This window comes from Camellia sinensis, chromosome 2, assembly GCF_055761805.1.
Source record: "Camellia sinensis isolate YWXY chromosome 2, ASM5576180v1, whole genome shotgun sequence".
NCBI lineage: Eukaryota > Viridiplantae > Streptophyta > Magnoliopsida > Ericales > Theaceae > Camellia > Camellia sinensis.
This window is the reverse complement of record NC_138962.1, coordinates 22842819-22914907: the sequence shown is the minus strand read 5'-3', so window position 1 is coordinate 22914907 and position 72089 is coordinate 22842819. Positions and strand designations below refer to the sequence as shown.

General features: G+C 33.9%; 3 protein-coding genes and 1 pseudogene across 8 annotated transcripts in view; 1 reads left to right on the top strand and 3 right to left on the bottom strand.

Annotated features, from left to right (window-relative positions):
* The window catches only part of LOC145819914 (ATP-dependent DNA helicase Q-like 2), a 4725-nt gene extending 104 nt beyond the window's left edge, over positions 1–4621 (bottom strand). Inside the window, exons 1-9 of one of the 4 annotated variants that reach the window (XR_014360688.1) lie at positions 4015–4493; positions 3850–3908; positions 3331–3438; positions 2921–2985; positions 2201–2279; positions 1654–1874; positions 1233–1333; positions 360–425; positions 1–132 (exon numbers count right to left, since the gene is read on the bottom strand). The exon at positions 1–132 is cut by the window's left edge and continues 104 nt beyond it. Coding sequence is in view for 1 of the 4 variants with exons in the window: in XM_082913916.1 (XP_082770042.1) it covers positions 1–132; positions 360–425; positions 1654–1874; positions 2201–2279; positions 2921–2985; positions 3331–3438; positions 3850–3901 (723 nt within the window). In the remaining 3 variants the exon portion in view is untranslated. Of the gene's footprint in view, positions 133–359; positions 426–1232; positions 1334–1653; positions 1875–2200; positions 2280–2920; positions 2986–3330; positions 3439–3849 lie in introns of all 4 variants that reach the window. The other 3 variants (XR_014360686.1, XR_014360687.1, XM_082913916.1) reach the window with 3 other exon arrangements.
* On the bottom strand, positions 3910–6138 carry LOC145811977 (prohibitin-3, mitochondrial pseudogene; annotated as a pseudogene).
* A 20005-nt stretch (positions 6139–26143) lies between these two features.
* Positions 26144–28938, top strand: LOC114263025 (B-box zinc finger protein 20). The gene is made up of 3 exons (XM_028203519.2): positions 26144–26529; positions 27208–27642; positions 28374–28938. The coding sequence occupies exons 1-3, from the start codon at positions 26344–26346 to the stop codon at positions 28644–28646; spliced, it is 894 nt and encodes a 297-aa protein (XP_028059320.2). The 5' UTR covers positions 26144–26343; the 3' UTR covers positions 28647–28938.
* A 1688-nt stretch (positions 28939–30626) lies between these two features.
* Positions 30627–43786, bottom strand: LOC114262999 (kinesin-like protein KIN-7D, mitochondrial). 3 transcript variants are annotated; one of them, XM_028203463.2, is made up of 25 exons: positions 43103–43786; positions 42868–42965; positions 42597–42686; positions 42175–42227; positions 41617–41682; positions 40489–40542; positions 40337–40396; positions 39414–39492; positions 39240–39307; positions 38929–38985; positions 38729–38833; positions 38133–38237; positions 37740–37847; positions 37506–37637; positions 37130–37312; positions 36018–36209; positions 35392–35532; positions 34651–34770; positions 34465–34515; positions 34268–34315; positions 33927–34070; positions 32556–33299; positions 31838–31967; positions 31645–31747; positions 30627–30993 (listed from the first exon to the last, which is right to left on the bottom strand). In XM_028203463.2, exons 1-24 carry the CDS (start codon positions 43444–43446, stop codon positions 31662–31664), a joined length of 3258 nt encoding a protein of 1085 aa, XP_028059264.2. In that variant the 5' UTR covers positions 43447–43786; the 3' UTR covers positions 30627–30993; positions 31645–31661. The 3 variants fall into 3 exon arrangements, with proteins under 3 accessions (XP_028059264.2, XP_028059265.2, XP_028059266.2); XM_028203464.2 differs by having other exon boundaries at positions 36030–36209; XM_028203465.2 differs by lacking the exon at positions 36018–36209.
* Positions 43787–72089: the final 28303 nt, after the last annotated feature.

Below are 72089 nucleotides of genomic sequence, written 5' to 3'. Positions count from 1 at the left end.
GCAACAGGCAGATCTACCCATCTTCTTTTGTGCATATGTAAACACCAGAGAATCCTTCATAAACTCCTCATCCAAATGACCATCAAATTCAGCCTTTTCTGGTACATACTCAACTTCAACTTGCTCGATAACCTATTAGTACCAAAACAAACAAAGACACAAGTTAAGATCAATGAATCAATATGATCATTTAAAATAAAAAAGAACAAAAAAGCAATGCCTAATTATCATATTTAACACCAACATAAATCTCAAAATCAAAAACCCAATTCACTAAACGACACTTCCATGAAGATTGAAATCAAACAGAAACAAATCTATTCGAACTTAACTGTTATTAAATGAAAAAAATGATTTACCTGCAGAATGGTCTTTGCTGTCCATGGCACTGTCCAAGGTTCTGCAATAAAAACTACATCTGCAGCCTGAAACATAAGCAGAAAATTACTCACTAATCTCAAACATCATGATAGGAGTTGATTTTACACTTTTACAGTTGAACCTAGCATAGATTTTCTTAATTTCCCTTATAGTTGAACCTAGCAAAAATTTAAAAAAGACACAAGGGGCATTCAAAAAAATAAAATAAAATGACAAACAATGCACACACTTTAGAACTTGATTACAAAATCCGCTCATCAGCTTATTCTTTTAGGAAAAGGAAATTAGGACACTCTTCTCAGAAACTAATTACTCCATGGGCAGTATGTCTCTGAGCACGATATTTCCCATGTTCTACTCACTAATTGTCATTAATGGATTGTAGAATAGTCATTCATAATCTTTACATTATTCACATGGGGGTATTATTACATATATTACATGGACAACTAAGAAATCAATGAAGTATCTCAGTCAAACATGACCAGAACTCTTGTTAGAAATTTGATTCTTCTCTAAGAAAAATGTGTGCAAGCACAATATTTCCCATTCCTACTTTCTGATAATTATTATGAATTGTAACACAGTCATTCATATTATTTTTCACGATGGGGTCGTCTAAGAAAGAAATGAAGTATCCCAATCAATAGCCAAAGAAGAAATAACTAAGGCAGGTTCAACAAAGGAAAATAAATGAGAAACCATACTACAAATGGAAAAAGATAAAGTTATTAAATTAGTCAATTATGATATTTTTGGTCTTAACTCATAATAAGTTGGAACCTATTCATTGTTTACTTATTAAAACAATAAAGAAAAATAATTAAGTTGGAAACTAATTAATTGCTTACTTTCACTCACAAGTTAAGTTACATATGTAACAGTCTTCAGAGTACACCTTCATATTCAATTATCGCCTTGCTTGCATGTGTTCAGATTTGAGCTGTTTATGCTGCCATTCAGATATTAAAACAATATAAACTTGAGCTGTTTCGCAAGTGAAAACAACTCACTTTTAAACTATTTACAAAATTTTCAATATAAAACAATTTTTTGTTTACAGTATTCAAATTTTTTATAAATATAATCAGAAACTTGTCAACAAACTCTAGTTGTAGTGAATATAAACCATAGATACTCTTTGTTTGTGGAATTCCTCCTTAAGATTGCTACACTAATTGCAGTAGCAGTTTATAAACTAGAGTATCATAAGGAAGCTAGTCAAATACTAAAGAAATCTTTAACCGGAAGATCAAAGTGTGGGGGATGCACCTCTTCTATTGTCTTCGGTCTCTGAGTACTTAGCATGGTGATCTGTTGAGTTGACAAGACGGAATGAGGAAATATTCCCCCATGAATAGAAGAAAGTTCCTTTTGCAGCTCATCAAGCTTATACTGTAATCCTGATGACGTCAAGCTACATTTGGAAGTCTTCGTTATGCCACCTTTACTCTTCTGGTCTCGAGAAACCTCAAGCTTAACAATCTTCTTTCCTGTATATAATGGAATTGAACTTAAAACACAACAAGTTGCAAAAGAATTGCATTATCCCAATGTATACACTGGTGTAAACCAGTAAAATACCACTTTTTCATGAAAATTGGCCTTAATGATGCAAGAGAGGAGAGATGAATATGTCAGTACCAGTGTAACTTGTCCACAAGAGTACAAATTCTAGGAATTGTGCTTGGCAAGACAATTTAAGATAGTGTCCCTACTTCAAAAAACGTGTATGAATACCAGACAAGCAAAGAAATACATTCTCACCAAGTTTCAGCTATTATGTATTATGGATCAACATGAAAAATCAAATTCATACCTTGCAACACTTGCTTTGCAAGAGGTCCTATTGTTACATAAGAATTTGTGGAATCAGCTGTATGCTGAAATTCTTCTTTCTGCAGAAAAAAACAGAAGGTAATAAACCAAAATATATTAATAAAAAATAAAAATATTACCATATTTCATTTAATGCATCAACCAAGAGACAAGAGGATCTTCAAAACCTAAACACATTAGAAGGAAATGAAAGGAAAGTACTCCTTTTCATTTATAAATTTATTTTCATAGATTGAAATGGTTGGAAAGGAATCTAGAATCTTCGAAGAGAAGATTGATGATCTCACTAGTCTATGGGATAAGATAGTTTAATTGGCTTCATTTTGGGTTTCAGTCTCCTTTCGAGGGAATAACACTCTACTTTCTATTTCTAGAGATTCGAGAGTCGTATGTTGCACGTGATATTTTGTAGTAATTTTGTTGTGGTTTAGTGTTTTTGGTGGATGTCTTGTCCTCTGTTAGTTTTTTTTTTTTTTTTTTGGTGGATGTCGTGATATTTTAACAAAATTTTCTTTCTTGTTGATAAAAAAAAGTTCCAAATTGATTTAAAATACCCACATCATTTATCAAGTAAGAGTTCACAAATTTGAATTCCATGTCTTATCTGATTTATAATCATCATCAACACATGAGCTCATTTTTACAACAATAATGAAATAAGCATCCACAGATATAACGTCTGAAGAGTCGAGCTCCTTACCAAAACACGATCCACTATAAGCTGAATCACAAGTTGCTCTAATTCATCTCTCTGTATCTCTGGACCTGAGGAGTCAAAACAACAAAGGTCAATGCTGCTGTATTATGGATGTTCATGTATGAGTCTCAATAATTACTTGAAGGAGAAGCAACATAAAGTGTGTAGTGGTTTTTAAATACAACAAATGTTTACGAGAAAATAAATTGAGGACAATAATACTAAATGAGTTGCCTCAATTTTACCCTCCACTTGAAGGCCAATTATATAGTCCAAAATAGTAAAAAAACACACTTTTTGTGCCGTGTGGACAAAGTAATTATGTTTTTGGCTCAGTTTTGGCAGAATTAGAATTGGAATTGCAAATATAGACTATTCCAATTAAACATATGCATCAAGGTAATAGAGCTCACCAGCATCCTTGTGCTTAACCTTCATCTTGTCCACCAATTGCAACATTGTTATTCTTTGATCATTCTCTTGCATATCTTGCAGCAAGGATAACATAACTTTTGCATGTCCTGCAAATTATGCCCACAATAAGCATACAAGCCATTTAGAATTGCTAATGCCCAATGCATGAAATTAGAAAGTATTTTGTGTATTTGGGCATTAAAAATGGAATTAAGAAGTTGGAATTACATAGAGCAGGAGTTGAATTTCAGGGACCTAATCAATTTGAGACCATTCTGTTTTGAGAGTTGATTCCTTTGTGTGTGTGTGTGTGTGTGTGTGTGTGTGTTTGATTTGTAATTCCTTCATGTTGTTTTACTCTAATTAATAATATTTCTCTTGTTACTGATCAAAAATCAAAAAATGGAAGGCACAGAGAAGCCTCATTTATTTTCTTCTTATTATAAATACAAAACTAATCATAGATTTTTATTTTTATTTTTTATGAATTGTGATCTATTAATGTCAAGTAAATATACCAGAGACATCCATTTCCTTGGCCTCACTTGAAAACGAATAGTTGTCACACATCCCTGAGCTAATATAAAAACAGAGTTCACTTTGTCATTCCTCAAGTTTATATTGTTTTAATATATGCAACGCGATATATTAAACAGCTCATAAAATCAATTTCGCAGCCTCACTCTCAACTTCTGCCCTAATAATCGCCGCTCGCCTCTCCTGCTCCGCTTTGGCCACCATGAATTTCAACCTCTCCGCCTCCTGCTGTGCCACCTACTTCTGCTCCACGGCCTTGGACAACTCAGCCCCATACGACAAGTGCATGATCGCAACATCATCGAGAACGATGTTGAAATCCTTAGCACGACGAACCAAGCTCTTGCGGACCAATGCGGAGACGTGGGATGCTCGATGAGGAGCTGATCGACGTTGAATTGAGCGACGACGGCCTTGAGGACTTCGTTGCCGATCGAATGAAGTACTTTCTCGTTGTATTCGAGGCCTAGGGTTTGGAAGATCGGGGGAGTTGAGAGACCTCGGGGCGAGAGAGGACACGGAGGGTTAGGTTAACCGTTTGGAGGTCCTTGGTGCCGGAGATGGAGGAGAAGGTGTGGGGGCGAGTTCGGATGTCGAAGATGAAGGGCTTTTGGAGCCATAGAATGAGGGTTTGAGAGAGAGAGAGAGATGTGAATAAGAACGAATTAACTAGGGCTTTGTTTCAAAAAGAAAACGCAGAGCAAACGTTTAGTAAATTCAATCTAGGTGGCTGTTTCAAAGACTCGTCTAAATTAAATTGAAAAATTATATATATACCATCACACCAGAAATTGTGATGAAAATATATAATCACATTTATTAAAAATTTGTGATTAAAAAAATATTATTTTACTTATTAAATTAAGTGTGAGATATTTTTAATTCTTCTTATGGGATCTTTAATCACATGTTAATTAGAAAATGTGATTAAAAAATATATATATATATAATCACACTTAATTAAAAAGTGATATAAAAAATAAATATTATCAAAACAGAGGGGAGATTAGGGTTTTTTTTTAAAAAAAATTCTTGTTTTCTTGGTACAAAACGACGTCGTTTTACAATTGGTGACCAAATTTTTTTGCAGCAAAAAAAAAATTTTAATTCCCGCCTTCACGTTTCAAATTTCCCTCCCAAACTTTTGGCGATCAAAAGACTAGATTAGTCACAGAAAAGGTACCTTCGCCGACAAATTTTTTTAGCCGCCAAATCTCAATTAATGGCGACTAAAATATTAGTCTCTAAAAGTATTAATTTGGCGACTACTTTTTTTGGTTACTGAAAATAAGTTTTTGACGACCAAATTTTTGGTCGCCAAAGAAAAAAATAATTTTTTATTTTCCATTCAGCGACTAAAATTGTTTTAGTAGTCAAAACTCAATATACGGCAACTAAAATATTTTTGGTCGGAAAAAATAAGTTTTTTAGCGACTAAAATTTTAGTCGCCAATTCCACAACCAACTTATTTTTGATCTTCCGCGACCAACTTATTTTTTAGTCACCCAAATATGACCTTCTGCAACCAAATTTTTAGTTGGTCGCCAAAAGCATATCACTTTCTGCGACCAACTCATTTTTTGGTTGCCAAAATATGACCTTCTACAACCAACTCATATTTGGTTGTCAAAAATAATGATCATTCACAATCAATTAATATTTGGTATCCAAAAGGTAACTTTTAGCTACCAACTTTTATATTGATCGCAAAAAGTGGTCGCTAAAAGTGCAAATTCTTGTAGTGAAACTATGTAATACATTTTTATTCCAACCTTTGGTAGTAGGGTTAATGGCTTCACTGACTGTAGAAACATTACATCCGTTGGGTTTACGAGATTTTACTCAGAAATTTTTTGAAGAAGCTACCACTTGTCTTCCCAGAACTTGATGGACTTTCCATTGCAAACCTGCCAACGGATGCCCTGATTAAGCACCTCACAACCTTCCAACAGACTTGCCCAAGCCCACGTCGCCCTAGCTCCTTTTTTAGCATTCCAAAATCTGTGTTTGGGTAATACAGATCTTTAAGATATTGACCACAAAAGGAATTAGGGTATTTGCACAACCGCTATCCTTGTCGAGCCAACAACGCTTTGTTGCAAGTTCTAAAATCCCGAAACCCCATCCCTCATTGTAGCTTTAACATGGACATCTTCTCCCATGAGGCCCAATGAATACCTCTACTCTCGGGATCTCCTTTCCACAAAAAATTGCTCAACAAAGAGTTCAAATCAGCGCAAAACTTATTATGAAATATGAAGTAAGCCATCGCATGGGCGGATAAAGCTTAGGCAACCAATTTAAGAAGAGTTTCTCGCCTCGCGTGGGACAATAATTTAAGCTTCCATCCCTAAAGTTTGTCCAACACCCTTTCCACAATAAAATTGTAAGTCTCAAGCTTGGACCTCCCCCAACAAGCTGACAGTCACAAGTGATAGTTGTGTCATAAGTTATTTAATGCAACGGGCAAAAAAAAAAAAAAAAAAAAAAGAAAAAATCACCAACAAATAAACATTATCAATCACTTTTAAGATTTGTTCATTGTTGCAATAGGTAATTGTGGTACATTAATTACTATTTTTACATTACAAAACAAAAATATTATGAATCTGAGGTGGTCACCTAGTATATACAAGTGTATTTAGCAACGTTGGATCTTGACCATAAATCAGATATGAGTAGAGATTTGAAATCTTTGTCAATGGCAAGCCGATGAAGGAGACAGGAGAACCAGTAGTAACTAACATAGTGATGAACAAGAGAAAGAAAATGAGAAATCGTAAAAGAAATGAAAGGGGAAGGTAGGTTAGAAGTACCACCCTCTCCCTCTTAAATAATAGATAAAGAGAGAGAGATCGACTAAGATTTCTTAGAGAAGGGGGCTTATGAAGATAGCTTTAGGTCTGTCGAATAAATGAATTATATTTTTATATGTTAGTTGATACTATCAATTTTGTCGAGTTGATGTTAGTAATACAAGAGATACATGCCATTTCTTCTTTTTTAATTAATTTTAAAAATCGATGAGGTATGTATATTTTTTTATTTATTAGATTATGTCAATAAAAAAATTAAGTTAAAATGATAGTGTAATCAATTGAATACTGAGATCTAAAACAAAATTTGAAAAACATGAAATTCCTCTTACAATTTTCATATTTGTTACATTTTTTTACATATTTAAAAAAATATTACATCAATTTCTGTATTGAACAATACCGTGATAACACTTGTTAGCCTTGATTATTTTCAAATAACAATAAATAGACCCTCTAAAAGAAACAAAAACAAAAGAACAATAAATAGAAAATACAAAATTGTTAATCAACTTGAATCTGAGAAGCATTGGAACCATACAAATACTAATTGCATGATTCCTTCTTATCTCCTTGCCATGTACAATAATATATGCCTAAATCTTGCATATCTCTATTGTTGTAAGATTCTCCAGAGGATTTATTTATTTATTTATTTAGTTTTGGTGTATTGGATTCTCCACAGATGAGCCCCACCACATCCCCATGTGAAAAAGTGCTTTTTGCCATTTAGACTTTAGTGTTTTGGGCTCCAAACGTGTTTTATGCTAAATCAATTGCTTTCACATTTGATTTGAACGTGCACTTAGTCAATGTATAATGTGGAAGTTGTAACCATCCCCAACTTTCTTTTAATTATAATAATATAGATCTTGTTTTGCATATGAGTGTTTTCAACCTTTTGGTTAAATAGTTAAAAGGGTAAAATAAATTAAAAAATTAATAAGATAAAATATTATATTTAAATTATAATCATTTTATTTTTACTCTTATAAAAGTTTAAAAGATTAAAAAAATCTATCCCAAACGAGACTTTTTAGTCTCAAGTTGTAACCAAAAAGTCAAAAAGGCAACCCATATTCCAAAATCAAAGAGTAAAAAATTAAGGTCAGGCTTGTCTCCAGTACTGAATGGTATTGTTGAGTTTGTGGGGCCATCACATGTCTTATTTTAATAATTCAAATCGGTTAATATGTAGAAATCATTGAGTACTTTATTCATGTAAAAAATCACGTTAATCGGATATTGATAACTACTTGATCGGATCAGATTTTTGTCAACAATTTATTTTGAAAATTATATTTACCGTTAACAGAAATCTTGTCCAATCAAGTAACTATCGATATCCAATCAACATGATTTTTTTCAGGGATAAAATACTCGACGAGCTCTACACATTGACGACTTAAATTATGAAACAGGACCCGTGATGGGCCTCTATGAACCCGTGATGGGCCTTTATGAACCCGTGATGAGCCTCCACGGCTCCAACAACACGTTCTAATTCAATTTCAAACTGGAGAGAAACCTGATTCAAAAATTAATGTCTTCTTAAAAATCTTTCTTTAGAAAGTAATAACATTAAAGGTTATCATATCATTTTGCTTCATCTTTTATCTATATTTTTTAAATCACCACACTTTTCAAAAGAAAAAGAGAAATATATAACTTTGAACCTTAATGTAATTTTTTAAAAGTTAAAAATTAATAATCATAAGTATAAATTAAAAGCATATCACTATTAATTTCTCAATAATTAATTTTTTTAAACATTTTATAATTATTTATACTTTATAAGTTATAAACAAAAATAATACAAAATATACTAACACAATTATATAAATTGTATCAAACAACTTTATTTTACACCGAGACATTAGAGATTATAATGTTGCTGAAGGCACAATTAATTGAGAATGGCAAGCGCATTGTTCTTGTTAGAGCATCTCTAATAGATGGCTAAATCAGTTGCCAAAGCCATAATATAGCAGCTTAGGCAATCTTGGCTTCTCCAATGGCATGCTATGCTGAGCAAGGATCCTCTAGAATGATTTTTCCCTAAAGTTTCCTAGAGTGCTACATTGTGTGGTTGAGATTTACTGGCAAGTCACATCAATTTTTCTGATGTGACTTGCCAATAAATCTCAACCACACAATATAGCACTTTAGGAAACTTTAGGGAAATTTCACTCTAGAGGATCCTTGGTGTGCTATAATAGCTGTCAAATTTGGCAACTGCCAAATCAAGTGCCAAATTTGGCAGTTACCAAATCTGTCAAGTCACCCAAAATTAAACTGTTTTCTTTCTTCCCTCCTTCCTTTTCAGTTGGGATTTTCCAGAATGCATGAAGTTTTATATAAAAATATTGAACAAGAATGAACAAGAATTCATCAATATTCCAAAATTCATCAATATTTATCAAATTCATCAAATTCATACCAAATTCAGCAAATTCATCAGGAATTCAGCAAATTCATCAATATTCATATCAAATTCATCTTCAAAAATTTCAGCAATATGAACAAGAATATCAACAAGTTTCGGAAATACCAATAACAATATCAAATTAATTTCAGCAATATTAGCAAATCAATAGATTTCAGAAATAACAGATTTAAAAATTTTCACAAATACCAACATAAATAATCTCAAATTAATTTCTCAAATAATCCATTATGAGTTTTAAAAGAAAAATACCTGGATTTGATGGGGGCTACGACTTCAATCTGAAAAAGGTTGAAGAGGGTTAGAGAAGATGGTTGAAGAGAGAGAGAGAGAGAGAGAGAGAGAGAGAGAGAGAGCTTCAGATGAGAGAAGATGGGGGATGATCATTGATTCGAAGATAAAGTGGATGATCATTGATCCGAAGATGAAGTGGAAGATGAGGAGATGCTGATCCGAAGCTGATCTGAAGAGGATGATCATTGATCATGAATTCGACTCTCATCTTCACTGATCTGAAAGCTGATCCGAAGTTCATCCGAAGCTCTCTCCTTCTGATCTTCACTGATCCAAGAAACATGGCTGATCTGAAGCAGAGATTCGAAGCTCTCTCCCTCTGATCTTCACTCATCCGAAGTTTATCCAAAGTGTGCTCTCTCTCTCTCTCTTTCTGAAGTTTCGAAGCTCTCAAATTGTTCAGAGTAGATCTAGAAACTTTCCTAACTTTATTGAACTTCGAAGACCAGATTTTTCCACATGATTGATCTCAGCCGTTGATTAATAACAATCCAACAGCTGAGATCCAAGTGTGCTACTTTATTCATTAAAAAAAATAAAAATAAAATAAAAACATAACTGAAACATATCTACAACGGCTCTTTTTTATGTTAAAACAGCTATAAAAAAATGGCTTTTTTTTCTATAAATACAAACCTTCTCTCCTCTCTTTCTACTCAATTTCATTTCACAGCAAACTTTCTAAATTACATTTTTATTTATATTTTCTTTACACAATCGGTATGGAAGGTTCATCAAAAATAAAGAAAGGAAAATCATTCAGCATTGCTGAAGATATGGCACTTTGTAAAGTTTGGTGTCACATTTTCTGAAGACCTAATTGTTGGCAATTCACAATCTTATACTCACTTTTGGGGGAGAATTTATGAAAATTATTGCTCCTTTCATAATGATCAGTCAAGAACACAAGTTTCTACCCAATCTCGATGGGGTACAATCATGAAATGTTCTAACAAATTTCGTAGATGTTTAGCGCAAGTCGAAAATCTACACCCATGTGAGATGTCTCAAGTTGATCTAGTAAGATTTCATCTTCATTTATTACATTAGTTTTTTATTTTATTTTATTTCGTCTCATATGAAAATTAAATAATTACTTAATTTAATATTTTATTGATACAGATGCTTCAAGCAAAACTTTTATACCATCAAGATGAAAAGAAACATTTTGCTTTTGAACATTGTTGGTCAATCTTGCAAAACAATATTAGGTGGCAAGATGTAAATCCTACGAATACGGTGAAGTCAATGATACATACACCATTTTTCCCTGATTCAGCCCCCGATTCTCCTATGGATAATTGCATTTCTCTTGAAGATGACACCAGTCCAAGTGTTGGTAACAATCTAACCGTTGGTGAGGGCAGTGTCTCTGCAAGAGGTAAAAGGCCGATGGGTAGGAAATCTACAAAAGAATTATTTCGGAGAAATCAAGTCATTGAAATTGAAGTCCAAAAAATGAGTACACAATTAGACACATTTAACCAACACCTTGCTGAGAAAGAGAAGAAAAAAGAGGAAAGAGAAGAAAAAAGGATTCAAGCACTACACAAGATGAAATAACTAGAGATGAAAAAACAAGAGTTTGAGATGAGAAAGGAAGAACACCAAATAATGACTACGGACATTTCTCATTTGGACCCTCAGATGAAAGCGTATTACACAATGCAAAAAAATGAGATTTTCACCAAGTGATCCTCAAATGTGACCAGCTCAAATTTTTATTTCCCCCTACCTCCTGATGAATAATTAAGGGATAATGTATTTTTTAAATTTGCAATATCATTAATTTTTTGATGTAATTGTTAGTCTTTATTTGTAATGTTATTTTTATGTTGTAATGAAATTTCATGTTTTTTTTTTTTGTTGAGTATTTTGTACTTCACAATGTAATATTATTTTTTCAATGTATAATGTTCACTAATTTGTATTATAATCTAACATTTTCAATAAAGTATAATGCAAAAAAATAAATATATTTTTTCAAATGAAGGCAATAAAAAGATAAAATACATTAGCTGATATTAAATTAATATAATTTTATTATAATAAAAATACATTATAATATAAATATATAATTTTTTTCAATTTTTCAAAATTTTCATTTTTTTTTATTTTTTATATTTGTCTAGCTGAGAATAATATAAATATATAATTTTTTTAACAAACAGGTAAAAAAATGTCACAAAAGACAAAAAAATAAACAAAAATAAAATTACAAAAAATCTATATCCAAACAATACCTACAAACTTGGAGGGAAAGTTTGTTGAGATTTGTCAAAAATAATAAATGGCCATTGGAGCATCATTGCTATAATTTAGCAAAATAACACTATTCATTTTCAAATTATAGCAATAGCAATAACAATATAACAACCACCATTGGAGATGCTTTTACTTGTTAATGGTTAGAGATGGCAGTTTAAATCCGGCCTGACGGGGGCCCGACCCCGATTAGAGTAGTTTTTTCCCAAAAAATATCCCCGACGGGCCAGGGATAGTATTTAAAAATAAATCTCCGATAATGTTCGGGCCGGGGACGGGGATACATTTCCCAGGCCCGACCCCGACCCCGACTCCGACCCCGACCCCCGGCCCATTTTTTTCCCGAAATAAAATTACAATTTTACCCCTGTCTATATATATTTGTGTGTCTGCTGTTATGCTCTCTCACCCTCACACAATCACACTCACACACACGGCTTCATTCTCTTGAGAGAGAGAGAGAGAGAGAGAGAAAGTCCATCATCGCCGAGAGAGGGAAGAAAGTCCATCATCGCCGAGAGAAGCGCTGCTCCACTGATCTCCGTCGTCGTCGTCCTCCGCTGATCTGACAACGCCATTCCTCCGCCGCCCTCCACCGCCAATCTCACAGTGCTGCTCCTCGACCGTCGATCTCACAGCGCCTCTCCTCCACCGCCCTCTTCTGTCGATCTCCTTCGCCGCCCTCCTCCGCCGCCCGGCTCTTTCCATCTCTCTTTCTCTGTGTTATATATTAGATTGCAGCTCAGATCTATCTCTCTCTACTTAGATCTATCTTTCTTTACTCAGATTTGTGTGTTGTTGATGTTGTTTGATGATATTGTTGTTGATGATGTTGATGTTGAGGACGTTGTTGTAGCTCAGATCTATCTCTCTTTACTGTGTTTTTTTTTTTTTTTGATTCAGGGAATTTTCGGGATCGAGAAACCCGATCCTCGTTGGGGGACGGGAATGGGGATGGTAATAGATTCCCCGTCGAGGATCGAGGCGGGGGACGGGGACATTCTTACCATCAGGGATCGAGGACGGGAAGGGTAATCCCCTGCCCCGCCCCGCCCCGTTGCCATTCCTATTAGTGGTCTTGTTTGACAAAGGTTATTTTTTATTTTTTGGGTTTAAAAATTAAAAAAAAAATAAAAAAAAAAGTTTAAAAAGTTAATAAGATAAAATATTAAATTAAATTCATAATTATTTTTTTTATAAATATCACATATAACTACAAAAAAAATCTAATCATCTTTCCAAATTCAAATATTTTAATCTATTAAAATAGTCAAAAACTAAAAAATAATACTATATTCACCAATTAGTGTACTAATTGATAATGTGACATAATTTAAAATATTTTTAGTATTTATAATTTATATAATAAATGAGATCAATAATAATAACATAATTAATATTAATTCACTAATTAATATATATAATATCATCAGAAATTAATATCATCAAAAATTAAAATAATTTATTAAAATAATCAATTTACCAAACGAGACCAATAATTAAGTGAAGCTTTTCCTAATGCTTTGGTCAACTACCTTAATTTTTTAGTGTTGGAGAGATGAGTGATTTGACTGAGCATTCATTAATTTCAAAAGCCCATTTGTAGGTATGGTTTGGCACAATAATTAATTTATTAAGCACAACAGTGATATGTTGTGTGATCTGTTGTATCTCAATTTGAAGTGTATTATAAATTTATTTTTATGATCTGAATTATTCATTTTATAAAATTTGTTAAGTACTTTATATTTATCAAAAATTATATTAATCAGATATCAATAACAATATAATTAAATTATATATTTTTTATGCTATTTCTCAAAAGAAAAATTTAAGCCTTATTTGGTTTGTTTTTTAGAAAAAAATTTAGAAAAAATTCCCTACAAACAAATTTTCAAGAGTAATCAAACAAGCAAATTTTTTCAAAAAAAATCTCAAAATTTTGTTTAGTTACCTACTTTTCAAAATCATTCTCTCTCTCATACATATCAAATCAATCACTTTTTTTAAAACTCTCTCTCAAAAATAATTTTTCAAAATCATTTCTGAAAAAAGGCAAATCAAATAAGTTTTCGTACTTTTTATCTCAAAAATTACTTTACAAACATAAACCAAACGCACTCTTATTATTTAGTTTTTTTGTTATTGATCATATAGTTATTGATATCCGATTAATATGATTTTTGGTAAGCATAAAATACTCAACAAATCGTACAAAATAACGATTCAGATTATAAAAATAAATTCATAATACACTTCAAATTAAGATACAACAATTATTACTGTGCCTTTAACACAACAGTAATCCATTACCTATAAACTAAGCTAGAGGTAAATCACACGCTAACAAGAGTTTCAAATTACTTATAGGAATGGGAAGAGATTTTTCAATAAATTAATCTCTAATGTTGAATACATAAAATTGAAATACATGGTGCTCTTTGGTAACATTTAGGTGTGGTTTGGTAACACTTACGTTTTCAATTTTCTATTTATATTTACAAAAATTTAAAAAACTCAAAAAAAAACTTGTTTGATAAAATTTTTGATTTATAAATCAGTGGTCTCAGTTTATAAATTTGGCTAAAAAATGAAAACACAAAAAATGTGTTTCCATTTTGAGTTTTGAGTTTTTTTTTTTTTTAACCACCCAACACTAGCCACCACCTGCCATCATTTTCCACCATCGTCTTCCGCCACCACCACCTACTACCCACTCCCCACCACCACCTGCCACCACCACCTGCCACCCACCTACCACCACCAGCCACCACCCGCCGTTGCCACCACCTGCCACCACCACCCACCTGCTACCCACTCGCCACCACCATCTACCCCTCGCCACCACAACTACCACCACCCATCACCCACCTGCCATCCACCCGCTACCACCCACCACCCGCCACTACCATCCACCGCCCGCCACTACCACCACCCGCCACCTACTTGCCACCACCACTCACCAGCCACCTGCCACCAGCCACCACCACCAGCCACCCACCCGCCACCACCACCTACCACCACCACCACCATCACCCATCACCCACCCGCCGCCACCACCACCCACTTGTTACCACGTACCACCCGCCACCGTCACCCACCCACCCACAACCACTACCACCACCACCACCACCACCACCACCACCCGCTACCTACCCGTCACCACCCGTCACCACCGCCATTCGCCACCCACCTGCCATCACCACCCACCACCTGCCACGACCGCCACGACCACCCACTCGCCACCACCCACCACCCGCCACCGTCACCCACCCATCCACATCACTACCCACCCACCCACCATCACCACCTACCACTCACTCACCACCACCCGCCATCCACTACCCACTTGCCACCACCACCTGCCATCCGCCACTACCACTCACTCGCTACCACCCACCACTCGCCACCGTCATCCACCCACCACCACCACCCGCTACCTACCCGCCACCACCACCCGCCATCCACCTGCCACCACTACCACCACCACCCACTCGCTACCACCCACCACTCGCCACTGTCACCCACCCACCCACCATCGTCACCCACCCACCCGCCACCACATACCACCACAAGCTACCCACCACCCACCGTCACCACTTTCCACCACCGTGTTCCGCCACCACTTGCCACCACTTGCCATTTCTCATTCTTTTTTATATTTTTAAATTTTTTTAAACATTTTGTCAATTATTAAACGCGTTTGTAGTTTATGTTTTTCTAAAAATAAATAAAAAATAAACAAAAACCAGTTTATAAAATTTTTGTAAATATAAACTGAAAACGTAAACGTTACCAAACACACATATTTTTAGTTTTCTATTTATATTTATAAAAATTTAAAAATTTTAAATAAAAATTTGTTTGGTAAAATTTTGGATTTATAAATTAGTGGTATCAGTTTATAAATTTGGCCAAAAAATGTGTTTCCGTTTTGAGTTTTCAAATTTTTTTTTTACCACCCAATACTAGCTACCACCGGTCACCATTTTCCACCATTGTCTTCTGCCACCACCCCCCACCACCACCTGATGCCACCACCACTCACCACCCACCACCTACCCACCACCCACCTGCCACCTACTCGCCACCACCACCCACCCCTCGCCGTCGCCGCCACCACCACCACTCACTCGCTACCACCTACCACCCGCCACCGTCACCCACCCACCCACCCACCACCACCACCACCACCACCCACCTACCACCACCACCCACCACTACCATCACCCACTCGCTACCAGCTACCACCCGCCACCGTCACCCATTCACCCACCATCACCACCCATCACCCATCCGCCACCACCCGCCATCCGCCACCACCCGCCATCCGCCAGCCGTGCACCCACCTGCCACCACCACCCGCCACCAAAACCACCACCACCCACTCGCTACTACCCGCCACCCGCCACCGTCACCGTCACCGTCACCCACCTACCCACCACCACCACCACCTAGCACCTACTCACCACCACTCGCCATCCGCCACCATCCATTACCACCCACTACCCGCCACCGTCACCCACCCACCCACCCACCACCACCACCCACCACCTACCCGTCACCACCACCCGCTATCTGCCACCCACCTGCCACCACCACCCGCCACCACCACCCATCACCCGCCACCGTCACCCACCACCACCAACACCCGCCACCACCCACCATCACCCGCCATCCACCACCCACCTGCCACCGCTACCCACCTGCCACCACCACCCACTCGCTGTCACCCACCACCCGCCACCTTCACCCACCCACTCACCGCCACCAGCTACCCACCACCCACCGTCACCACTTTCTACCACCGTCTTCCGCCGCCACTTGCCACCACTTGTCATTTCTAACTCATTTTTATATTTTTAATTTTTTTTAAATATTTTGTCAATTACCAAACGCGTTGTAGTTTATGTTTTTCTAAAAATAAACAAAAACCAGTTTATAAAATTTTTGTAAATATAAACTGAAAACGTAAACGTTACCAAACACATAAATCTTGCAAAATATAATAATCGGTCCAAATTAGATCTCTTTATAATTTTAGCATTCAATTACATTTTTTTTGTGACTTATTATACATTGTTAGCATCATTGGAAATTTTAAAAAATATTATACTTTTATGTTCTTAGAAAATGTTTAAAACAATTTTTAAAGATGTAAATATATACAAAGTGTATAAAAATATATAAAATTATTTTAAAATATGTAAAAAGAATATTAAAATTATAAATATTTTGACATTAATTATGTCTTTTAAATTTAAATAAAGAGAATTGATCCCACTTTACTCTATACTAGTGATAATCCGTGCTATGCACGGGATTTTATAAATTAAAAAAAAAAACATCATTATAAATATGTTGAAGTAATTTAATATTTTATCTTGTGGTATATATAAAATTTATAAGTTAATTTTTATGTTTATGATTTTTTAAATTATTAGTTTAAAAAAATTAAAATTATATATAAAAATCTATTTAGTGCAATTTTGATAATTTGTAATAAAAAAAAACTTAAACCTAATTAAATGAGATTACATGAGTTATGATATACTTGTCCTTGTTATGAAAATATACAAATTTGAAAGTTATATTTAAGACAAATATATAATTTTATTATTAAATGTAAAATGAAGTGATATTTAACAATAATTGATATGATATTTCTGTTATTAATCAAATAATTTAAGTTACATTTCTTTTGTTTTAATTTCATAACTAAAAATGCAATATGAATATAATACACACACGAATTTCTAGTCTTTAAGAATAAGATGGTTTTAGAATATTTCCAACTATTCATCATTTTCTTTTAATTTTTTTTAATCTAATTTGATTTTAAATTTGAATAAAAAATTTGATTTGATATGAATTACTTTAACTTTTTCATTAAATTTTTATCAATTTTTAAAAGAACTTTTATTCTTATCCCAATTTTTTTTGCTTTTCATCAATTTTGATGGAAAAAACAATAATTTCCAACGCTTCATCTTTTAGAAATTTTATCAAATTATAATTTGATAAAGAAAAATATTAAGGGTTGAAAATTCTCTTAATTGAAATTATAATGAAATAACATCTTGAAATAGTGAAAGTTTGAATATGTAGTTGGTTGAAATGTATAATTTGATTAATTTTTTCTCATATTTATATAAAAATTGACATTTATGACCACATCATTATGAGTCGGATTATGGAAAGTTTTTTGAGGTGTTAAACATTTTTCATTTGTAAATATCCCACTTATTAAAAAAATAAAAAATAAAAGAAAAAGAAAAAAATGTGTAACTTTTGGATATATGTTTATCAATTTTATTTTGTGAACATAAAATAAATAAAAAAATAGATTGGGTTTTTTAGTTTTTTTTTTTGAATAAAAGAAGCCATCTAACTCCTCTATATACTATTTTAAGATGGACTATTTTAATCACATAAATAAATAGAAATTATATTTAGAGATTATCCCTATATATTCTGCTATTATATATAAATATAGCGGTAACAAATTAATTAATATATATGAAAAGTTATACTAAACTTTCATTTTCAATTAATTGAATTATGATTAACAAACTAACAAATAACAGTAATGGTACATAAGATAGAAAGATGATAAAAATAAAAAATATAATGATATTTAAAAGTTTTAAATTTATCTAGTTACACAAAAATCTAATGTTTGTTATAGTACAATCTTGAATTCTCAATAAATTTTCATATTTTGTATAAAATGAAATGACAATAAAAATAAATAAATAACTCCATTCCTATTTTTTTAACTTCATTTTTATGGTTTTCATTAAAAAATAGTTGAATTCCCAATAAATTTTCATATTTTGTATAAAATGAAATGACAATAAAATAAAATAAAATAAAAATTATCCGATTCCTATTTTTTTAACTTCATTTTTATGGATTTTATTAAAAAAAATAAAATCCGATCAAAATCCTTAGCACAGAATGGGCATAGATAATTCGATTGCAACTATCATCAACAATAATTATTCTCCACCATGTAAACCTGTAAACAAATACATAAATGTCACTAAAACCAAAACCAAATCAACAACAGAGAAATAGAATCACACAGGGAAGAAAATAAAATTAAAAAATAAGTAAATTTATGGAGTGGTAGGATATTACCGCCAACAACTTAAACCTCACCCTGCCTAATTTATCAACTCTTCCGCCACTTCTCGCGAAGTTTAGGAGTTAAGATGACTAATCAGATTATTCTTTAAATAAGACTTGAAAATTGATTAATTTGTCTCATTAAGTAATTTAAAATTTGGTAAATTACAAATGCACCCCCTGAGATTTGATTAAAATATGAATTGCCCCCTTTGGTTTTGAAAATTACATTCCACCTCTTGAGGTTTCTAATTTCATAAAAAATCGCCCATTTTATTGATAAATCATCAAATCAATTAAAAGTTTTTAATGATGTTAAAAATATGTTTCAATTAATAATTTAAGTAATTTTGTTATTGTATAAGAGAGCAATTATGAATTTTATTTTTTTAGTTAATTTTGTTAAATAAAAAATTCTAATAAGGAGGTATTTGTAATTTTTCAAACCACAGGGACAATCTGTATTTTAAGTAAACCTCAGGGGGTGTATTTGTAATTTACCCTTTAAAATTTTGATAGATTTACATCAAAAAAATAGATAATTATATTCTTAAATCATAATTCAAATTTAGATATTGTCATATCTTTTTTAAATTTATATCTAAATTCTTATCTTCTTTATTTTTGTGTGATTTCTATTTTTTTTTTCAATTTATTTAAGATGGAGTTGTGGGTTTCAAATTTTTTTAACTTAATTTATCTATGGTATCTATTTGTTTTTAATTATTATTATTTAGATAAGTTAGATATGTGATAAACATGTGAGTTTTATTGATTTAAAGTATGATGGTGTGAGATATTTTCAAATTAGATTTGTTTAGATAGACTTTAAAGATTTTTAAAATTTAAAATTAGATATTGAGAGGCAAAAGAAAGATTTTAACTACACAAATAAAAATCATATTTATTAATTTTATCTGTTTGTATATTTGATTTTTTTTTTTTGTTAAGTTATAATATAATATATAAGATATAGATAGATACCTGCAATTTTCATGAAAAATATTATCTGATTTTTTGAGGGAGAGAGAATGAATGCAAGTTTTAATATTTTCTTCTTGGAAATCGATGAGAGAGATTAGGATGGAGAGATTATGAAATATTTTTGTTATCTTTCTATTTGTATAGCGATCCCGGTTTTCTCTTCCAATTTTTTTATTTATCGTATTCCGGACTCAGTTCCGTGGAGTTGTTGGTTGTTCGTGTCTTGTTGTCATCCTTGATTTCGTACACTTGAGTTTTAGAATGTGTTGGGCGTGTTGCGAATAGGTTGGATGAGTCTTAGTCCCATTCCTTGTTGCCCAGATTTTTGGTGGTACGCTCAAGCGGGTACTTTTGCGCTCGAGCGTAGTTTGATGTTTTGTTTTCCGCTCGAGCGGGTCTTCTTGCGCTCGAGCGGGGTTTTCACAGTTCCAGTATTTCGTGCCACTGCAAAACTTCTGCGGGTGTGTTTTTCACGCTCAAGCGGGTTTCCTTACGCTTGAGCAGGTCGCGCTCGAGCGGGTTTGTTAGCGCTCGAGCGGGGTGAGCATTGTCGGTGATGGTACTGAGAGAAGAGAATCCACGTTCGAGTGGACTGGTTTTCGCGCTCGAGTGGATGTGTTTTGTTTCTATATCTTGGCACTCGAGCGGGACTTCCTGCACTCGAGCGGGTTCAGTTTTTGTTCTTGACACTCGAGCGTCCTGTTCTCCGCTTGAGCGAGAGAGTCGTATATCAGTTGACAGCTAGGCTATTTTAAATCACTTTTTACATCCTCACTCTCTCTCTTACTTTTCTAAAACTCAATTGGAGAGCCTCTCTCACTAGAAACCTAACTTCTCTCTAGGGTTTGATCTAGTAAGAGTGTCCTCCTACTCTTAGGCCTTTACAAAAAGTGTGTTGTTGAGGGCTACATTTTGATATGAGAAAGTTAGAGTTTGGAGCACTTCCGAGTTTTGCTCTTCTCCATTTAAGTTCTACATTTGAGGTAGGGATTCTCCTTGTTCTTTTTCAATACTCCGTCTATAGATAGACATGTGATAGTTTTTGTATTGCATGAAAATGAAATCATGTTGGATTTGTTGAAAATCATGAGGTTGAGCCTTGGGTTGGTTGTTGAATTTGGGTTTATTATCATTAGTTGTGGGTTGGGCTAATTGGAGTGTTAATTAGCATGTTGTTGTTGAAAGGAGAGGGAACCCTAATTTTTATTAGATCTAATAAATTAATAAGAGGGGTTTTGATCTTTGGGCAAACACTTATGTATTTTGGGTCTTAAATGAGGTCATTGTTGTTTGTTGTAGTTGATTGAGCTTTTTTGGTCAATATTGAGAAGGAGGGAGGAAAACCCTAATTTAAGGATTATGACTTAATTTGCATAATTAATTTGGAATGGCTTTGGAAAGAATGTAGTGGATTAAAATGAGTTATGGCGTTATCGTCCATGGAATTGATTTTTGTGAAAACAACAAGGAATGGGATCGGTTTTGTGGAAACAAAAGGGATGAAGTTAGTTTTGTGAAAGCAAAAAAAAGTGGAAATTCGTTTTGTGAAATGGGAAAGGTATTTTCTGAAATAAGTATAAACATTAAAATGTTGTATCTTGAGTGTTGAACACACACTTGTGGGGGTTGTATCTTTAACTACCATGTTAATGTTGTTGTTGGGTTTTGTGATCTCGTGATAATTGAGCCTGTTAATAGATGTACAATATGCATGCAACTAGAGGTTCTGTCCTTAGTCATCGGTGGAGGATGACGTGGTTGTGTTGAATTGTCGTGTATGCATTACACCTATGTGTTCATCTACTTTAACACATTGCCGGTATCTTGTTAGTTTATGTGTATGTAGTACACATGTTGGTTATGCCTTGTTGTATTGTGGCTGTTGGTGTTATACCCTACGCTGAGAATCAGAGGTACCGTTACCTTCCAGCTAACGCTTGGAGAACTGACTGCGCTAAGAATCGAAGGCACCATACTCTTCCAGCTAGCGCCTGGTAAACTGATAGATTGTTGTGAGAAGTGTATCTTTGGCTTACTACGCATATAGCTAGTAGAGCAAAGTGTTGTTGTTATTGTTTCAGTATATCTGGGAACACTATGGATTGTGTTGGTTACAGTTTTGGAGGGCCGAGTTGCCTCATTAGTTTATCTTATGCTTGTAGTTGAGTTTTTACCTCCCGTTTATAAAGGTATGCTTGTGTAATTATGATAGAATTGGGATTGAATCGAAATGCCCTTTTGTCTTTCGGAAGTGTGAAGAAAATTGAACTTTTAAAAAAGAATACGTTTTGAAAAGGCACATTTGTTGTATGTGTGGAAAGTGGAAGAGAACAGTGGGTTTAGTGAATTTATTTCCTAAATAATTGTTAATGTTATGAAAGATTGGGAACGGGGTTTAATGAAAGGGAAAGAAAGATGCATCGCTTATAGCGTTGAATGAAATGGTTGTTTTCGAGAAAAGTTCATACATATATATATATATATATTTTGTATAAACTGTCACATTACTATTCTAATATGAGAATGAGCGTTCATGATCATAGCTATCTGTAAGTTGTTATTGTTGAGGATCATGTTGAGACCCCTACTGGACTATATGTTCATCCCACGTTGTTGAATCTTTTTCAGGTGTTTAGCAGGATGTGCTACAAGATTTGGATCTTCTTATTTGTTGGCCACGGGGCCTCTTTGTTGTAGGCAGAACGCCATATATGTAAAAGGGTTGCACCCTTCATTTGATTATTTAATTTTGTAAGCCTGAGGGCAATTTATTTAGAATGCTCGTATTGTATTTAATTTGCATTCGAATGAGAGAATTGTTGTTCATTTCTACTAGTTGAACAATTGAGTTTATTTCCGCATGTTATCTCTGAAATGGAATTAAGTTAATGAATTTTGGTAATACTTCAAGTAATAAAAAGTGGGGCGTGACAATTTGAAATTCATAAATTAATAGATAATTATTATTTTCAAAATAATTAAATAGGCATGGGAGAAGTTGAAAATGATGTGTATGGAAGAAGTCAAAAAGATTTGGGAGAAGTCAATAAGTACTAAGGGTTTTTTTTTTTTAAAATCAAAAAATTAAGAAATTAAGATTAAGATATTGGAATTTCAACAAGCCTTGTGAGTTAGAAACCACCCATGCTATGCACGAGATAATTATAGATATGTATATTTGTTTTAGATTTTTTTTAATATATAAATTATGTTTTTTAAGATTTTTTTTAAAAATAATTTAACAATCTTATCACTAATGTATGAGAAAAGTTGAAAAGGGTACTGCAGTAACTATACACGGATTGTATCTTTAATTATTTGTATGAGGGGATTTTGAATGCTGATCAAGTGATTTTGACTAAATCAATAAATACAGGCATGTGAAAAACATGTAGATTAAAAAAAGTTAATAAATGCTGATCAGGAGATTTTGACCAAATCAATAAATGTTGAGTTTTTTTTTTTAATAAGAAATTTAGAAAATTCAAATTGGGATATTGAAACTTCCACAGGCCTTGGGGTTAAAAACCCTATTTTGTTTAATATATAGTATAGATACTAGCTTATCACCCGTGCTATACACGGGATAATTATAGATATTTATATATTTTAATATTTTTTTAATATATAAATTATGTTTTTTAAGATTTTTTTTATAAAAATAAGGGTATCTATAATTATTTGTATGATGGGGTTTTAAATATTGATTAGGGGATTTTGACCAAATCAATAAATGCAGGCATATAGAAAGACATGTGGATTGAAAAAAGTTAATAAATGCTGATCAGAGGATTTTGACCAAATCAATGTTCAGTTTTTTTATTTTTTACATAAAAAATTTAGGAAATTCGAATTGGGATATTGAAACTTCCACTGGCCTTGGGGGTTAAAAACCCCTTTTTGCTTATTATATAGTATAGACAGATATAGATAGATAGATAGATAGATAGATAGATAGATATAGGTACACAAAATTTTTTATCTTTATTATACATAGTTACTTTTTTTCATTCCACTTTGCTCCAAATACACTCCCTTCTATATATAATAAAGATAAATAAAAGAGTATATTTGAAACAAAATAGAATAAGAATAGCATCTCTCTAAATAAACTCTTATTAAAAATACGTGTACATTTATACTTATTTATATTCAAAGAAGAACCATTTAACATTTGATGGGGAGTGTATTTTGGTGAAAATGAGAATATGAAGAGAGCACCAATGTACCACTGGGGTGGTGGCAATGTGGAAAGGTGCCTAGTGTATTCCTTAATTGGTTGAAATTGATCGTACTATATTTTGATCATGACTTTGCTTCCTATGATGAGGGTTGGTGCATTCCCTATTTGTCCTGGTGATGAATCATTTCCTTAGATTGAGTTAAACTTGACTAACAACAAATTACCTAGAACCAAAGCCCACAATTACACCAATGTTATGGCTTTTATCTAAACAAGACATATCATCCTATTGCTTAAGTTTGAAACTTGAGAAAATGGTACCAAATTTTTTTATTATTATCCTCTAAATAAACTCTTATTAAAAATTGTTTTCTTCAGCTTTAAGGAATAAGATATTTATGAAGTAATCTCCATTATTTCTTTTCATTTAATTTTGATTAAAGATTCCATGAATTTTTATTAAATCTTTTATAAAATCTCATGAAAAATCCTCCTTTACATTAAACCTGAAAATTTTATAAAACGAATTGTGGCGTCTAGTCAATTTCAATCCTCATCAACTAATTGAATCAAGTAGTTCACTTCAATACAAAATTTTTCTCAACTCAATCTAGTCAATCCAAAACATGTACAACTAGAAAATAGAAAGAAAAAAATGGAATACAAATCAATTACTTCACAACCTCTCATATCACTAGCTCACTTTGTAGGTCACAACTCACGTGAAAATGTTATGTTCGATTTTTTTATTAGTTTTTGTGAATATATTATGTTGGATTCTATGATTAATTTATGTATAAATAAAATAATTGATTGTTTGATTTGATTTTTTGATTATGTTTTCAATTTTTTTTCTTCTAAAAACTAAAAATTATTTTGATGAAAAAACAAACGCTTATCTTTTGAGAGGCATAAATTCTTTTGTTTGGTTTCAAAAAATTGAGTTTTTTTTGTTTATTGTGGTTTTTTTTAGCCAAAAATTTTAATATTTTAAGGAAAAAAAATTATTTTTTAAATGCACCTAACCTATATAAACTTAAAAAGTATAATATTTATGAATTTTTTTTATAAAAAATTCATAAAAATTCAGTACATTTTCGTATTATTATGTATTTATTAAAAAAATTAAATATTTTTTTATAAATATTTTAATTTTTAAATACATCTAAATTATGCGCATTTAAAAAGTAAAAAAAATATTTAAAATATTAAAAAATCACTAAAAATAAAAAATAAAAAAATAAATTTTAAAAAAATAAATCAAAAACCAAACAAAATATTAGAAATATCTTTTCTGTATTAAAAATATTTTTTTAATATTTAAAAAAAAAAAAATCAAACAAAACATGTTAAAAGGCTCCTTAGTGGCAGCCCATACGTCCATGCTCGCAATTCCAGATATGACTCGGAGCTGAGAGCGAAAAACAAGTTGTTGCCCCCCATGTCCATGTCCATGTCCATACCTACGCAAAGGAAGAGAGAGAAACTCCATTTGAGAGAGAGAATCCAACTTGTTTGGTTATAGTTTTTTAAAAAATAATTTTCAGAAATTTTTTTTTTTTATTTTCGGTATTTTAATATTTTTAATAATTTTTTTAATATTTTAAGTAATTTTTTTAATTTTTAGACACACTTAAAATAAATACATTTAAAAAGTATAATATTTGTAAAAAAAGTCTTTAAAAAAAATATTAAATACCAAAAAATATATAAAAAATACAAAAATTCAATATATTTTCATATTTTTATATATTTATTAATTTTTTAAAATATTATTTCACAAATATTTTACTATTTAAATACTTCTTAGTAAGATAAATCTAAAAAAGTAAAAAAATTACTTCAAATTTTAAAAATATTTATTAAAAACAAAAAAAATACTAAAAATAAAAATTTGATTTTCAAAAAAATAAATTAAAAAAACTGAAACCAAGCACGCTGACGAATTCTTAGAAATAGATAGGCCCTGTTTGGTAGAGCTGTAAGAAAGTGATTATAATTTATAACTTAACAGCTTATAACTTATAACTGTGAATATAAACTGATTTTTTACTTATAAATTAAGTTTTTCCTCCCTTACTCAAAGAATAAGTTAATTTTTTACTTAAAAAAAGTTATAGACTATATTATTAAGTTAAACCAAACACGTCAAAATAGTTTAAATTAAACTAAAAATTAAAATAAACTGAAAATAAACTCTACCAATCCGGGCTAAGCTCGCAACCCTCTCTCCCTCTCATCCCTACCCATTTGCCCATATACTTTCGTCTTCTTTCCCATTAAAATTCTCTTTACATCTCTCTCTCTCTCTCTCAATAGTCAACACAACGATACAGAACAGATCAGAGAGAGAGAATGAAGATCAAGTGCGATGTTTGTGAGAGAGAAGAAGCGACTGTGTTTTGCTCCGCCGATGAAGCCGCCCTGTGCGACGGTTGTGACCGAAGAGTCCACCACGCAAACAAGGTGGCCACCAAACACATCCGATTCTCTCTCCTCCACCCTTCTTTCAAAGAATCCCCTCGCTGTGATATCTGCCAGGTATTCGATCTTATGCTTCACCCACACTCTCTCTCTCTCTCTCTCTCTCTCTCTCATAATGTATTTGTGTAAGAACAGAAACAGAATTGAAACAAATGTACCAGAAACATTATTGAATTGGAACAGAGACAACCCTGTTTGGTGCATTTTTTCAAGTTGAAATTTTATAATCAGAAAGTAGATCAGCTTACAAATAATTCTCTTTCTTTTCTTTTTCTTTTTCTTTTTTGCAACTCAATAAGATAAATCAAAAGACAGTCTATTTTCCAAAACAGACGTTGTGGTGTGATTTGTTTGAGCGGAAAATATTTTTTAATAAAAAATATTAGAAAAATATTTTTATGTTTGGTATTGTGGTGCTGGTGGAGTGAAGGTAGAGGTGGTGGTATTGTGGTGGGGTGACAGTGGCAGTAATAACAACAGTGATAGTGGTGGTGGCCGTGCTGATAGTGGTGTGATGGCAGAGGTAAGAGCGGGTGAGAGTGTGGTACCTTTAGTAAAATTTTAGTTTGAAAAATATTTTACTGTTAACTATAAAAAATGTTTTTATTGATTTTTATTGTATCAAAATTCAATACCATATTTTTTGCTCAAACATACGGAGCGTGATTTACCTTGATGTTTCAGCATGGGAATATTGATTGATTGTATTGTTTTGTTGGATCTTTTGATATACAGGAGAGACGTGCCTTTCTGTTCTGCCAAGAAGATAGAGCGATTCTATGTAGAGAATGTGACATTCCAATCCACAAAGCAAACGAGCACACCCAGAAGCACAACAGGTTTCTTCTCACCGGTGTTCGAATCTCACCTCCTCCTTCTTCTTCTCCTTATTCATACCAAGCTTCATTGTCCTCCAAAAGCAGTGGTGACGACATTGTTGCCAATGACTCCGAGATCAAATACTCGGTTTCTAATAAATCTTTCTACACTGATAATGCATTGCCTTCAACATCAATACCCAGTAGAGCTGATGAAGATCGGTGTATGAATAGTAGCCAAGAACGATCGGTGTCAACAAGTAGCATATCGGAGTACTTGATGGAGACATTACCAGGATGGCGCGTCGATGACTTCCTTGATCCTTCATGTTTTCCCCATGGTTTCTGCGAGGTTTGCAGTACACTCTACATCTTTCCAAGAACATTATGCACTCGGGACCACAATTAGAACTCACCCTTTGTGTCACACTACGTCTCGTTTTTTATGAAAATATTATGTGCATTTATATTTATTTACTCGTATACATAACGCCCTTGATATAAACAACACACAAATGGTGTACTCAAAAAAAAAATCCAAATTTATATATTTTGTATATTTAAAATTGGTAGTTAAATCTATATTATATATTTTTATTTTCGGAAAAAAAATCAATACATAGTTTTTGTGCACAACATTTTGTGTTTATAGCCTCATTAATAATATAACTGCCGATCACATTTTTAGGTAAAAAATTAGCTTCTTTCCAGCCTACTAGAGATGTATTGTTGGGTTTAGTGAGATCATCTCGGTAGTATGATTCGCGCATCTTAAGCTAAATGGTCGGATTACTTTGTCTAATAAAAATAGATACAAGTATGATTTTCAAAATAGACCATTTAGTTTTTTAAGCAAAATGTGATCTCATCATGTAATCATGTAATTATCATACTGATATCCAATCAACTTATATATTTAAATTAATGATTTGTTTGACAAATCTTATAAGATGAACCGTTCGATTTAAAAGAGTGCCCAGAATGAATTCATTAGAGCCCAACAATTTATCTCCAATTAGATTACCAACATGATATAATCCTTGTTTGTTGCTGATGGTATTTGGTGTTGGGATTGATTTGCAGAATTATGACAATGAGTTGAGGCTTTGGGATCATGGTTTTGAAAGCATTCTGTATCCTTTATCAGGAGATTCTGATAGTAGGCCACTTCAATCTCCACCTGAATCTTCTCATACTCCTCAATGTCTACCCCAAACTAATGTGATCAATTCACTACTAAAGAAGTCTGATGAATCACAAAATGTGATGAAAGTTGGCATGAAGAAATGGAGTGAAGATGGTTTTACAGTTCCTCAGATCAGCCCTTCTTTCAAGAAATCGAGACATTTTTGGTAGAAGAATATCTGGTCTTCTATTTGAACATAAACTAATCACATACGAGAGGGACTTATAAAAAGTTGAAGCCCGTCTTATGAAAAGGTTTGTCATGATCGGTTTATGTGATTTTAAACTTTTTCAAGAAATATATTGCAAGATCGAACGCTATATGTATTAATTAATGTACTAATTAGTATATTAATAGATGATGTGAAATAATTTTAAAGATTTTTTATATTTGTAATTTGTATAATAAGTGGGATCAGTAATAATGGTATAATACTAGTTGGTTCGCTAATGTTTATATTAATTGGTGCATGTAACACCACTATTTTATTTATGTTTTGTTGTTTAATCTTTGAATAATGCTATATATAACTAATATACTAACTAATATATTAACAGATGATGTGACATAATTTTAGAAATTTTTGGTATTTACAATTTGTATAATAGGTGAGGTCAGTAATAATGTCGTAACACTAATTGATATACTAATGTGTACACTAAAATATGCATTAATTGGTGTATGTAGCACTGCCATTAATCTTTAAGTGGGTCGTCTATATACACTAATATGTATATTAATTGGTATATATAGTACCACCATTAATCTTTAGGAGGGTCGTCTATGCCAATCACTTTGTAAGATATCAACTTTTAAAAATAGCAATTCAGTATAAAATAAAAAAATAAAAAAAATTACACATCAATCATAAATTTTATAAATATTAATAATTAAAATTTAAAATTTTTATTGTATTTATAAATATTTTTTGAAAAGCCCACCGGGCTGCAATTCCCCTACTTTCCAAAGCATTGATCATCCCACAAAAAAAAAAAAAATAATAATAAAAACTAAAAAAAAAAGCTTTGAACATTTAATTATTGTTTTTTTGGGGGTTTCCCTTGAGCTGTGATAGCTATATGTATGGAATTTGCATTTACACCACTTTTTACCCAGCTATTCAATGCCAGGCATTTTCCGTGAGAGTTCGACAACAGTTCCAATAATTCTATAGATATATTTACTAATATTTAAAAAAATTCTCAAAATACAAAAAAACTCAAAAGGATTAGTTATGAAAAATAAAAAACAATTAGTGTATTTAATTTAAATTTTTTGGATTAAATTTTTTAAAAACTGAATTTTTTAATTTTTTATTTTTACTGAATATTTTTAAAAGTTTAAACATTTTTTTAACTTTTTTAAATGCACCTTACTTCGATATATTTAAAAAGTAAAAAATTTATAAAAAAATATTTTAAAAAATTAATAAATACTTAAAAATACAAAAAAATATACTAAATTCTCGTATTTTTTTATATTTTTAGTATTTAGTAAATTTTTAAAAGATTTTTTTCAAATTTTTTTTACTTTTTAGATATATTTATGTTAGGTATGTTTAAAAAATAAAAAAAAATACTTAAAATATTAAAAAAATTCAATAAAAAAAACAAGAAAATAAAATGTTTTGAAAAATATTTTTAAAAAAATGAAACCAAGCAATGATACCCAATGATGTTTGGACACGTTTTTTAATAAGATTTTTTTTTAAAAAAAATTCGCAAAATTTGTTCCAAAAGTTTACTAGATCACACTGACAAAAATCTACACTTTATGGGCCATAATGAAAACTAGATAATACTTTTAAGACTTTGTTTGAATCATGAATTTGAATAAACATTTAAAAAGAAAGAAGAAAATTGTGAAAAAAAAATATGAATAACATATAAACTAATTTTTTTTTACTTTTTTTTTCTCCAAATCCATGATCCAAACATAAGAGTGCAAAACTTAGACTAAGTTTGGCATCTCCAAAAAAAGTTAAAAAGTCGTTATCCTATTTAAGTCACATCACCTCTCTATCACATCACTTCAAACCCAACGCATATTTCATAAAAAGTCAAAAAGTGTACTTATTTAGAACATCCCAAACAACCCCTTAACTTACTCATTTTTAACACCTGCTCAAGGACTAAAAAACTTTAAAAAAATTTATTTACAAACATCTCCATGTATTAATTGTTGTGTTTAATACAAAAAAAGAAGAGAAAAAAAAAAAAAAAAAAAAAAAAAAAGGAAAGAGAAAGAAAAGAATAAAAAGAAATAAAAAAATCTTGTTGTAGAAGCTTACAAATATGCAATGAAAATTTCAAATGGCTTCATATGTAGTTTTACATTCTTTTTTTCTTCATTTTAAAGTTTTGTTCATTTTCCCCCCTCTTATTTTACAGCCCCTTGGGAGAGAGATACAAGAGGCAAATATACCTTTTTCAACAGTTGCATAAAACTAATAAAAGAATGTCACCCGCTCTATTCCATGAGAAAATACAAACAGGTGGAAGAAGATGATAAAAATCCCTGCAACCAGAAGTCAAACAAATCAGATATAGTGAAATTTTCTGTCCTAATCACTCTGTTCCGTTTGTTTTGGCATAAAACATTTTCTGCAAAAATATTTTTATGTTTAGCATCTGTTATGAAAAAAAATATTTTTCATGATTAACAGAATTCAAGTTTGTTGGGGCCAAAAATGTTTTCAAAATGCCACCACATTACCACCGCAGCCCCCAACCCAACCTCCACCTTACCACGACCTCACCAGCACAAGCCACCACTATCACCACCACCTCCTCCACCATGCTACCACCACTAGTACATTAGTTTCAAGGTTGCAACCAAATATAGGGGGAAATTTTTATAGAATAGAAAATGTTTTTTTGTTGAAAAATGTTCTCTACCGAAGCAAATGACGCGTAAAATCAAGCAAATCAGTCCAAGCAAATCAATCCAGCTATGTTACAAAATTTGTCTAGGAATTACCAATAACTAACTCAAATAATCCATATGATGTGACATTATGTCTAGACTTGCTGATGGGAAAATTCCAGGAAGAGGAATGGTAGTCTCATGTCTATTTTTGAAATTTCTCTACATGGATTAAACTACCATGTTCACTACTTTTTTTAACATAAAAAATGCAGAAGAAAAAAAAAAAAAACCCTTAATTACCTGACCATGCAACATTGTCAAGGGGTGAAAGCAAAAATCCTATCTGTGATCTTTGTCCGACAAATTGGACACTCAGAACAAGCAAGTGAACAAGATTCACACACTGCAAAAGGTACACACAAAGGTTACTGCTGTTATGCTACTGAGCTTGAGGTTTAAGAAAGCAGAGTGTAAAAGATTTCCAAAAACTTACGACAAAAGTGCCGGCAAGGGAGAAGCATGGTGGCAGTTGGTGTTTCAAAACATATTTTACATACATGAGAATTTGCATCCCCATTCGCTGAATATTTAAGTTCTTTCTCCTTCATCTCTTGGAGTCGAGCCTGAAAGCATTTACAATACAATAAAAAAAACATCGAATCACCAAAAGCACATGAACTAAAGAAGCTACACAACTCCGAGTTAAATGCTAAAGTTTTCGGGAGAAGATTTGCAGGTATAGCAATGCTGTACAATGTTTCATCAGATGCAACTGTAGAAAATTTGTCTACTACATAAACATGTGCTCCTGGCAAATATGTTTCGAATAAAACAGGTAATCAGAAATGTTTTATGGGTGGAAAACATGTCGTTGTATGGAAACATACAGTGGTACTGGGGCTAATCTTCTTATATGGTGTTTTATTATTGGTGTGATACCACTTGTAAATGATGGCATGGTATATCACCGTCGCATTGAAGTTTTACTCATATATAGCCAACACTGAATAATTAGAATGAAGTCCTCTTGAGTGGACTTGAGTTGTGGCCATAGAAATGTTTTTTGACTTAAGGCCACATCATAATTTACCTACAAAGCAAAATGAACTCAGTCGAATGCATTCAGCCAGATAAATGAGAGCGCATGCAAGCTTCTCAATTTATAATGCATAGGGGAGACTGAGAGGAAAGAGAGAGAAAGAAAGAGTTACCTTCAAACGAAGAACAAGAGATTCTTCCTTGGAAACATCTTGAGCTGGTTTTCTAACATCCGTTACTTGCCTCTCTTTGAGGACATTATTTTTGCTGTCAACATCATCTATTTTCGGATCATTCACACGGTTTATTCCATCAGTTTGCCTCTCATTGGTGCTTAACTCAGGGATAGCTCCCCCCTCTTTTTTCAGCTGTGCAACAAGCACCCACATGTTGGCTAAATCATTTTCCAAAGCTGTCTCCCGTTTCTTTGCTTCTTCAGCTCTTTTCCTGTATTCCTCTTCAACAAAATCCTTCTCAGCCAATGCAGCCTCAAGGGCCGCCTCCCGTTGTTTCCTTGCCTGCAACTCCATCTTCAAATCATCTGGGTCAAGATCCCAGGAGTCCAACTCACTATAGAACATTCTGGAAACTTCATTAGCTCTGCCAGAAAGCCGTCCTTTTCTACCTGGTCTTATGCTGTCACTATACTTCCTGTTGACAGCACTACCAGTTTGTAAACCAGCACCTCTAGAATGTGCCATTTCTTGAGCAGCCAATAGTTCTTTCTCTAGTTTTGCATTATGTAGAGAGAGCTTTGTGACTTCACCAGCCAAATTCTTCAACTCAACGGCAGCAGCAGAGGCCAGTTCCTTTGCATAAGAAGCTTCTTCAGACAATTTTTGATTCTGTACATGTAATCCACTGTTCTCCTCTAAAATATGAACATGTTCTAACTTTAGTTTCTCATTCTCAATTTCCTGCACAAAGAACCAAAACCATCTATGTAAGGTCCATTATGCACACAACAAAAAAAAAAAGTATATAAAACCCACATCAGTTCCTGCTTTCAGTTAAATTTAGATAACATATTACATGCTCTTCTAAAAATTATTAAAGATTCTTGAATTGGACACGTGAAGAGAAATTGTTTAGACCTCAAGAGCATGCAACAAACTTTATTAGAGCAGGGACTCAAACGGAAGGGGTGAACTACACATGTTAATGCCCTCCTATGAATATGAAAGAAAATCCTGGACACAAATCACACATTAATGATGAAACACACTAGCTACATTTGGCATTCCAGTGGAAGGCTAACAGCAGGTCAAACATATCATTGTTGGTAAAAGTGATATAATATATGCTGTACACCACTTTGCTTTGGTAAGACATCGCAGTGAATTTATAAATCCAGCTGTGGTTGAATAATGCTTGAATTCTCAAATTAAAACTACACAGAAATTAGCAGAATCAAACATCTACAAGGTTAAAAGATAAAGTGATATTGCAGAATAAATTATAAATTCCATCCAAAACATCAAAACCATGACTGCAATTCTGTCAAGGCGTGCGCATATTTAAAAGCCAGAAGACCCAATAATCACCTGAGACTTAATTTTCTTTCTCAACTCATCCACGTATTCTTCAGATATACATTGTTCAGAAGATGACGATTTACCACCACTTCCTGAAGCCAACTGCTGATCAAGGAGATTTATTTTCTCTTGCAATTCCTTATTCTCTGCACACTGATGGCAACAAACACATAACCCTTTCAAGCAAACAGGAGAAAGGAAAAGCAGAAAGACAACATTTTATTTAGCAAAAATTGCTAGCATCATCTTCAACCAGATAGGTATGAAAAAATAATAAAATATTGCGGTATGGGCAAATTTTAAAAAAACACGTGCATCTAAAAGGTGCAGTAGAGTGAAGTCATTTTGACCTTATTCTGCAGTTGCTCCTGGAGGATGCGATTGTCTGCTGATGTTATCTGCATTGATTGACAATAAAAGCAAGCAGCTTACCAATATAGTGCAGCAAATGATTGGAATCTTAATTTGACATAATATTTTATGAAGTGAACTTCCCATGAAACTTTGCAGATAAAACATTATATGGAAAATATACTGGAGTACTGACCTCTAGCTCAAAACTTTTTTCATTACACTGGGTCATCAATTTCATCACTTTCTGTTGCTCCGAAAATTGAAAAGAAAAAGATGCAATGGTTGAGTTATTTGCCAAAAAATAATGAATCTAGGATGGACTTTGAGGTTAATGTTAAAATTAAATTGAAGAGGAAAATGCAATGAAGATGAAGATTACCTGTTGCATGTCAATTAATGAACCATTAGCAGTTGAAGCCTCACCACTTTCCATAATGCGTTGTTCCAAAACCCTCATCTGCCTTCTCTTTTCTTGGATTTCATGTTCCAAGTTCTGAATCTGTATACAAGAAAGAAAGCACATCCGCACAAATTATGAGTCCCGATACCAAGAATATCCAAAGGCAAGCACCATATAAAAATTTAAACCATAAAATCTGAACAGTGAAAGTTGCATGTCATTGGTTATCTAAGTTTCTTGAAGAGTCGACTTGCTGTAATCTTGCACAGGGACTGTGCTGGAGAAATGTGTGTCCTAAGATGATTAAAATGAAACTAGATTTAGCTACACTTCAGAAATTATTGAAGACAAGCTGAAATATATCATAAGAATTGCACTAAATGATCCGAAACTGCCTAAACTTAAAGCATTAGTCAATGGTCCAATAGAAAAGAATCAGATCAGCTCATAAATTATACACATTTATATGGCAAGCAATGCGCATATCCAAACACTATTTAATGCTCTATCAAACATACAATAAACAAAGATCAAATATAAAGAAGTATATACAGTGAAATATTTGTGCGGAAGAGTAAACTAACTCAGACTTTAATTTTTCATAAGATGATAGGAACGCTCCCACCCTCATGAAATGAGAGGACAAAAGTACATGTTCATTAAATGAATGCACCATATTAAATAAAGCATAGATCTTAAAGTGATCAGTAAAAGCTTTACTTGAGTTTTCGAGCTAACAGGATCATTCACGGACTGTTCCACCAAACGCTTCAAGGTACTGGTGCTGAATGCAATCTCACCACCAAGCATCTTAACTTGCTCAACAAGAAGGTCCATTTGATCTGACATTGCCATCCCACCCTGCAGTCCAACAAAACAATTATAGTTACAGATGTTAAATGCCAATGTGCAAATAAAATATATGAGGAAATTGTTTATCACTACATAATTAATGTACCCAATGATTTAAGTATCTGAATCTGTTCATTTGTTGTTAACAGTCAAGGTAACTTCATCAAACTCGGCAAACTATTGACTGGTTTCACAGAAAAATGATACACTAAAAAAAATAAAGAAGATTGAAAAGAGAGAAGAGAGAGAAGCACTTGTGCAAATTATGGGTATGTAGCTTGGAACAAATTTTAGTCAAATAGAATGTACAAGGAAATTGTTTGTCACTACATAATTAATGTGCCCAACTAGTTTAAGTATTTGAATCTGTTTCATTTGTTAACAGTCAAGGCAACCTCATAAAACTCAGCAAACTATTGACTAGTTTCATAGAAAAAAGAGGAGCAGCAAAAACAAACTATTGGCAGTTTTAAACTACAGGAAGAACCACTGACAAGTTCACCCACTTGAGTTGATTCAGTAACTGTACTGCCAGCTGGTGATAATTCATCATTCCACTTGTTGGAAGATCTTGTGTGTTTAAATTCATTAGAAGGATCGGATGAAATTGCCAAAGCAGAAGATGAGAATTCTTTGTGATTCTCACTCCCTATGAGAAAAGAACCATCACGCAAAACATCCAGCTTCTGAAATAGCATGAAAGATCACTATCAAGGTCATGTTTTCCTATATTGAAACACAACTAAAACAATGAAACCAAGATTGATTCAGAAACAAACAATCTCTAATGTGCTTATGTGTGCAGCAAGCATGCAGAGAGAGAGAGAGAGAGAGAGAGAGAGATTGATTGATTGATTGATTTTCCAAAAGAAACCATTGCAGGAATCAACCCAGCAAGGATCAAGATGAAAATCAATATAAGTACATAAGAGAAAATTGAAACTAGCAACAGGTTAACCCAGGGGAAAACTAGCAACAGCTTCTGAAACTAGCAATAGGTTAACCCAGGTGAAAATAATCCCCAAATACAAAAATCAAAGAAACAAAAATGAAGAAAAGGGGAAAACATTTGATGTTACTTTGGAGTTGTGTATGCGTCATTTGACCACTGCAGTATCATTCACTCAAACAATTGAAGTACTAAACATATGCTAGAATGAGAAAAATAAAAGGAGAGCACAAGAAGAATCATTTCAATAACAAAAAATCTGCTGGTAATTTAAGGCTAGCATTATTGTTCATTTCATTAAAAAAACCTAGAAGTAAATGATCATAATTTCAATTAAACTCATTCAGTATCTGAATTGATAATGTTACTTAGATTTTTAATTCGAATTTTAGTATATCCTACACTGTACAAACTACAAAATCAGAAATGCCAGTTTTTCTTTTTCATTTGCTTTGTTCCAACTGCCAAAATAGTAATTACTAGATCCCTGCATTCATTTGTTTTAATGAAAAGCCTAATAAATTGCTACATTTGGTCTAAATAAACGATCAATCTACAATAAGAGTTTAAGAAAAAGGAGGAGGAAAAAGAATAGAGAGAGGGAGGGATACAGATCAGTTAAGTTCTAATTTACAGAAACTGGAAAAGACAGCTTACATCATCCTCGCCAACAGAATGCCTCCGTTGATGACTGGGCACATCATTCAAACATCCAGGAATTGTATTCTTTGTAGAAACGAGTATGAGCTTGGTTAGCCTTTGTATTCTACTCATTAGAGCAGCCTTTGCTTCCTCCTCTTCCTCTAATCTTGACTGCATTTTCACTTGACCTTCTTCCAACTGTTATATCAATAACAAAAGGTGAACATCATATGAGAACATAAATCTGCATAGCCAGTCTCACTGGAAGATTGGAAAATCAAAAACTAAGAAAAAGAACCACCATTACATATGCCAAACAGGTATGGTTCAATGTTAGTCAAACAAAGCCAATTCCATACAAATGCAGAATACAAAAGATTTGGAAGGAAACCTGTTGTCTTAAGCTAATAACCTCCTCATGACTGACACCAACAAGAATCCCCTTCTTTAGCTGATCAAGTTCTAGTTTGAGGCTTGATATTTCTCTTTGATACTTTTTAATCAAAGACTTTTCATCAATAATCTGGAAGAAGAGAGATTTTATAAATCAGCAAACAGTGAACTTTGTGTATATAAAGTGAATTCTTCTTGAAATATCATATAATATATACTGCTGTCAGGACACCTTATTACGTGAGGCAAAGATCTCAACACACTTTGCCCTGCTCGCAAATTTTAACGTGTTATGAGTTTCCTCCATATTACTGGATGCAGGAGTAATTGTGCAAATAAGCTGCGGAGAAAGAACAAAAAAGAAAGGTAAGAGACATGTCAGATCTTATTGCATGATATTTCCTTTGGTTGTGTACTGCATTATGGTTCAGAATGAGGTAGACGAACAAAGTAGAAAGTATATATAATAAAGTTACAGTTAAAAATATTTACAGCATTAAAAAAATATAGCTGCTAAGTTTTCTCTTGTGGACTTACAAACACAAATTAGATGAGTTCTGGGAAGAAACATCTATGAAATCAAGCAAAGTAAACCTAACATTATTCTTTTGATTCTCATACTCACTGAAACATGTCCATGGCCACTCAGTGAAGATTGCAGGAGGCGGGTAAGCTTGGAATCTCGGTATGGAACATGAGAAGCCTTCCCCTCACTTAGTTTTCCAATTACCTACACATTCCAAGTAAAATTATGCAATTGGAGATGGAAACACATACATATAGAAGCCATTAACTACTGAAACTCAAGAACAACATCCTCTCAGAAAGCAAGTGAAATTTTAAAACGGTTACAGCACTAACTGCCATTAATATAATCCATAGTTGACCGAGGATAAACAGGTGACAACATTACCAATGTCTTCTCTCTTTTTTTTCCCTCTCACTAGGAAAGGTTTGAACCTAAGACTAAACCAAATCACATCCTGCACCTTTAACACACAAGCCACAGACTAGGGACCAATTTCCGTGACTTGAACCAACGGCACCAGGGATGCTAACAGCAAGCCTTACCGTTGGGCCAAACTGCCGTTTCCCCAACCAGGTAAAAAAATAGTATTGAGTCTTTTTTCTATTTCTGGTGATAAAGATTAGTATTAATTAAGGGAACCAATAAGAAATCCAATCGAAGGTTAGTAACAAAAGTAAACATTGGGCACTTACAGTTCCAAGTGTTAGAAGACTTTTGTTAATGTATGCTCCTTCCTTTCTCCTCAATCCAGTTGTTTCAGTTTTTGAGCTCTCAGATCCAGCTAAATCAATCAAATTCTAAAATATAAAGGCAAAACAAAGCACACTGTCATTATCGCATAACAAAGACAAATATTTCATACCAGAAGAATGATACATGATTTGAAGCATACAAGTTGAGAGAAGACCACTCCATCATATTCATCACCGTGGGCACTACTTTCAATCATCTGCAAACACATCAATAGGTTAGACATCGGAAAATGAAAAAAAGGAAAACAAAGCATAACACTCAAAATGGCTATGCAAAAACAATCAGTACAAGAAAGTAATGATGAGAAAATTTTGCATGTGAGAAAACAAGTCTTTATCCAATTACAACCAAAGATAAGCTCATATCCCTTGCATTTACCGTAACATTTTCCTGGCAACAATTAGGTTTAACAAAGCAAAATGCAAGTTTTGTCTGAGAATATAAACAAACCAGTGTGAATATTGTATGACTGCGGCTACTGAATAAATTAAAGTTATTCGAACCAACATGACGATGCTCTGCATAACAATCATTAAACCAGCGATGAGAACTCAGTCAATCAATAATCCAACAACTAACACAGAGCAAGGAGGGAAGATGCATACAACAGATTACAGTGAATACCTTCTCCAGCAGCAATAAAAGAAAGTGCATGCCCTGGTGACAAAACAACTTCTTCCTTTATACCCTCAACGTAAGTACCCTGTAAATGTGTTGCCAGTACAAATAAGAACAATAAACAGGAATTAACAGAAATCAGGTATTGACAAAATTTGGAAGAGTTTTGCTATAGTCAGGATTAGAACCCCTCCAGATGCTAGATAGAAATTATAGAGCAGCAACATAATCTATGACTAAAGGAAAGTTATTTTGTGGGGGCAATTCTGAAGCTTATCAACATCGGATGGATGCAACATCACATTCTTTCCACGTTTTACCATGAAAATAACCAAATGACTAAAATAACAAAAAGAAAACAATGTTCTCATCCTCATGGAAGGCTAAGAAGCATGGACACGGACACGTGACACGACACGGATACGACACGGACACATTGACACGTTAATTTTCAAAAAATGAAGGACACGACACGTGGGGGACGCGTGAAATATGTAATTTTATATATTTATTATATGTTATATATATTAATATATCATTCAAAGATAATAAAAAATACAATATGACACTAATTCCTATAAATTTATATGGTTTTTGTTTTATTATTGTATCTTAAGTTATTTTGTTTAAACTTATAATTACTTTCACATGTATCCAATCGATAGACACGTGTGTTTATGTGATTGACATGTGTGTCTTCCAAGTATCCAAAGAGTATCCGGGTCTTTAAAAAAATTTAAAAATTAGGACACGTTTTGAAGAGTGTCGGACACATGTCCTAAGAGTGTCCAAAGAGTGTCGGTGTCCGACACGGACACGACACGGATACGTCACCTTCTTAGAAGTGTCCATGCTTCTTAGATGGAAGGACTCTCATCCAATAGCGATTAAAGCTAAAAAAACAAATTCCATAGAGTTCAGCAAGAAACCTGTGCATCTTCTCTGACTCGCAAATTTTGACCAGTTGGATCAAGCAAGTCATTTATCACCTGTGCACCAATTACAATGGCAATTACAAAAATGTCAACCAACATACCACCACTCAGATTGTAAAAAATAGTGTTTTTCTGGTATAACTGACCTCATTATAGATTTCAAGATATGACACTCGAAGTAAGAACTCTTGTCCTGGAGTCTGAACAGAGAACACAGTTAGTCATTTACAGTTCAATACTTCAATCATAGACAAGCTATTTATGGGAGAGAAAAAAGTTGTCAGAAATAAGAAAGCAAATAAATATGTTGCACCAGCTAAGATGAGCATATGCATCATTGCACTATCAATCTTTGAATATCAAACTTGTTTGAAAATTAACATCAAGTAAACAATATTCTCTTCCTCATGGAAGCACAGTTTTAAAAGAGAGAACGCTTCCATGATTACTCAAAGGCAAAACCATTGACTGAACAAAATAAATGAAAAATGAATTATCATAATGAAAACAAAGTAAAAGGAAAGTGTTGAAGACTCTTTAGTGCAGCAAATTTTTTGTTTTGGAATGCATAATAAAGTGATTCTGCAATAGCACTAATTCTAAATTTTCACAAGGATGGAAGGAAAATAAAGCATCAAAAAAAATAAAACAACACGGAAACTTAAATTTGACAACTTGTCAACAAAAGTGCTATAGTTCAAAGCTAGGAAGCACAAAGACTTCAAAATGGAAACCGTATCGGTGTCCAACACGGATTGGACATCGACACACTGTGGTGCGGGCACACGTGTCCACATGTCGGACACACCACGTGGCATGCTAATTTTTTAACTACTACTTTTTGCTGGACACATTGGCGACTCTTCACGGACAGGTGTGTCCTATGTTTGTACACGCCTCAAGACACCTTTGTAAGTTTTTTTATTTTAAAAAGCTAATTTAGGGTCAAAGTAAAATATATGGAAACAAATCAGGGGAAAATTGAAAATATATATACACACATATATATATCCAGATATGCATTGATGTCTTTTTTATCTCTATGTCCTGAATATATAGATATACAAAGCAAATAAAAATATATAAAGCATATATTCTATGTTGTATTCCCACCGTGTCTATATCATCCCATAAAGAAAATAATAAAGTAATAAGAGCATAAGGAGAAAAAGTGCCTTCATAGCAATATAAGAAAAGGCTGGCATAGAAAAAACATATATTTTTGCAATTAATGGAATTATACTTCAAATCCAAATAAATCCCAGCACACTTACATCTTGAATAATGCTAAAAACATCCTTTATGGCCAATGGTATGATACCTGGAGAATTTTGATCCCCCTACAAAGATTAATACAAAAAAAAAGTCAAATGCAGTCAAAAAAATCTCATATCAAGTTCAAGGGATTTGCTATATATAATGAGATCATTATAAATCGGTATTTGGGAATAAAACATTGCTATTGAAAAACTATGAATGCAAGACGACAAAAATGGTCTTACAGTTAACACTACGGAGATTAAAATTAGATGGAATAAAAGTATATGCACTACTGTGTAATTCTAAAAACTAATTAGACCTATATGAAGTAATGTATTAGGAAAATCTTCACTTACTAGTTACTGTCAACTTGGGAGTATAAGATTTAAATGATAATAGTGGAATTAAAAGACTTAAGCTGACAATAAGTTTAACTTACTAGTCACATGCAGTCAACAGTCAATCAGAGATTCAGAATTATAAAGTTTGTTAATGATCTTTCATGCAATTCAGAAGGAAACTTTTAGCTTTTAGAAAGTAATAAAAGGACATGAACTAAGTATTAGACTTACATGCATAGTGTGCGTCTTCCCACTACTTGTAACACCATAGGCAAAGACAGTTCCTGCATCATTAATAGCCACATCTCACATCAAAATAATTACTTTTAGCAGTTAACTGAAATGTCTTGAAGTAAAAAATACTTAACAAGAAAACGACAGCCCAATTGAATATCGTTTTCAACCATTAATTTAGGCTGCTCAACTTCAGTAAGCAGCATTTCACTAATATTGTTTTCATTTGTTAGTTACAGCATGGAACTAGAGCGTCATCGGGTATTTCGATAACAACTGAATCAATGAAGCATGATTTCAGTAAGCAGCATTTGTCTACTATTGTTTTCATTAATTAGTAGCGAAAATTAACATAATCTAGTGAATATTACACACACACACCCACACCCACACTGAAAAAAAAAAAAAAAGCACCATACCATTTACACCTTCCATGGCAGCCTTGACAACCGGCCGCGCAGCTACTTCATATACTTCCTCAGTTATGGTAGAGGGTCCAAAAACTCTATCTGTGAAGGTAAAAACAAATAGGGGAAATTCACAACTACATAAGATTCACATTCCAAACTCCAAATTCAATGCTATTGCATTGATTCAAAATTATACTCAATTCAAATTCAATTTCTTCCCATAATTTACTCAAAATTTAGAATTGGCGTGAAATGAAAATTAAAAGGGCCAGAATTGTACCAAATGCATAAGCTGTAGCCAAATTGTACTCATTTCGAACAATTTTATCACCATCCGCGTACCACGCAATCTCGTCCCCCCGCTGATATTCCCGTTCACTACCACCACAAAAAACAATTATCTCCAATCTCAAAACACATTGCCACATAATAAAATCCTAAATCCAGCAACTCAATTTCCTCAAAAACAAAAGCACTACAGATCTAAATCAATTTTTACTCAGATCTAACATTACCTCAAAGGCCGAAACCGAATCGTCACCGAAATGCTATCGCCGCCGGATCTCGGCGCATCGAGTTCCTCTGCTAGAAGTTCATCGGCCGACACAAAATCAACGGGCGAGCGACCTCCACAGCCCTTGGAGTACACTGAGTCGGTTTGAGGCAGACCTGGAGTCATGGATCTGGAACTGTAACCGTTTCCTGAACCGTAATGCGATGTCGACGAAGACGCACACGAGCGAGGTACAATCCGAGTGCTCATGAACGAAGAAGACGAAGACGATGACGAGTGAGGACTCGAAGGCCTTCGATGGTTGAATGGTGAACTACTTCGTCCCCGAGACGATGAAGCCGCCATTGCTCGATTCAGTCGAGAACTGACGAATTAACAGCTCCACAATCAAGAGAGAGAGTATCTGTCAGAGTTCACGTGGTTGAAGCTCTAAAGCGAAATTGTTCGATTTTTAATTCGGCTTCACGCTTTGAGCAAATGCCTAGTGATATAGAAGCTACTTCCATGGATATATATATATATATATTGAATATGAAGAGAGACAGAGAGACAGAGAGAGAGTTCTCTTCTTCTTCTTTCAAACAAAGAGAGTTGCAGAGGAGAGAGAGAGAGGAGAAGATTCTGAATAACTGGTGTGGTGAGTTGGGTAGAGAGAGGGGCAGTGAGAAAGATGAAAATATTTTACTGTTTTTTTTTGAACTTCCTCGAAGTTATATGAATTGGATTTTATTTTCAAATTATATTTAAATGGATATTTGTCATATTTTATTTCAAATTATATTTAAATGGATAGATGCTTTGGCAGCATCATGTTTGGTTATAAAATTTGTATGAACTATAATTTCCTCTCAATATTTGTCTTTGGCTTTAGATCTTCCAAATCATTCCTTCATGATCATAAAAAATAAATAATTATTTATTCTCATTAGAGATCTGGACCTTGTTTTTTTTTTATCCTTTGATAAAAAAATTTGTTCTCTTTATAAAAAATAGGGGATAGAGCCAATAAATATTTCTCTTTCGATCCATTCTTAAAGTTGAATATCTCATTCAATAATTATTTTTGATTTAACATGTATGTAGCTTCGTATTTTATAAATTCGTAAATCGCAAAAGTGTTATGCTAATAATTTCTAATAAAAATAGTTATTTGTTAGTGTAGTTGTGACCATATTGATTGTATGTACTAACTGAATGTTAGTGATGAAAACAGTAATATGATGAAAGTGAATGTTGATAATAACAACGGTGATAAGGTAGTTACTACGACCACTATTGCCATGATAATAGTGATAGAGCAGTTTAATGGGAATAATGATTATTAAATCATCACGGTGAAAAAAGAAAGGTATAATAAATATACAATACAATAATGTATTTTTTAGGATTTTTCATATGTAGTTAGCTTTTAAAAATTTATTTACAAATATCTTATTTTTTAAAGTCAATTTCATAAATATTTTACTTTTTAAGTACATCTATATTCAGTTAATTTAAAATTTAAAAACATTTAATTAAAATGTTACAAAAAATAAAAAAATTTAAAACAATTTTTGAGTTCCAAAACCAAAGAAAATACTTTCTTAAAAATATATAAGTTTTCTCATTAAAAGGAATTCAACACACACACACACACACACACACACATATATTTTCCAATTCAAGTTTTTTTTTTTTTTTTTTTTGGAAAAAGAAAAAGAAAGGTACAGAGTCAAAACAAAGTGTAGTTATCAATGAAATGCAAATGATGTTGGCAATAAATAAATAAATAAAGTAAAACGACACTAATCACTTGCGATGTTTACAGAAAATATATAGGCTTGTTTTAGAAATATAATTAAAAGTAATTTTTTGATTTTTTTGGCCAATTTTTTTATTTTATTTTTTTTATAAAATGTTAAAGAATTAACTTTTAATCTACTTTTCAAAACAAGTTATAAATTTCACAGTTTTAATATAATTATATTGAGTTATTTTAAGATTTTAATTTATATAATTATATTGAGTTATTTTAGCCTCTATTTGGAAAGATGGGTTAGGGTGGGATTAGGACTATTTTAGCCAAAAAAAGACAAAATAAACTTTTTAACCTGATAAGATAAAACATCACATCTAATCCATAATTATTATATTATTTCTCTCACAAAAAATCAAAAAATCCTTTCCAAACGAGATTTTTTAATGCCAGACTAAAAAAGTCAACTCACTTTCCAAATGAACCTTTAATTTATTTTCATCAATAATTTGTTAGTTATATAGATGACAAAATTCGAAATTATATATTTTACATTGGTGAATTTGAGTTAAAATAGATAATAAGACAAAATATCATATTAAAAATATAATCATTTCATTTTTTCTCTCAAAATTATCAAATCAATTACAAAAAAAAAAAACTATCTTCTTAAACATAGTTTTTTTAGTTAAGTTAAAATAACTAAAAAATTTTAAAAATCAATTAAAATAATGTATTTTCAAACCAGGCCATTGTTTATTTTTGTGTTTTTGCATAATCTCGACTAGTTTTAGTTAATTTAACTTTATTAAAATAAAATTTAGAGACAATTTGAAAATTTGATAAAAAGTTACTTTTTTATTTTTAAATTTTTTTACATACAAAAATCACAAAAAAACTACAAAAAAAAAAAAAAAAAAAGTCAACTTTTTTAGTCACAAAAGCCACCAAAAAGTTTTAAACAAACTAAAAAGATAATTTTTTAACAACTTCTCAAAATACCACTTATTTTAATTGTGAGATTTATTGTGATTTTTGGAAATTTTACCGAAAGTCAGTGTAACTTATCCAGGAAAAAAAAAAAGTAAAAAAAGAAAAGAAAGTGAAGCTGACGTGGGAAGTTGGTGCTTAGGTGGAGGTTTGGTACCCGCGCTTAACAGCATAAAGTATTTTTTGAAAACTTAACGTTAAAAGGAGCGGGAATTACAGTCTCCGCTGCTTCAGACAAATTGAAACGTCTCAAAATTAACTCTACTTTAATTTCATATACTTTTTATTTCATTTTTTTAATTTTTTATAGAGATTTCTCACTTCTTACGCTACGAAACATTTACGTGCTGGCCACTTTGGTAAGTGAGTTGGCAAACTACTTCAAATACAATTACCAAATTAGCCTTTTGTGGAGAATGAAGCGAGTTCGTTGTTTCTTAATTCCGAAGAGGGTGCAAGATGTGTTTATCGGACACGTAGCCCAAAATGTGTTAGATTTATTTATTTATTTTTATTTTTTATTTTTTTGGTACAACAAATGTGTTGGAGTTTTAAAAAGAGTATTCTGTAAAAATCTTTTATAATAAAATTTTAATATATTAAAGATAAGTATAAAAAAAAAATTATTCAAAAATTTTGCACGCCCACTATTATTAAAATATTTTTAATGACTAATTTAATATTTTAAAATTTAAGATTAGGTAAATTTTAGAAAAAATTATTTATAAGTCCTATTAGGGAGACTTATACTATATATGGTCTTACTAAAAAATTTATATTCTCATAAGTCCTGTGGGAAGTTTGTTGATACATTTACCCTCAATATTAGTTGTTAATATCATAAATAATAGTAAAATCATATATAAGAAATTGAATGTTACCATAGATCATATCTATATAAACGTAACATAACGTGACACCTACATAAACGTAACGTGACACCTATGATCTATGGCAATATGCAATTTCATATATAGAAAATTACATGTTATCATAAATCATATCTACATAAACGAAACATAAGATAATGTGACACCTACATAAACGTAACGTGACACATATGATCTATGGCAACATTCAATTTCCTATCTATGGCAACATTCAATTTCCTATGTATTCAATTTCCTATCTACATAGGAAATTGAATGTTGTTATAGATCATATCTACATAAACGTAACGTAACGTGACACCTATGATAGGAAACTGAATGTTATCACAGATCATATTTATATGAAACGTAACGTGACACCAACAACAACCAACAACATTTTCACATTTAATTTAAAAAAATAAAAACTCATTAAGTTTGTAAAACGTAATGTGACACGTTACGTTACGTTTATGTAGGTGTCACATTACGTTACGTTTATATAGGTGTCACGTTTCGTTACATTTATATAGACGTCACGTTACGCTTATGTAGGATCTTGTGGAATACATTCCTATCTAAATAGAACTTAAGACTCTATAATAAATTATACAGGACTTAGCCTATCATAAGTGTCTGAAAAAAAGACTTATAAATAAGTCTCCCTAATTTTTAATTTACATGTCGATTTTTAATAAAATTAGCACTTGCTTGGTTTCATTTTTTCAAAAACACTTTTCAGAAAATTCAACTTTCTTATTTTCTGTATTTTTTTATTTTTATTGAATTTTTTTAATATTTTAAGCAATTTTTTACATCTTAGGCACACTTAACATAAATACACCTTAAAAAAAAATGTAAAAAAAAACTTTTAAAAATTCACTAAATACCAAAAATACAAAAAAAAAAAAAAATACAAGAATTCAATACATTTTGTATTTTTATGTATTTATTAATTTTTTAAAATATTTTTCTACAAAGTTTTTACTTTTTAGATAAATCTAAGTAAGGTGCATCTAAAAAAAATTTTTTAAAAATGTTTAAAATTTTAAAAATATTTACTAAAAACAAAAAAACACAAAAATCAAAAAACTTAATTTTCAAAAAACGTAATCCAAAAAACTCAAACCAAACACTGAATATTTTTAAAATCATTTATTCAAAATTTGTTAAACAATATTCAAGTTTAATATGAAATTCTTTTTTAAAAAAATACCGACGTAATGGAAATAAACAATACAATTCTACTGTAAACTTTTTTTCATAGTAAAATTTTACTCTGATTGATAGTAAAATGGTACTGTTGATGCTAATTTCAATAGCAGAAAAAAATTTCTAAATATGATTTGAGAATAGAGTTTTATCTTGAGTTTGTGAGTTTTGAAATTATGATTTGAATGTGGAAAATTTGTTTGGTGAATGAATTTTGAAAAGAGTTTTGAATCCAATGGGATATTTTTTATGTGACATATAATATTTGATACAAAAATTTACAACTCATAACCAAATACACAACTCAAAATTCCATTCAAAACTCATTAAAAAAAATTTGAAATTTTTTATTTAAAATATAAAAAATAACATGTGCCAATTGTAAAATAAATAAATAAATTACACTGTACCGATCAACCGGCCGAATGTCCTGAAGGACGACCGGTTAGCCTAAATTTTTCCGCCTTGGAAGGAATTTTCAAAAGTAAGTGTGAAATTAACTTTTGAAAATTCTAAACAAACACCATACTGAAACCAAACGGTGGAATCATAATTTGAACACCTAACCAAAAACAGCCTAAGATTTTTTAAAAAAAATTCCATAACCAACTTATATCTTGTTTAATAAATCTTGACGATAATATTTTAAAATTTTATTAAAAATTAATATATAAATCAAAAGTTATATAATTTTAAATTTTAAAATATAAAAATAGTTACTAATTGAGAGGGAGATTTTATGAGCTGGAAATGGGCCATGGTAAGGGCCGAGCAAGTTGAAGGCCGAGCGCGTTTGGGCCAGAATAGCTTTGGGCTTGCACGGAGATGGGGCTGCTCGGCTAAAGCCCAAGACCGAGCTACTTGAACTTGCACAGGTGGGAACTGTGCTACTTGCTGTAACAACCCTCGTCACTATTTACCGATTAACCATTGATTACTGCTAAACTGAGACTGATTATGATTGGTAATTGAATTGATTGAAGTACTGAACTGATTGACTGAAATCTGGAACTGAATTGATTAAGTATATCTGTTTATGCCTTTGTGTTTAAATTGCGAATTGAAGACCTTATCGGCGGCCGAATCTGAAATTGATTGATGATTTGTGATCCTTAGAATTAATGTGATTTTATGACATATTTAGTTAAAATGTGATTTGGTATAATTAAATTAGGTTAATTATTGATAAATTACACAACCTAGACTTAATTACTATTTTGCCATCCTTAGTGGCTACTACCTCAACATGTTGAGCCTTATTACACTTAGACACACATTTGTTCAGCCACATTTGAGAAGCCAACCGACCAAGATAGAGAGTGAGAGAGAGTTGACTTGTTCTTGAGAGTTTGGCTAGAGAACTTGAAGAATTGAAGAGTAAATTGGCAAATTGAGCCTCTAGACTTGTAATTGAGGAACCTAGGTATGAATTTCATCCTTCTTATTGTGTATTTAAGTTCCTTCTAGCATGGATCATGGTAGTTTAAAGAGCTAAGTCAAGAATTGGTTCATTAATGTTGGATTGGAGCTCATTCCATATATGCATGTTTAAATTGTTAAATTTTGAGTTGATTCCATGGAGAATTGTCACATGCATGCTCATGGTTATGTTAAGTCCATGTTTTCATCTTGTTTTTGTAAGAGTTAGCTCATTTGAGCTTGTATTTAAAGCTTTGAAATGATTTAAATTCCTGCATGTTTGCATGTTCTTCATATTCATGAAAATTGGTTTGAATTGGATTGGTTTGAAACACCCTTGGGCTTTGATTTTACAAATTGAGCTTTGAATCATGTTAAAGTATGAGTTTGGGATGTTTTCTGGAAAATTGGCCTAAGAGGATCGAAATTTATGGTTTAAAACTTGGTTTTGAGCTTGAGGTTCAAATCTAGAATTTCCAGAATTTGGACTCACGCTCGAGCGGGGTGACTGGCGCTCGAGCGTGGAAATCGTGCTCCCAGCACTCTGCACTGTTTTGAAGTCCGCTCGAGCGGTATAATTGACGCTCGAGCGGGTGTCGAGCGCCCAATCGAGCGTGATTTTCACCTATCCAGCACTTTTGACTGTATTGCAGAACGCTCGAGCGGGTAAGTATACGCTCGAGCGGAAACCTTTGTCTGGATGTCCGCTCGAGCAGAGTAACCTACGCTCGAGCGTGACCCCTGTTTTCTGAAAATTCTGAAAATGCTTTTAAAGTGCATCTTTGCATCCTCATCTCATCCTAGGCATTATTAGGCCTAGTTTAAGACATCTTAATGAGGATATAAATGTAGAACCACACCGAGGTAAATTAGGGATTAAGTTGTTATCTTTCCCAACTGTGTAGCTTAGTGTGTGTTCGATCTGTAACTGTGTAGGGTTGGCGACTGGGGACGCGCTCTAACTTTACCGTAGCCCAGAAACTCTGTGAGTAACAACTGTGTAAAGATATGTTCAAAATGATTATCTTCTGAACAATTGAACTGTACTGCTTTCTGAACTGATACTGTTAATTGAATGAATGTATGTCCTATATTCTGAACTGTATTGTGGCATCCTTAGCAACTACTATTTGCTGTTACTGTTACAGAGATCTCTGTCGGTTCCCTTGTTGGAATCACTACTGTTTACTGATTGATGGCCATCATTTACTGTTCGGTCTTTTAAGACCTACTGTTTACTGTACTGTTATGCTAATGGGTGTACCACATATGACTGTACTGACTGAACGACTGAAATACTGATTTAATGAACTGTTTTCAATACTGAAAGGACATTCATTCTTAACCCTTTTACGCATTGTGTTATTCACTGGGCTTTAGCTCACTGCTCATATATATATGTAGGTGTACAGGCACCAGACCGTGGTTAGAAGCGTCGGAGTAAGCTCCAGTTTTGTCAAGCCAACCACTGTGCCTCACTGCGAGGTTCCGAGCCTGTCAAGTTATGGCTTAGGGGTGTTTTAGTTCCCCCTTCTGTCTCTGTAACTGTTTTGTTTACTGTACTGTATTGTTTAATAGGGATTAGGTCCCTGAACTGAACGATTGTATATATGTACATACTGTTTTGTCTGACTGTATATATTTGAATGAAAAGTCTTTTTGCATACAGACTATCACAGCTCATTGGACATTGTTTATTTACTGGATTGGCTTCCGCCAACCCCTGTACTCTGTATTACTGTATTACTGTTAAGCAGGCCTTCGGTAATCTTGGATTACTGGCTGGTTACGGTGCTAAACCCATAGGGGCGGGTTTGGGTCGTGACACTTGCGTTGCTCGGTAGGAAGGCTCGCGCCTTTAGTTCGGTAGGACGGCCTTTGTTTTACCTGCGTGACCTATTTCGAGCTTGGCTCTGCCGAAATGCAACTAAGCTCGATCGGTATGGAGCTCGGCTAGTGAGCATTCGGGCATGCGCGCGCAGCACGGCCGTGTGAGGCCGAGGTGATTCCGTCGGTCTGCCGGGCTCCGCCAAGATATCCAAACAGTTTGGTTAGGTGGTGATTGCTAGATTTGTGCTGACAGATGGGATAGCAACACCACACGTCGAGAGACTAATGGGAGTAGATTTGGGGCGCAGAAGGTATATAAGCGTGTCTGCGCCCCCCATGCTGAGGCAGATGATCATTTGGTGAGATACACTTAGACATTCAACTCTCTCTCCTATCTCTCTCTCTATCCCTGAGTGTGTGCTAACTTGACCGTCGAAGGGGTTTTCCGGCCTGTAATAACCCTCACCACTGATTACCGATTAATTACCGTTTATTGCTAAACTACGACTGATCAAGATGGATAATTGAATTGATTGAAACACTGGACTGACTGACTGGAATCTGAAACTGAATTGATTAAGTATATCTGTTTAATTGTATGTCTATCTATTGACTGTTTGATTATCTATTCATGCCTTTGTGTTTAAATTGCGAATTGAAGGCCTTATCGGCGGCCGAATCTGTAATTGATTGATGTTCTACGATCGTTAGAATTAATGTGAATTTATGGCATATTTATCTGAAAACTGGTAAGGTATGATTAAATTAGATTAAATATTGATAAATTGCATAGTTGGCCTTATTTACATTGGTGCCACCTAGTGGGCCACTACTTGGACTATTGTTGAGCCTTATTACACTCTATACAAAACATTTTCATCAGCCTTTCCTTGTCTCAACCGACCAGAGAGAGAGAGGGAGAGAATTGATTTGTTCTTGAGAGAATTGATTGGAAATTGGAAGAATTATAGAAGGACTGCATAATCAAGCCTCCATACTTGGAATTGTAGACCCAAGGTAGGATATTCATCCTTTAGTTTATGAATTCTAGTTGTACCTTGCATGGTTCATGGGAAATTGGTAGTTAAAGTCAAGAATTAGCTCAAATTGTTGAATTGGAGCTTAAGTGTTGCATGCATGCCTATACTATTGAATTTTGAGTTGACTCCATGGAAAATTGTCACATGCATGCTCATAGTTATGTTAGTCCATGTTTTCATTTTGTTTTGGAAAGAATTGGCTCCTTGGAGCATGTTTTGGAAGCTTGGAGGCTAGCTAAACTCATGCATGTCATGCTTGGATTATGTTCATGAAAATTTGGTTCGAATTGAGTTATTTGAAACACCCTTGGGCTTTGATTTTACAATTGAGCTTTGAATCATGTTAAAGTATGAGTTTTGATGTGTTTTCTGAAAAATTGGCCCAAGAGGATCGAAATTTATGGTTTAAAACTTGGTTTTGAGCTTGAGGTTCAAATATGGAATTTCTAGAATTTGGATTCACGCTCGAGCGGGGTGACTGGCGCTCGAGCGTGGAAATCGTGCTCCCAGCATTTTTGTTCTGTTTTGAAGTCCGCTTGAGCGGTATAATTGACGCTTGAGCGGGACATTGTGTCTCATGCTCGAGCGGGTGTCGAGCGCCCAATCGAGCGTGATTTTCACCTATCTAGCACTTTTGACTGTATTGCAGAACGCTCGAGCGGGTAAGTATACGCTCGAGCGAAAACCTTTGTCTGCATGTCCGCTCGAGCGAAGTAACCTACGCTCGAGCGTGACCCCTATTTTCTGAAAATTCTGAAAATGCTTTTAAAGTGCAGCTTTGCATCCTCATCTCATCCTAGGCATTATTAGGCCTAGTTTAAGACATCTTAATGAGGATATAGATGTAGAACCACACCGAGGCAAATTAGGGATTAAGTTGTTATCTTTCCCAACTGTGTAGCTTAGTGTGTGTTCGATTTGTAACTATGTAGGGTTGGCGGCTGGGGACGCGTGTAGACGCGCCCGCGGAGGGGCCTGCTACTACAGTTCGGACTCGATTTTGTGTCACAGTTCTTAATCTTGAACCAAAGAGTCCAAATCTGGTAAATCGTTTTGAGAAACAGATTTTTGAAAAAGTAGTGCCAAACATGGACTGCTTTGCCAGATACAGAGTCGCCACCTAAATATTTTTTAATAGGGAAATTTAGGAAACCCTGACTCGGTGCCGAAGGCCACATGTCCGTCATCACCGGAGTTATCTCGGCTCGGGAGCTTGGGTACGATCGGGGAAGGTCAGCTAAGAGCACCCCCTTTCGCCCGGTTCGAAGACCGGCCTCTACTAACTATGATATCCGTTTTTGAAAACATTATGTGTTCTTATTCCATTTATTAGCCTAGAATTACTATGTTATGCGCTCAACAAACAAGTATAGACTAGATTGTCTAATTTGGAAATAAGCATTACATATCCGTTTGTTTTGAAAAGTGCTTTGGAATTTGCTACTCGCAAGTAGACTAAAACACGGATTTCAATGAGTTCTTCCAACTCAAACAATCCAACCTTCACCCACAGGCATTCAATCAGTTTATCAGATAAGCATTTAGCCACATGATAAGCATACTGTCATGGCAACACTCACACGCATGCGGGATGCTAAAGCAAAATTATTTACATCGTACTCCGTGCCAAAACAATAAACTAGTTAGCAAGCATGCATGTCCTAGTTCATGTTAAATTGCCTAATGCAACACATACAGGATGTAATTAGATAGACTCGGCTAACCTAAGCATGGCATATGAAATGCGATCAACTACCACATATTCAATTTGGAATTGAAATGCAAATGTAGTTAGCATGATGTACCGAGCCCAATGCATGCAATACAAATGCATGGATGCACGCATGCATAGCATAAGGTATGCTAAATTAAACATGCCCTAGTCTACCATCATAAGCGGGTAAATAAAAGGGAGGAAAGACGTGGGGTTGGAAGACATACACACACTCACACACACTTATTACACGATTGCCCTCACTCGGAGGGTCCAAATAAATATTACAGTCCCAAATAATAAACAAATAAAATTATTACAGAATTTCTAATTAATTAAAAGAAAGAATGCAAAAAAAGAGAAGAGAGTGGCCGCAGCCTCTGCCTCGGGATGCGCAAATGATGCGTGCTCGAAACCCGGCTCGCCTGAAAAACCCGTACCGTATCTCTGCTACCTCTGTTTACACTGCCCTGTCTTTCTGAAAAACGCCAAAACCCTAGGACAGGTTTCTTGAATGTTGCAGAGTACCACCGGCTTAACAGAATTCCCACCGGCAGTCCAGGATTTCCATCGGCACTGTTTTGATTTATCGGCCATTCATAGATTGCCGGCCGGCACTGAATTCTGCCGGTCGGCAGAAACTTCCTGCAGAAGACAGTTTTGACAGCAAACAGAGAACAGACAGTGCATGGCATGGGGTTTTCAGGCACATGTGAGCATGGTCATGCTTCCTATCATGCTTTGAACTCAAGGAAGTATGACCTTCGATCCTCGAGCCATCAATGGTGCATGATAACCCATGGGATCAAATTTGCCACTTAATGTAAAGATGCATGCAACATACAAATGAGATCCAAAGCCTCATCATGTCGAAGTCAAAGGCCCCGACGACCGAGAGTTAAGGCGTGTTTCATCACTTGTAGTATGAACACTCCTTAATACTCACACATGGTTTGACACCCCAAACCAAGCAATGCAATGTATGTTATGCAAACATGGTTCAAATGCAACATGATACCAATTATTCAAGTCATGGCAAATGTTATGGAACTATCATGACAAATATGCAATGCTAAGCATGCAAGGTGCAAATGTGATGCAAACATGGACCAATTTGCCATAAAGTTAGCATGGGACTACACATTAATGAAACAATTATGCAACAAACATGAGACAAGCATGCAAGAGGGTCTTAAAGTGATAAAGGTGCAGGCCTTAATTCACCTCAAAACAGCACCAAAAGTGCTCAAAATGACGGACAACTCTCATGTTAACGTGCAAGCCAATAGACCCAAGGCTAAGGCACCAAAAGGGCCACTTCATTTCCAACAACAAGACTAAATCATGGCATGGTTTAGACAAGTAAAAACAGAATTTTTGCAGACAAAATAGGACTCCAAACCCTTCTAATATGGCAGCTAAAATGACTCCAAATGAGTGTATGCATTAAAGTTCATGTGTAGGCACAAGAGGGCACACCATCAAGGCATGAAGGAGATCATACATGCACAAATACAAACATAATTCTTGGGCTGAAATAAGGTCCTAAATGATGCCAATATCATGAAGATGGTTCAAGCTATACATGTTAGAGGTCGAAATGCTCAAGGCTTACAAGCCAAAACACAAAGGGATGACATCAAACCATGTAAGCATGACTGAAATGAGGGGCCAACAGACTTTAAACATGATAAAATAAAGCCAAGATCTTCATGGAACCAAGCCAACACATGCAAGAATTAAGGCCCAAACACAAGACACCATTCTAGGCCAAATGGGGGAGTATGAAGCAAGTATGCTAAGCATGCAAAGGGCCATGGATCCGGCCAAAAACAGAGATCCCATATGACCCAAAAACACCCAAAAAGTTCTGAAATAAGGCAAAAGAACAAGCAAGCATGCATGTTACCCTTTTGGGCCAAAACTCAAGGAAACAAGACAATGATGGGAGAGGGGTGTCCCTCCCCTATGCAAGGCTTCAAACCATCTTCCTTACCACCAAAAATACACTGGTTTTCAGTAGTGAAGAGATCAAAACACTGAAGTAAACAAAGCCTTACCAAAGAGGCAACAAAAGGGGCCAAACAAGGCCTAATAGGGTGAGTTTGCACTCAAAACACAAAGCAACCTTAATGAAAGTTCTAAAGCATGAAAATATAAGCCTTTTTTATGTTATACACAAAAGCTAAATCAACAAGAAAGATAGGTAAAAGACTATTGCAAGTTTGGGGAATATAAAGCAAGATGCTCACCCTTGAAGAACCTTTGAAGAACAAATGGTCCAGCCCTCTTCTTTTGATCAAAATCAGTCCAAAAACTCAAGAATCAACCCTCCAAGTCCCTCAATCTCGGAGCTAGGTGTAATAGTGTGTGTAATGGTGCAAAAGTAAGGTAAAAACACACTTTTGGGCCAAAAATCACACACAAAGGAGGAGAGAGAGGGAGATATAGAGATAGGATGTATCTATATCTCTAAGCTCTGGTTTTTGGTTCCAAGTTTCTAACCTAGATCAAAGAGGAGAGCCTTCCTCTTATAAGACTCCCTCTTGCAAAGCTTATACAACAAGCTTGCTTAGAGGGAGATCCCTCCATACACGTGTATGGAGGGAGGCAGAGTTGGTGCCAGCTATCACAGCTGGCACAAAATATCTCCATAAAGTAGATGAACAGTGGTCGGCTGCCCAAAAATGTTATTTCGACAAAATTTAGTGCCGACCGGCAACAAAATATGCCGACCGGCAATAAAAAGTGCCGATGGAATCAAAAAACCAGCCGGTGACCTCTAGCCACTGCCGGTGGTGTGTGGGGATGCCTCACAAGACATTCCCTGCCCCTCCAAGGTAGAACACAAGTGTTTGGTACAAAACCAGACACTAAACAGTCGAGTTCGGAGATCCTGAGGCAAGGCGCGCGAGCCGAGACCTCCAGGAACTCCAAACGAACACAAACATGGATAATCACCGAGTGTTCCAAGCGGTGACGTCCAAGTCTTGAGGACGGTCAAAAATGGGGTGTCTACAACGCGCTCTAGCTTTACTGTAGCCCAGAAACTCTGTGAGTAACAACTGTGTAAAGATATGTTCAAAATGATTATCTTCTGAACAATTGAACTGTACTGCTTTCTGAATTGTTACTGTTAATTGAATGATTGTATGTCCTATATTCTGAACTGTATTGTGGCATCCTTAGCAACTATTGTTTACTGTTACTGTTACAAAGATCTCTGTCGGTTCCCATGTTGGAACCACTACTGTTACTGATTGATAGCCATCATTTACTGTTCGATTTTTTAAGACCTGCTGTTTACTGTACTGTTATGCTAATGGGTGTACCACATATGACTATACTGACTGAACGACTGAAATACTGATTTAATGAACTGTTTTCAATACTGAAAGGACATTCATTCTTAGCCCCTTTACGCATTGTGTTATTCACTGGGTTTTAGCTCACTGCTCATATATATATGTAGGTGTACAGGCACCAGACCGTGGTTAGAAGCGTCAGCGTAAGCTCCAGTTTTGTCATCCAACCACTGTGCCTTACTGCGAGGTTCCGAGCTTGTCAAGTTATGGCTTAGGGGTGTTTTAGTTCCCCCTTCTGTCTCTGTAACTGTTTTGTTTACTGTACTGTACTGTTTAATAGGGATTAGGTCCCTTAACTGAATGATTATATATATGTACATACTGTTTTACTCGACTGTATATATTTGAATGAAAAGTCTTTTTGTATACAGACTGTCACAGCTCGTTGGACATTGTTTATTTACTGTATTGGCTTCCGCCAGCCCCTGTACTCTGTATTACTGTATTACTGTTAAGCAGGCCTTCGGTAATCTTGGATTACTGGCCGATTACGGTGCTAAACCCATAGGGGCGGGTTTGGGTCGTGACATAGTGGTATCAGAGCGATACTTACCACGAGTTATACCGCACACACGTGTCCAAATGAGCTATAGGATGTCCTAGAAAAGCGATTAGGGCATTACATGAGCATGATAAGTATGTGGCTATGACGTGACTGAATATATGCTATGATGTTAATCTGTTTAAACAAATGACTGCCTATGTTGATAATTGTTATAACTGCATATAGTGAAATGGATAATACAAGAACTGCAAATGAATCTGAATCCTCATCCTCTGAGGCAAGAATGGCAAGACTGGAAAGAATGATGGAACTAATAACTGAAAGACTGGACTAATAACAGAATCAACAGCCCCCACCTCCTCCTCCTCCGGTACAGCCGGAACAGAATGTGAATGTTAATGATGGGGACATAATTTCTCTCACCCATAAGTTCAGCAAAATGAACCGCCGTCCTTTCAGGGAGGCCTTGAACCGTTAAAGGCTAAAGCGTGGGTTCTTGAGACTGAAAAATTGTTTGAGGTTTTTCCGTGCTCCGAAGCACATAAAGTGCTATTGGCCACCTTTACTTTGCAAGAAGAAGCTAGAAGGTGATGGATGTTTATCCGTGATGACAATACTGTGATGACTTGGGCTCAGTTCAAAGGAGCCTTCTTTGAAAAGTACTTCCCTCAGTATGTTAGGGACAGAAAAGTAACTGAATTCGAACAGCTGAGACAGGGCGCGATGTCCGTTGCTGAATATGAAACAAAATTTACTGAACTTGGCCGTTATACACCACACACGGTGGACACTGATTATAAGAAGGCCAGAAAGTTTGAAAGCAGCCTTAATGTTGCAATACTCGACAGAATTAATGTTTTGAAGCTACCGAACTATGTAAATGTTCTTGACCAAGCCTTGATGGCTGAATCGAACATCGAAGCACTGAAAACTGAAACACCAGCGTCTGAATGGCGTGGTAAAAGGCAGGGTTTTAAATTCAAGAAAGGCAAGCATAACCCATTGAACAAGAAACAGAATACGGGGTCAACAACTAGCCCCAGCCAAGGGAGTGGTTTCATACCACCCTGTTCTGAGTGTGGCAAGAAGCACAAAGGGGTCTGTTATAAAATAGCCGGGGCCTGTTATAGGTGTGAGAAGGTGGGCCACATGGTTAAAGACTGCCCCTCTGTTCCACAAGCCAATAGTAAAGCTGCACCAAGCGTGGCAGCATCAATCGTTGCACCAAAACCGAACCCTAAAGCTACCGGAAAAGAGCCCATGAGGCAGGGCCGAGTGTTCACCCTAGTACCGGGAGACGTGCAGAATACCGAGACCGTTGTGTCAGGTATTCTCTCTATTTTTACTCAAAATACTTATGTACTGATTGATTCGGGGTCTACGCATTCATATGTGTCGCATGCTTTTTCGCGAAAACTGAATAGACCATTAGAACCCATGAATTATCTGTTAGCTGTATCATCACCCATTGGTACCCTGCTTGTGAAATTATTGTTAGAGATGCACATTTTTTTTATTGACTTACTGCCACTGAACATTGATCATTTTGATGTAATATTGGGAATGGACTAGTTAACGAAATACCATGCCACCATAGACTGTGTAACGAAACAAGTAGTTTTCCGTCCACCGGGTTTACCTGAATTTGTGTTTAATGGGGTTGGAGTAGTACCTCCTCCGTATTTGATTTAATCTGTGAAAGCTGTTAAATTGATTAGAAAGGGGTGTAAGGGATATCTGTGTTCTTTATTGACTGTATCTACTGATGATAATGCTAACGTGAACAGTATTCCTATAGTCAGAGAATTCCCAGATATTTTTTCAGATAATCTGCCAGGGGATTTAATTGACAGGGAGATTGAATTTACCATTGATGTGATTCCGGGAACACAGCCAGTATCTAAAGCTCCTTACCGAATGGCTCCAACTGAACTGAAAGAATTGAAAGTGCAACTGCAAGAACTGCTGGATAAGAAGTTCATCAGGCCTAGCACTTCGCCATGGGGCGCTCCTGTTTTATTTGTGAAGAAGAAAGACGGCTCACTGAGACTGTGTATCGACTACCGTGAACTGAACAAGGTAACTGTGAAAAATAAATACCCATTGCCACGTATTGATGACTTATTTGATCAGTTACAGGGTGCTCAAGTGTTCTCTAAGATCGACCTCAGATTAGGATACCATCAGTTGAAAGTTAAACCAGAGAACATTGACAAAACTGCTTTTCGAATGAGGTATGGACATTACGAATTTTTAGTTATGCCTTTCGGAGTTACCAATGCACTTGCTGCATTTATGGACCTCATGAACAGAATCTTTAAAGCATACCTTTATGACTTTATTGTAGTATTCATTGATGACATACTGATTTACTCCAAAAGTATAGAAGAACATGAACATCATCTGAGACTTGCCCTACAGACCTTAAGAGAACAGAAACTTTATGCTCAACTGTCTAAATGCGAATTTTGGCTTGATCATGTTATGTTTTTGGGGCATGTTGTTAGCAAAGATGGAATTTCTGTTGATCCGCAGAAAATTGAAGCTGTAGTAAACTGGCCTAGACCAACAAATGTGACAGAAGTCCGAAGCTTTTTGGGACTAGCCGGATATTACAGAAGATTTGTCAAAGATTTCTCCAAAATTGCCTTACCGTTGACTCAGTTAACTCAGAAGGCGATATCGTTTGACTGGACTGACCAAAGGGAATCTGCTTTCCAAGAGTTGAAAACTCGACTTGTGACTGCGCTGGTTCTTACCCTACCATCAGGTACGGATGGTTATACTGTATTTAGTGATTCTTCTTATAAGGGTTTGGGGTGTGTTTTAATGCAGAATGGGAGAGTTATTGCTTATGCTTCCCGACAACTGAGACCACATGAAAAGAACTACCCGACCCATGATCTGGAACTTGCTGCAGTAATATTTGCACTGAAAATCTGGCGTCACTATCTGTATGGGGCGACATGTGAAGTATATACTGACCACAAGAGTTTGAAATATTTTTTCACATAGAAAGAACTGACATGAGACAGCGGAGATGGCTAGAACTGATTAAAGACTATGACCTACAGATTTTGTACCATCCGGGAAAAGCCAACACCGTTGCCGATGCACTGAGCCGGAAATCGATTGGAAATTTAGCCTGTTTGCTTACCGGGTAGAAGGAATTGCTTTGTGACCTTGAAAAATCTGAAATTGAAATTATTTTACGAGAACAAGGTGGAACCTTAGCTGCTATTTCTGCTCAATCGGCATTGATTGAAGAGATTAAAGAGAAACAGCAACTGGATGACTTCTTGAAGAGGATCATCGAAGAAAGGGAAACTAAACCAAGACCGGGTTTCAAATTTGAAAATAATGTACTAAAATTTCAAGAAAGACTGTGTGTACCAAATAATACTGAATTTAAAAGAAGAGTTCTGCAAGAGGACCACAATTCAAAATTTTCTACCCATCCAGGGAATACGAAAATGTACCAAGACTTGAAACTAAATTTCTGGTGGCCGAGAATGAAGAAAGAAATTACTGATTTTGTATCTAAATGTCTTCATTGCCAACAAGTCAAAGCTGAACATCAACGACCCGCAGGCTTATTGCAGCCCTTATTGATACCGGAGTGGAAATGGGAGCATATCACCATGAATTTTATTGTGGGATTGCCTCGCTCCAGTAAAGGTATGGACTCAATTTGGGTTATTGTTGATAGACTGACTAAATCTGCTCACTTTTTACCTGTTAAGACAATTTATAATGCAGACAAATTGGCTATACTCTATATTGCTGAAATTGTTAGACTGCATGGAGTGCCTGTGTTCATTGTTTCTGACAGGGATTCGAAGTTTACATCGAGATTTTGGCAAAGCTTACAAACTGAATTGGGTACCGAATTGAGATTGAGTAGTGCTTATCATCCTCAGACCGATGGCCAGTCAGAAAGGACCATCCAGACTCTGGAGGATTTACTGAGAATGTGTGTCCTTGATTTTCAGGGAAACTGGGAAAGCCATTTGCCATTGGCTGAATTCACCTACAACAACAACTATCATTCAAGTATTGGTATGGCGCCTTTCGAGGCATTGTATGGCAGAAAATGTAGATCTCCGATTTGTTGGGCAGAAGTTGGAGATGGGCCTTTGCTTGGGCCCGAGATTGTATATGAAACGACTGAGAAAGTGAAACTGATACAACAGAGACTGAAAACCGCACAGAGCAGACAGAAAAGTTATGCTGATGTCAGAAGACGGGATAGAGAATATGAAGTGGGTGATCACATGTTTGTGAAAGTGACACCGATGAGGGCCAGACTCGTTTTGGAGTCAAAGGCAAGTTAGCGCCGAGATACGTCGGACCATATGAGATTATTGAGAAAATCAATCCGGTGGCGTATCAAGTTGCGCTTCCTCCTAAAATGGAGCATATGCACGTCTTCCACGTTTCTATGTTGAGGGACTACCTCCGGGATCCTTTCCATGTGATAGAGCCTACTCGTGTAGTGCTGAGTGATAACTGCACTTACGAGGAACGGCCTATTCAGATTGTAAACAGACAGATCAAGAAGTTGAGAAATAAAGAGATCCCGTTAGTGAAAGTTGACTGGCAAAACTATGGTGGCGTGTATGCCACTTGGGAGAAGGAAGATGACATGGCTAAAAGATATCCTGAACTGTTCCCACTGAATCTTGTTTTCTTCCAGAACGAAGGTAACTCGAGTTTAGAGGACTAAACTCTTTTTAAGGAGGGGAGACTGTAACAACCCTCACCACTGATTACCGATTAATTACTGATTATTGCTAAACTGCGACTGATCAAGATGGATAATTGAATTGATTGAAACACTGGACTGACTGACTGGAATCTGAAACTGAATTGATTAAGTATATCTATTTAATTGTATGTCTATCTGTTGACTGTTTGATTATCTATTCATGCCTTTGTGTTTAAATTGCGAATTGAAGGTCTTATCGGTGGCTGAATCCGAAATTGATTGATGTTCTACGATTGTTAGAATTAATGTGAATTTATGGCATATTTATCTGAAAACTGGTTAGGTATGATTAAATTAGATTAAATATTGATAAATTGCATAGTTGGCCTTATTTACATTGGTGCCACCTAGTGGCCCACTACTTGGACTATTGTTGTGCCTTATTACACTCTATACAAAACATTTTCATCAGCCTTTCCTTGTCTCAACCGACCAGAGAGAGAGGGAGAAAGAATTGATTTGTTCTTGAGAGAATTGCTTGGAAATTGGAAGAATTGTAGAAGGACTGCATAATCGAGCCTCCATACTTGGAATTGTAGACCCAAGGTAGGATATTCATCCTTTAGTTTATGAATTCTAGTTATACCTTGCATGGTTCATGGGAAATTGGTAGTTAAAGTCAAGAATTAGCTCAAATTGTTGAATTGGATCTTAAGTGTTGCATGCATGCCTATACTATTGAATTTTGAGTTAACTCCATGGAAAATTGTCACATGCATGCTCATAGTTATGTTAGTCCATGTTTTCATTTTGTTTTTGAAAGAATTGGCTCCTTGGAGCATGTTTTGGAAGCTTGGAGGCTAGCTAAACTCATGCATGTCATGCTTGGATTATGTTCATGAAAATTTGGTTCGAATTGAGTTGTTTGAAACACCCTTGGGCTTTGATTTTACAATTGAGCTTTGAATCATGTTAAAGTATGAGTTTTAATGTGTTTTCTGGAAAATTGGCCCAAGAGGATCGAAATTTATGGTTTAAAACTTGGTTTTGAGCTTGAGGTTCAAATCTGAAATTTCCAGAATTTGGACTCACGCTCGAGCGGGGTGACTGGCGCTCGAGCGTGGAAATCGTGCTCCCAGCATTTTTGTTCTGTTTTGAAGTCCGCTCGAGCGGAAGAATTGACGCTCGAGCGGGACATTGTGTCACATGCTCGAGCGGGTGTCGAGCGCCCAATCGAGCGTGATTTTCACCTATCTAGCACTTTTGACTGTTTTGCAGAACGCTCGAGCGGGTAATTCTACGCTCGAGCGGAAACCTTTGTCTGCATGTCCGCTCGAGCGGAGTAACCTATGCTCGAGCGTGACCCCTGTTTTCTGAAAATTTTGAAAATACTTTTAAAGTGCATCTTTGCATCCTCATCTCATCCTAGGCATTATTAGGCCTAGTTTAAGGCATCTTAATGGGGATATAGATGTAGAACCACACCGAGGCAAATTAGGGATTAAGTTGTTATCTTTCTCAACTGTGTAGCTTAGTGTGTGTTCGATCTGTAACTGTGTAGGGTTGGCGACTAGGGACGCGCTCTAGCTTTACTGTAGTCCAGAACTCTGTGAGTAACGACTGTGTAAAGATATGTTCAAAATGATTATCTTCTGAACAATTGAACTGTACTGCTTTCTGAACTGTTACTGTTAATTGAATGAATGTATGTCCTATATTCTGAACTGTATTGTGGCATCCTTAGCAACTACTGTTTACTGTTACTGTTACAGAGATCTTTGTCGGTTCCCTTGTTGGAACCACTATTGTTACTGATTGATAGCCATTATTTACTGTTCGGTCTTTTAAGACCTACTGTTTACTGTACTATTATGCTACTGGGTGTACCACATATGACTGTACTGACTGAACGACTGAAATACTGATTTAATGAACTGTTTTCAATAATGAAAGGACATTCATTCTTAATCCTTTTACGCATTGTGTTATTCACTGGGCTTTAGCTCACGGCTCATATATATATGTAGGTGTACAGGCACCAAACCGTAGTTAGAAGCGTCGGGGTAAGCTCCAGTTTTGTCAAGCCAACCACTGTGCCTCACTGCGAGGTTCCGAGCCTGTCAAGTCATGGCTTAGACGTGTTTTAGTTCCCCCTTCTGTCTCTGTAACTGTTTTGTTTACTGTACTGTACTGTTTAATAGGGATTAGGTCCCTTAACTGAATGATTGTATATATGTACATACTGTTTTGCTCGACTGTATATATTTGAATGAAAAGTCTTTTTGCATACAGACTGTCACAGCTCATTGGACATTGTTTATTTACTGTATTGGCTTCCGCCAGCCCCTGTACTCTGTATTACTGTATTACTGTTAAGCAGGCCTTCGGTAATCTTGGATTACTGGCCAGTTACAGTACTAAACCCATAGGGGCGGGTTTGGGTCGTGACACGGCCACACACTACCGGGTAGCTCATCGCCGTTGTGTTCGCAGGTCGATCGGACAGACAGGGAGCTTGAAAAAAAGGAATACGGACTCGCCAGAATATTTACTCCTCGTACACTAATGATAAGATTACCTATAAAAAAAATGGAAATAAATTTATTTATTCTTAATAAAAGAGGCATTTCTTCTCCAACGTACTTACACAAGTTTAAAAAAAAAATGGATTGATCTTTTCACTTTAAAGGAGACTAATAAAATACTTTCTACCAAATATATATATATATATTAGAAAATTGGATAAATATCCCTTTAAAAGTCAAATAAATAATAATCTAAAAGGAAAAAACTTAAAATTTGTAACTGTGCCTGGGCAACAACGAGCATAGTGGCCAAATGTTGGCTTGTCTATACTCAACGCGGCGGTGACACCATGAAAAAAAGTAACCAATCAATTTTAACTTCCCATGGCCCAACATTTAAAAAAAAAAATCACAATTCAAATGGTTATGTCAGGCGATCTAGAACAGGGAAATGCATATTACTGCAGATTCTCTGTTTAGGCCTCTTTTTGGAAAGGTGGGGAAAAGTTAATTTTTTGACTTTTTAATTTATTTTAAATCATATTTACTTTATTTATTTTTACTTTTAAAAAAATATTTTTTAACAAATTTTACTTTCTTATTTTTTGTATTTTTTTGTTTTTATTGAATTTTTTTAATATTTAAAGTAATTTTTTTACTTTTCAGACACACCTAACATAAATACACCTAAAAAGTAAAAAAATTATAAAAAAAATCATTTAAAAATTCACAAAATATCAAAAATATAAAAAAAATACAATAACTCAGTACATTTTTTATATTTTTATGTATTTATTAATTTTTTAAAATATTTTTTTATAAATTTTTTACTTTTTAGATACATCTAAGTAAGGTGCATCTAAAAAAATATAAAAAAATTTAAATTTAAAAAATATTCACTAAAAACAAAAAAACACAAAAATTAAAAATGTCAATTTTCAAAAAACTTAATCAAAAAAATTTAAACTTAACACACTGATTATTTTTTTATTTTTTTATACATTTTAAAAAATTAAAAAAAATTAACTTTTAATTAATTTTTCAAAATAAGCCTTTGTGAAAAGGTTCACCAAAATTTTGCCCGTCCAAATCACCCTTGGATGAGTTTGGGAGAGTGTTTGTCCCAGTTGTCCCAAACACACAGTATGTTTCATGTGCCCAAATCATAACCCACAAAAGCATCTCTGTCAAACGGTAACTCTCACCGAATCAGTCTATTTCTTACCGACGCCCACTGATGACGAGAAGCCTCCTCTCTCTCTCTCTCTCTCTCTCTCTCTCTCTCTCTCTTCATTTTTTCTATCTGTCAAGACATCTCTCTTTGTGGTTAATTTTTAGGATTTTTAGCTTCTTCATTCAAGCTTCATACCTTCAAGAATCACATATACACATATATATAATCAATCTACTATAAGAGATAAAAAAAAAAACACTTCAAGAATCAATCTGCATTGCAACTGGCAACTCTTCGAATCATTGCCTCTACCTTCGTTGTCATTGAATTATGCCGTTTGATTAATCAGCGTTTGTCACTATCTCCGTTACTCGATAATGCCTTTGAGTTGAAATTGGGGTATATTTCCGATAAACGAATAAAATCGACTCCTAAAATTGTCAATAATGGCTCCATGGTCTTCTATTTTGATCATATGGTCAAGAAATTGGAGAAAAAAATAGTCAGTGTGTTTAGTTTGAGTTTTCTGGATTAAATTTTTTGAAAATTAAGTTTTTTGTTTTTCGTGTTTTTTTGTTTTTAGTGAATATTTTTAAAATTTTAAACATTTTTTTTAGTTTTTTAGATACACCTTACTTAGATATATCTAAAAAGCAAAAAAATTGTGAAAAAATATTTTTAAAAATTATTAAATACATAAAAATACAAAAAATATATTGAATTCTCGTATTTTTTTTGTATTTTTTGTATTTAGTGAATTTTTAAAAGGTTTTTTTCACAAATTTTTTTACTTTTTAGGTATATTTATGTTAGGTATATCTAAAAATAAATAAAAAATTACTTAAAATATTAAAAAAGTTCATTAAAAACAAAAAAATACAAAAAATAAAAAAATAAAATTTTCTAAAAATTATTTTAAAAAAACAAAACCAAACAAGCTTATCCGAGTTTAATATTGGTCGAAGGAGGGAGACAGAAGAAAATAGTGTTAGATCTCGTTTTCGTCGGTGGCATAATAGCTGATTCTTGCGTCATCGGTGGTGTTGACCATTCCTAGAGCATTTCTAGGAAAAATAAAGGAAAAAAAAAAGAGGGTTTTCGTTAGGAATTGACCATTCCTAATCAAAATTGGTGAGACACAAAATAACAAATAAGAAAGAAAAAATGAATCAAACAAATCACACACACAAGAATATAAGGATTTATGTGATTCACCCCTTAATAGGGCTACGTCCACGGCTGCTGTGATTTTCACTATGATCAAAAAAAAATTACAACTCTCTTAACCTAAAAGAGGCGTCCTCTCATCTATTTATAAGCATATAATTAGGGTTACACAGAAGCAATATGGGAATTAGGAAAGTACCCATAAAATTTTAGCTGGGCGGTAAACCCCCCTAGACCTCATTTCCCCTTGGGAGGAGACCCCCCGTTGGACCCAATACTTGAGTGAATAATAAGGTTGAGTAAACAGTACTTATCAGGGTCCATTGACCCAGCAGGTTTGTTTTAATTAGAGAGAATAGAGTGTGAGTCTGACGATAGAGAGGAGAACGTGGGTCATTTTTTGATTTGAAGGGTGCCACATAATTTAGACATACTCAAACTAAGAATTTTGTGTGGACTAAACATTAGTGTGAAAAATAATGTGGCCAAATCAAAAGTAAATACTTATCATATTATATTATTATATATTTAAATTGTGCAAGGGGCATTGTTTCATATTTTGATTTCAAATTTTATTTGTTATTTGTTTACATTCCATTGATTGCGTGTATTAGTGCGGAACAATTTTGGCCTCATTTGGCAAGTGATTTTTCTAGTTAAAAAGTCAAAATGTTATTAAAAAAATTAAAAAGCTAACAATTCATATTAAAAAGTCAAAGATTCCCTGTTCTTTTTATTTTTTGCACATCTTTTTGTAACATTTTTTTATTTGAAGGGTGCCACGTAATTTAGACATACTCGAACTAAGAATTTTGTGTGGACTAAACATTAGTGTGAAAAATAATGTGGCCAAATCAAAAGTAAATATTTACCATATTATATTATTATATATTTAAATTGTGCAAGGGGCATTGTTTCATATTTTGATTTCAAATTTTATTTGTTATTTATTTACATTCCATTGATTGCGTGTATTAGTGCGGAACAATTTTGGTCTCGTTTGGCAAGCGATTTTTTTAGTTAAAAAATCAAACTGTTATTAAAAAACCAACAATCTATATTAAAAAGTCAAAGATTCTTTGTTCTCTTTACTTTTTGTACAATTTTTTTATAAAAAATTAAAAGAGTATCCCAAAAATATTAATTTTTTTACATCATATTTTAGCTAAAAAATTAAAAAATTATTAAAAAAATCCATTCCCAAACGAGACCTTTTGTCTGTTTAACTGTTAATGAATTGGAAGGTATACTTTAATTTATAAATTTCATGAAAATTATATGATGGCTTATTTTAAAATAACAACGGTTCCGCACACATGCGCCCACCACAATAAAGTGAAAATTGCCCATATTGATTTCAAGGCATGAAAAATATCGTCATCAAATAAATCATTAGCCAATGACAATTAGAAAGTTTATAAAGGGGTGTTTGATAAGTTGGTTTTTAACATTTTTTTTTTGTTAAAATTTATAAAAAGATAAAATAGGTTAAAATAATTAATAAAATAAAATGTCACATTAAATCTATAATTATTTTTTTTTTTCACAAACATCACATTCAACTACAAAAAAAATCAATTATCTTCCAAAATATAAAAATTTTAACCAGCTAAAATTGTCAAAAATTAAAATAACTTACTAAAATAACAACTTCCCAAATACCTACAAAGTGTAAAAATCAATAAATTAACTAGTCCAAGCCTAACAACTAAAAGATATAAAATTAATTTTCATAAGAGTTGAATAGAAACCTCATATCACAATTGATATTATACGATCACTAAGTAAAATGTTCTGATTATCAATTAGAGAAGTTTCATTAGTTAATCTTGTAGTTGAGAGGTAAAGATTGATCATTTTATTAATAGTATAGAGTCTTTATATGGTTTTAGTTTATTTCTCAATAGAAAAAATATTTAGAAACTCTAATTGAACACATTCTATTTAAATGATGTGAAATGGACCTTTACTTCTAACTTTTAATCATTCTCCCACTATTTCTCTCTATTCTCTCTCTCTTCAACTATATTAGAGATTAAAATAAGATAATATATTAAGAGATGTAACACCACTTTATTTAATATAAAGCCTCTGGCCGCTTGCGAAATTGTATTATTTCACTTCACTAATTAATTATTACTAATTTCATAGTAATTATAAAATTGTAAATATTTCCTTAGTTGACAAAAATAAATTGTCGCTCTTAATATCTTTTTGGGTATCATCGTCTCAAGTTCCAATGTTGACTGCTAAAGTTTGGTCACCGTACAATTATTTGTTGTAATATAATTTTCATCCTATGAAAGGAAAGTGAAGGCGTTGGTGAGAAATTGGGCGTTGAGGAGTGAGGATGAAGATACGTTCCCATGTGATGGGTGTCCCCTCACTTGTCGTGCTTTACACATCATACATCTGATTACACTTAGCTGGTTGTTACTGATTCCGGAAACTTATTAGCTGTGTCTCGGGACATTGGTGCTGTTTGGTGTACCTGTTAAAATAAATTATAGATTATAATTTAACAGATTATAAATTATGACTTTAATCAGAAGCTGTTAATCTGTTTGGTATAACTGTTAAATTATAGATTTAAGTTGCTGAGTAGTGTTTGTTAAATAATCTGTGAAGTAACTTTTTCAATTAATTTTTATTTTTTATTATTCACTATTTGTCTATATTTCTCATAAAAAATAATAATAATATTTTATAGTCAATTTGGGTCTTTTTCTATTTTTAAAAAAATAAAAAATAAAAAAATTTAAGAGTATAACCGTGAATTAACATGTTCACAGCAGAAGTTGATAATCAGAAGCAAGGGGTGAGTAGCTTCTCAGAATCAATTTTTTTGACTTAAAATAAGTTGTTAGAATCAGAAACTGTTTGAAATAAGTTTAACCAAACAGTCCAAAATAATTTTTTAAAAGCCAGAAGCCATAAGTTGGCTCAAAAAACCCCCACCAAACACCCCCATTATCTGTTGATTCGAAAAAATATTGATTGTGTATGGTTTATAAATTTTAATAAATATTTAAAAGAACATGTAAAATATAAATAAAATATAATTCAGTGTGTTTGGTTTGATTTTTTTGGATTAAGTTTTTTGAAAATTAAATTTTTTGATTTTCGTGTTTTTTTGTTTTTAGTAAATATTTTAAAAATTTTAAATATTTTTTTACTTTTTTAGATGCACCTTATTTAAATGTATTTAAAAAGTAAAAAATTTGTGAAAAAATATTTTAAAAAATTAATAAATACATAAAAATACAAAATATGTACGTAATTCTCATATTTTTTTTTTTGTATTTTTGGTATTTAGTGAATTTTTAAAAGGTTTCTTTCACAAATTTTTTACTTTTTAAGTATATTTATGTTAGGTATGTCTAAAAAGTAAAAAAAATATATTTAAAATATTAAAAAAATTCAATAAAAATAAAAAAACATGAAAAACAAAAAAATAATTTTCTGAAAAGAGTTTTTGAAAAACTCTAACCAAGCATATATTTTGTTTACATTTTAATTATATTTTATCTTTTTTCTTTTAAAATTCTTACTTATATAAACCAAACACAACTAAATATCAAGTTCTTTATGTCACTATACAAAATTATAAATCTCACATCATTATCTAATCACAATATTCATAAACACTATATGATCATAGCCCGTGAGCACTGAATAACTTCTGGGTGATTTGACCATGACAAGTCATTTTTGGTGATTTTGGTGAGGTATTTGATTTATTTGTACATCTTAGACCATCTCCAATGATTCACCAAAACTGATATCAAATTCAAAATTTGATGAAAAAGCTACTATTCACTGCTCCAACGGTTGCACCAAATGAATATCAGATTGAGATTTCATCAAACAATTTATCAAACGGACGACGAAATACTGATTTCACCAAAACACTGTTGGTGACAGTTGGAGGGGAGACCCGGTCGACCAACCGGTTGCCCGGCCGCCGAATTCCTTTGAAATTGATAGGTTCAAACCGGTCAAAAAAAGGTTCAAACAGGTAAAAAAAAAAAAAAAAAAATATTTTTGCCTTCCTGGTTGACCGGCCAGTCGACCGGCCGGTCAACCACCAAAACCAAAACAGAGATGAAGCTGTTCTGAATACATTCCAAGTTCTTGATGAATTGATGAAGATGAGTGGTCCCCAACATTCCACCTTGTTGAATTCTGGAAAAGTGGAGTGAAAATAAACCCAAACCAAAGATTCCTCTAATTCTGGATAGTTATTGAACAAATTCCCATCTCCATGAACAAAGCGTTCAAAAAAAAAAAATATTTACGCTTACCGGTCGACCAATCGGTTGACCCACGGGATTTGATGCACCGTTGGAGTGAGTAGTATCAAATTTGGTGAAATGGGTCATTTTTGACTCAGATTTGGTGAAAAATCTGAGTCACTATTGGAGATGCTCTTATCAACCGGATAATTTATATATATATATATGTTTGATAATTTATATATATATATATATATGTTAATATTATAAGATGTTAGTTTATTATTAAGTTATATTACAACTAAATGTGGGATAATTTGTATCTGACATCACAAATTCTATTACAATTTTATATCTAAACAAATTTATTGTTAAAAATAAAAATAATAAAATTTACAACCTCTCATTTGTCTAATAACACTCATTTTTAACCGGCATTATCTCTCTATTTTTTCTTTCCGTCTTTATTTACATCATCATCATCACCACTTTAACAACTC

Excerpts from the sequence above, each read along its gene's own strand:
- LOC114263025 (XM_028203519.2), top strand. The coding sequence starts at position 26,344 with ATGAAGATCAAGTGCGATGTTTGTGAGAGAGAAGAAGCGACTGTGTTT. Across the intron at positions 26,530-27,207 it reads CTCGCTGTGATATCTGCCAG|GAGAGACGTGCCTTTCTGTT; the intron begins GTATTCGATCTT and ends TTTGATATACAG. Across the intron at positions 27,643-28,373 it reads TTCCCCATGGTTTCTGCGAG|AATTATGACAATGAGTTGAG; the intron begins GTTTGCAGTACA and ends ATTGATTTGCAG.
- LOC114262999 (XM_028203463.2), bottom strand. The coding sequence starts at position 43,446 with ATGGCGGCTTCATCGTCTCGGGGACGAAGTAGTTCACCATTCAACCAT. Across the intron at positions 42,228-42,596 it reads TGCCATGGAAGGTGTAAATG|GAACTGTCTTTGCCTATGGT; the intron begins GTATGGTGCTTT and ends TTAATGATGCAG. Across the intron at positions 38,834-38,928 it reads GAGTGGTCTTCTCTCAACTT|AATTTGATTGATTTAGCTGG; the intron begins GTATGCTTCAAA and ends TTTATATTTTAG.